General features: G+C 43.0%; 4 protein-coding genes across 5 annotated transcripts in view; 3 read left to right on the forward strand and 1 right to left on the reverse strand.

Annotated features, from left to right (window-relative positions):
• Positions 1 to 557: 557 nt before the first annotated feature.
• LOC117543935 (cytochrome P450 1A1) lies at positions 558 to 6,403 on the forward strand. Of its 2 annotated transcripts, XM_034212604.1 has the most exons (8): positions 558 to 650; positions 736 to 1,042; positions 1,117 to 1,731; positions 2,412 to 2,535; positions 2,656 to 2,745; positions 4,085 to 4,208; positions 4,294 to 4,380; positions 4,508 to 6,403. In XM_034212604.1, the coding sequence occupies exons 2-8, from the start codon at positions 776 to 778 to the stop codon at positions 4,788 to 4,790; spliced, it is 1,590 nt and encodes a 529-aa protein (XP_034068495.1). In that variant the 5' UTR covers positions 558 to 650; positions 736 to 775; the 3' UTR covers positions 4,791 to 6,403. The 2 variants fall into 2 exon arrangements, with proteins under 2 accessions (XP_034068495.1, XP_034068496.1); XM_034212605.1 differs by lacking the exon at positions 558 to 650 and having other exon boundaries at positions 841 to 1,042; positions 2,502 to 2,535.
• Positions 6,404 to 8,146: 1,743 nt separating this feature from the next.
• Positions 8,147 to 28,956, reverse strand: si:dkey-96l17.6 (kinesin-like protein KIN-14I). The gene is made up of 15 exons (XM_034212721.1): positions 28,901 to 28,956; positions 28,665 to 28,807; positions 28,128 to 28,304; positions 27,820 to 27,983; positions 27,571 to 27,683; positions 27,309 to 27,415; positions 12,273 to 12,372; positions 11,976 to 12,168; positions 11,509 to 11,689; positions 10,916 to 11,153; positions 10,023 to 10,183; positions 9,821 to 9,925; positions 8,968 to 9,065; positions 8,802 to 8,880; positions 8,147 to 8,696 (listed from the first exon to the last, which is right to left on the reverse strand). Exons 1-15 carry the CDS (start codon positions 28,953 to 28,955, stop codon positions 8,646 to 8,648), a joined length of 1,965 nt encoding a protein of 654 aa, XP_034068612.1. The 5' UTR covers position 28,956; the 3' UTR covers positions 8,147 to 8,645.
• Positions 28,957 to 52,459: 23,503 nt separating this feature from the next.
• anxa1a (annexin A1a) lies at positions 52,460 to 58,049 on the forward strand. The gene is made up of 12 exons (XM_034212680.1): positions 52,460 to 52,620; positions 53,186 to 53,266; positions 53,903 to 53,993; positions 54,260 to 54,354; positions 54,477 to 54,590; positions 55,816 to 55,906; positions 56,020 to 56,099; positions 56,721 to 56,865; positions 56,954 to 57,049; positions 57,150 to 57,208; positions 57,309 to 57,431; positions 57,517 to 58,049. Exons 2-12 carry the CDS (start codon positions 53,207 to 53,209, stop codon positions 57,574 to 57,576), a joined length of 1,014 nt encoding a protein of 337 aa, XP_034068571.1. The 5' UTR covers positions 52,460 to 52,620; positions 53,186 to 53,206; the 3' UTR covers positions 57,577 to 58,049.
• Positions 58,050 to 65,711: 7,662 nt separating this feature from the next.
• mfsd3 (major facilitator superfamily domain containing 3) overlaps positions 65,712 to 71,736 on the forward strand; it is a 28,922-nt gene continuing 22,897 nt past the window's right edge. Inside the window, exons 1-2 of the mRNA XM_034212598.1 lie at positions 65,712 to 65,839; positions 66,335 to 67,157. Of these exons, the coding sequence (XP_034068489.1) occupies positions 66,449 to 67,157 (709 nt within the window). The 5' untranslated portion in view covers positions 65,712 to 65,839; positions 66,335 to 66,448. The remainder of the gene's footprint in view (positions 65,840 to 66,334; positions 67,158 to 71,736) is intronic.

Raw genomic sequence — 71,736 nt, forward strand, 5'->3', positions numbered from 1 at the left:
GCGCCCCCTTGTGACACACAATAGAGGTTACATTGTTTAGAAAACAACCCGAGGTTGTGTGAGAAAAAAGTAGTACCTTTAATTAAATAAAACTGCTTATATCTTTTTTTTTATTCTATACAAATAAACGTCCTGAATTCAAGTGTATGGTTTCTTTCGCAAATATATTAATGATGGCCATTGGTTGAAAATGCCTGTTTTCTTGGCTTTTCTTCATCCCTGTATATTTTGAAACATTTCATAACTTCTAAAATACTTTATTAATTATTAATTAATGTATTAAACCTATGCACTGCAACAAACTGGCGCTGGCATCACAAGGGCCAGAGGGGACACAGGAGAGGAGGGGCCCTTGTTGTGAATGGATCCGGTCTGCTGTCAAATGTGCGTGATGCTCACTGGCTGGCCGGGACGACTCGTCCTTCACCCTGTGCCAAGTTTCTCGCCATGTGCGCCTCTCTATTGTGAGCGGGCAGCAGCTCCCTCTGCAGGGGGCCGGTCACTCCTATAAAGGATGTCCCGTACTGTGAGCTGCTCTCATCAACAAGTTCCTGAGGACCAGACCTCGAACCTCTGCCTGCTGAGTATCTAGATCTCTGGTATCTGTTTTCCAGCTATCCACTTTTTTAACACCTGGAGGAAACTGCATCGTGAGTATTTTTATCCAAATTGTTTGCCACATTTCCTTTGTCCTTTTTCATTCTTCAAGTGTTTTCCTTCTGTGTCTTTTAACAGCCTCCCCCTCTCTATTAGTATTTGAAGCTTTTCTGGCAAGATGAGACAGACGTTTGGGACACCGCCCATCAAAGAGAACCTTTGTGCCTCTCTGTCTAGTGTCACTGTTGCTCTGTGTCTTATCACTCTCCTCCTGATGGCCATCAGGGGCCGAAAGAGCCATCGCAAATCCCAATTGGACCACACAAAATATCTTCCTCTTCCTGGCCCTACACCATGGCCCCTTGTTGGCAATCTGCTACAGATGGGGGACCAGATTCATCTTTCTCTAACCCACTTGAGGCTCCAGTACGGCGATGTTTTCAAGGTACAGTCAAATGTGTGAAATTGTTAGTTACACAGAGGTTTCAATAAATAATGCTGTTCATTCCTTCACTGCAGATACGTCTGGGCTCTTTGACCATTGTTGTCCTGAGTGGATACAGCACCATCAGACAGGCGCTGGTTCGGCAGGGAGAAGCTTTTGCCGGAAGGCCTGACCTGTTCACCTTTTCTGCCGTGGCCAATGGGACCAGCATGACCTTCAGTGAGAAGTACGGACCGGCCTGGATGCTCCATAAGAAGCTGTGTAAGAACGCCCTCAGGTCTTTCTCCCAGGCTGAGCCCAGAGGGTTTGGGGCCAGCTGCCTGTTGGAGGAGCAAGTCTGTGCGGAGGCAGCTGAGATGGTGAAGGTGATTCGGGAACAGGCTGCTGCCAAAGGAGACCAAGAAAAGACGGGTATAGATCCGGTGAGGCCCCTGGTAACCTCAGTGGCAAATGTTGTCTGTGCCCTCTGTTTTGGGAAAAGGTACGACTACAACGACAAGGAGTTCCTCACAATGGTTCACATCAACAACGAGGTCCTGAGGATCTTTGCTGCGGGGAACCTGGCAGATTTCTTCCCAGTATTTCGCTACTTTCCTAGTCCATCTCTTAGGAAGATGGTCCAGCACATTCGAAGGATGAATGGATTTATGGAGCGGAGCATTGAGGAACACATCGACACCTTTGATAATGTAAGGAGGCAGACATATGCACACTTTAGTTTTAAATGGAAAGGCAGAGACATACACAGATGTGGTGCTTTATAGTCAACCGGTACTTTTTTGCAGGATGGGGCTGTGTTTTCATTTGCAGTTGCACTGTTCATTTGCAACTAATAACAGTAGAATTTAACCTAAACCACCACAATAATGTGTTAAATGTTATTACTGGTTTGATGAGTATAACTTAACAATAGCTAGTCTAGTACACTGACCACAAAATAAAAACAGAATATATTGAGGACAAGCTTTCGCGGTGGATAGCGTGTCTGCAAGTGTTGTTTCTCTATATCTGTCCCACTAATTTGCCAATCACTATCTAATCTGACATTGCACTCAAACAGTAGTAGCTATGAGAGCAACCATAGCCAACAAAATAACAAACAAGTCCCCTGGGAGGGACCTTTGTTCTTGTGCAGAGTGCCTATAATGTTTGCACGCACTCTAATTAGGAATTAGCATCTCACTGGAAGATACGCGTCGTACCGTAACTGATGAGTCTCTTCTCTAATTATTGCTTTTAAAACTTTGAACCACTAAAGCTACAAAATCATGCATTACCCTCAAGTTATATATTTAAATTTTTTAAGAAAAACTGTAACACAATCACTGTTAAATGTTCTGTCATATTGTATGTGTGCTTGGGATTGCAGAAGTATATCCGGGACATTACAGATTCTCTGATTGAACTGTGTGAAGACAGAGAAGAAAATAAGGATTCCTCTTTGCTCTCCAACTCTCAGATCATTCACACCGTCATAGACATCTTCGGAGCAGGTTAGCCCCACTACAAGTTTCATTTCATCGATAAATAGGGTCGGTAATGACTATAAACTGAGCATATTGATGAAGAATATAACTTGTTTTCACTGTAGGTGTTTTCTTTTCTTTTTAAAGGATTTGACACCATCATTGCGGGTTTACAGTGGAGCCTGTTGTACCTGATTAAGTTTCCAGACATCCAAGACAGAGTACACCAGGAGATAGGTAATGTCTTGTGTTACAGGATAAGCATTTCCTTTTTAGAAACTGCATGCATCTTATCTAAGGAGAAATAATTTGTGCTATGCTGAAAAGGGAGGGCTTATCCAATCTGGGGTCTCATGAATGACTCATTGACCAGAAACAGAAGATCTCTAATAAATGATTAGTCATCATCATCATCATCATCATCATCATCATCATCATCATCATCATCATCATCATCATCATCATCATCATCATCATCATCATCATCATCATCATCATCATCATCATCATCAATCACAGACGTAGCCATTATGACATGTTAGGAAGAGTCACCATTTAAAGCAGAATCAACATAATGAAAACCATACAATGATCATCAAGTGCCCTTCCCAGACACACACAATCTGTCAGCCACCAGAGAAACTCACAAAAGATTGGTCCAATTTGCTGACGCTAGAGCTACTTTTGGAGTGGGTTGAACTGGTGCTGTCTGTTCTGAGGCACGTTGCATCACAGAGAGAGGGAGACACTAAAAGGAGACAGGATGAATCAGAGAGGGAGGCACAAACAGCCAGAGAAAGAAAGAAGGGTTAGAGAGTTGTCCCAGGCTGGCACAAAGGCGGTGACACGCAAGGCACACTATGTGATCGCACAAAGTCCAAAATACTTCACTTACTTCATTTGATTGTAAATTAACAAAAGTGAATTGACTGTGAAGCTTTTATCCGTCTGTTTACAGTAAAGCTCACCTGGAAACCTTATTAGTGAACGAGTGAACAAGAGTTTTAATGAATGATGAAAGGCGAGCACATTAGGTCGTTGTAATTATTTGTGATGTGCATGTTAAAAACTCGAAACACTCACCACAACTCACACGCTCTAACCGTGAATTAACTGAAGGACAAAACAGGGAACTTTTGACTTGTTTACGGTCTCGAAAGAGAACCAATGATAATGCAATTATGTCAGAAACTTACGATACAGCTCAAGAGTTGAACTTAGCCTTGACATATTAATCACAGGTCCTTATTAGCTATCATTGAACAGTCTTAATAGACTGCCACCTTTTTGTCAGCTATTTCAGGCAACTTTGTGATGAAAAGTAAAAAATATTTGATTTCCCATCTACACCTCAATGCACCTTTAGTCTTAGTATCTGTAAAGACCTCTCCTAGGCTGTACTCTCATCAGAAAAACTGAGATCCAGATTAAGTGTCAGGGGCTGAAAGACTGCATAAATCTTAAGGACCGGAACGGGAATGGCTTCACCTCTCTACATTGACCGCTACCTTTCAAATATAGGCATCTCAGTTTCCTGCAACTTTCTAATGGGTTTTGTGTTTTTCCTCTTTCTTAGACAACCACATTGGCACAGCCAGACTGCCCAGGTTTTCAGATAAGCCCAAGATGCCTTTCACAGAGGCGTTCATATATGAAGTGTATCGCTATGCTTCATACGTCCCTTTCACAATCCCTCACTGGTAAGACAGCAGTTACGTTTACAGTACATTCATGTGTACATTTGTATGTTTTTTTTGGTTTAAATTCAGTTTTTCTACCTTCCAGTACCACGAGAAACGTCAGTCTGAATGGTTACTTCATCCCCAAAGATACATGTGTCTTCATTAACCAGTACCAAGTCAATCATGATGTGTGAGTAGTAACAAGCAATGATGACTACAGTATGATGTTAAATTAGATATCGTGGGACATGGACTGTATCAATTGAGTAAAATGTTCCTTTATTGCCCATATCTTCCTGTTGTCCGCTCTTTCTCAGAGATCTTTGGGCTGACCCGGACACATTTCGCCCTGATCGCTTCCTGGGTCCCTCGGGACTCCTCAACAAGGAGCTGACGGAGAAGGTTCTCATCTTTGGGATGGGGAAGAGACGCTGCCTCGGTGATGGTTTTGCGCGTTTGGAGATGTTTATCTTTATCACCACGCTGCTCCACGGGCTGCGGCTTGAAAATGTTCCCGGACAGGAGCTGGATCTCAGCACTGATTTTGGACTGACTATGAAGCCGCGTTCGTACAGGATTACCATCTCCTCGAGGTTTTAGACCAAATGATCCTCTGTGTGGATGTTCCTGAATGTCACAAAATCTGATTATTATCGCATCAAGCCACTATATTTGGTAATAACTCCACAGAGATACACTCTCTTATATTATTGTTCACATACTGCATTTTCTGTCTTTATAAATGTGATACAAATATCAACCACAAAAGGGAAACATTTATGTGCAAATATGTTTCTTAGACATTTAAAATTACATAGAAATAGCATTAGATTTGACTAACTCAATATTTGTATTTAACACACTATTTATGACAATGGAAGTTCATTCAAAGTGCCTCCGTGCCGATACTTAGAGTCACTCTGACTTTTTGTCCCACCACATTAAAACAAGCTCAAAAACAGCCGCTCATTAAATGCCTTTATCTTAAGTTATTAGTTACAGTTAAACACTGAGGGAGGAAGAGATATAGCCTCAGGCGTCAAACTGTGTTCACGCAGAGTTCATCTTCACTCTCATCGGCCCTCTCCTCCTCCTCAACGCTTTAACTTCTCTCCTCCAACTCTCTTATCTCCTCATCTTATCCTCAAGGCAAACACTGTTGAGCCTACTCATCTGCTCAAATTCTCACTGAGTGGCTCTGTGAGGAACGAAAATATATATTAAGACATGAAAGTTTCCAATCCTTTATAACATGCTCCCCCTCGCCCATCAGTGCTGTGCACAACCTCCCACACAGACAAGGGAGGTAAAGAGGACAGCACTGAGTGAAATCAGGCATTTCTCCTTTAAGAAGGTCAATGTAAAGAAGCATGGCCAAATGGGTAAAGAGAAAATATTAGCCGGGCAGAACTACTTGTCCTTAAATAGTTTGAAAGTTAGGATGATGACAGTGTAATCTCTTTTTAACTTTAACTAATCTACGGAGACCTCATTGTCCCTTCCAGCAGAGTCCTACCTGTTTACCGCAGTTTCAGGACTCAGCAGTGTTGGCTAATGAGTTGTTGAACAATAGGTCACTTCAGTTCAGAGCATTAAAACTGACAACCTTCTGGCCGTAGCATTTTATTAACCTTTAAAAAGTTCAGAAAAAGATATTAAAGAGTGTACAACTTTCATGACCACAATCTTATCAAATCCTGTCTTACTTATTCTTACTTCACCTAGATGTGTGGCTTCCCAGTTAAGAAAGATGTGTGTGCAGTTTGATGCTACGAGGCTGATTATACTACAACATTTGTCCGTTATCACACTACAGTATATGTTTGTAGCCAGAACTACTTGACATCTTGTGTACAGTAGTTAAACTACTTAAACATATGTATTCATAGATTTGTTTGAAGGGAAAATGAGAATATTTAGTCAAGGAAATACATTTAGATTTAGACATACTTTATTGTCATTTCAACAAGACACAGAGTGTACTATTAAAACAAAATTTCGTTCACCAAATTTTCATTTGGTGATTTGTGGGGAATAACAGTTATTATTTCCATGTTAATGACACTGCAGAGAATACAGGTTAAGTAGTCATTACATTGGTCATGCAATATCAAAGTAACATAATATGTATCCTAGTAGAAAATAAACACTTGGACTGGGATGGCAATGTTTTGTTTGTTGTTGTGTTTTGTGGTTTTGATGAAATAAAACTATGGGATGGTTTTTCTTCTTCTTTTTTCTTATCATTAAAACAAATATTCATAACTTTAAACATGTTCAATTGCTTTAATTTTATTTGACTAAAAGTAGTATGTATGTTGTCGTAATAGTAATTTCAACAGACTTTTGGGGATTTCTAATAAGGAAAGCAGAATAAGTGGTACGAATAGACTCGTGTTGAGATAAAAGTACTAAAATATTTAAATAGTGTTGAGTAAAACCAGATGAATGAATGTCAACTGCAAACTATATCATGGTGATGATCATACTATGTGCGGACAAACTTGTATGTAAGTTATGTAATGTATATGTTAACTTAATAGTTTTTTATTTGCAAGCCACATTTATCACAATAAAGTTGCTATAGTAAATGTACCGAGCATCTCAGAGTGTCTTTAATGTGTGCTAAAAATGCCAACGCCATCTCATGACAGCAGCCATTTAACCATTTACTTTATCAAAGGCTTCATTCCCAGTTGGCCTGTGTGTGGCCCTATACAGTATGCAAACCATTTATAGTGGTGAATTGGTTTGTGTCAATGAATTATCCAAACACACCCAGAGGATGAGACCTCGGCCCCCTCATCAACCCTGTTCCCTCTCCATGTACTCTCTGCCTCTCACTTTGTTCTTGTCCACAGAGCTCACAGTACGATTCAAATTATGGCCGTCATTAAAGAATAACAAATCACAGGGAACATGTGCTGAGTGGCCGCTGATCTAAAGCAGCCAACAACACACAGCACGCAATGCTGGGGAGTCATGGCTCTAATGTGACGTGACAAAGGGGAGAACTTGTGAGGCCCGCGGTATAGATAAAAAATGCTGAACAATTAAAATGGGAGGAGAAAAGACGGTCTTCTTATATAAACTGTTATCATGCCACCCTGGCTCAAATGATTTCTGTTTTAAGCCTTGCCTGTTGTGGCTGTTTGATAGTTTGAGCCAGGTTCAATAGTGAGACAAAAAACTAGCCAAAGTAGAATACATTTCTAACTAAATCTTATTCTGCTACACATAGCTACTTAATCAAAACAGTAGCAATTCAATTCAAATAGCTTTATGTGCATATGAATGTATGAAGGGAAAGAAAACCTCAAGGCCATGTTAATTTTTATGTATTGGCCCATTAGCTTACAAATTACAAAAAACTGCTAATTTCCCACTTCGGGACATTTTAATACTTGTGTCTGTACTTTCTGTCATATGTCACATTTTTTGTGAACCCGCTGCCTGGCTTAAAAAAAAAGCAACAACAACCTTTGCATGTTTCAGAGTGTGCATTCCCAGCCATGGGATCTGACCCCGTAACGTTATAGGAACAGGTCATAGGCCCTGGAAACTTAACCTCTCTAATGAGCTACAAACTCTTTGCCTTTTCCTTCATACAATAGGAGTGCAAACTGGATAACCAGCTGACTTCCAATTTGCCTCTTCAGTTACACGTGGGGCCCTGTGTTGTGGGGGCCTCATTCTATAGAGCCAGGCAGGCAGCACACATTAACAAACGACACGCAATCCCCTGAATGCATCTAGGGTGATGTCAGCCATCCCTGCATGTGAAACATTAAGGGAATTAAGCAAAAAAAACATGGTAGATAAATAAGAGTTCATTAGCAAGCATATCTTAAACAAAAAAGACAGGCCACACAAGAAATGACACACACTCTTTACTCTGCTATTGTACACAAAAGTCTATTTCAAATGTGTCCTCTATGGGAAACACTGATGCCTTAACTTTGAACCTTATACGGTGACATGCACAGCCTTGGCCTATTAGTGATGTAACACAAATGGGTGTGTAGCCAACTAGACACATGTTTCATATTTAAAAAATAGCAGGAATTGCAGCAAACATATTTTATTGCAGTAAGTTTGTTGTTAATGCGATTGCTTCTTGTCATTTTAAATAATTAACCATACTTCAGGAAACAAAGTAAGCCAGAGTTATTTGGCAGATAATGAGATGTCAGGAGATAATGAGCCAGGCACCAAACTTCATTTAAAAATCTGTTTTATAATTTTTATAATTCCAATCAAATGGAAAATAAAATTCATTATTTGCTAAAACCAATGTACTTTTTCTGGAAATATTGAGAAAATGTTTCTTATAAGTGACATGTTAAAGTAAAAAAACAGAACATTAATGAGAATATTTGTTGTACAGTAATAGGTTTCTCACATTCCAATTACTCAAATATTTAAATGAATAGTTTTCTTTGCTGTTTGAAAGGTTCAAACATCCTCGTCTTCCACTGTCTGTCCTGACCTCAGCCTAATGATGACCTAAATGGAAAAGAAAACAAAGAAATATAGTTAGCGTAACTGTGTCAATGTGCCTATCAAATGTTTTTTGTTTAATTCTATAGATTAATGTCTCTGAACAGATACCTCTTTCAGCTGGGCGATCTCTTTGCTCTCCACATGTCTTTGTGCATTGTTGGTTATGGCCTTCACTCTGGTTGCATAACTGGACAGTTCAGGAAGTTCATGTGTTATTTAGCAGTTTGATAGCATTTAGATATTTAAAATAGATGGATCTATAGTTGTCTCTTACACCAGAGATGTGAGGGTCTCTTCAAGGTTGCATTCAGAAGGAGAGATGTTGACGATCATGAGGGTTTTGGCATTTCCACCCAGGGAGTCCTGCATCACCTGACAAGGGAAGGGAATACATTGTATGATACTGTTAAGGTATTTTAAGGTTAAACCCCCTGATCTAGTGTGTCCCTCAATCCCATGCTTTCAACTCCCACATGGCACTAATAAGGTGTTGTGTTCCTCACAGTTTAGGGTTTAACCCAGGAAATAAAGGGAAAGGGAATTGTTTTGGGAGAGGATTCGGTTGGTTATATTTAGTGAGGAAAACGGAAGATTAAGCTTGGCAGGGATTTAGTAATAAACACATTTAACTATTTATACAGTGGTACCTCATCCAACTGGAGTAAACATGCAAACTAAGATGATGCAAGGACCATAAATATTAAGCTGCAGATAGTTTTCCTTCTTAACTGCCGACAAGTATGATTCCTCTTTGAATGTCTGTCCAACAGATTGCTTTTTAGGTAGGTTTTTTTGTTAAAGCTTTAATCATCAACCTGTTTCTGTTATAATATTATGTTTTAGACTAAGTGTCCTCTCAGTGTTTCCCTTTCCATTGGTGGGTCACTGTAGATGGAACAGACTTATTTACATTCTCTGTCTTAAACAGCTTTGAGCACCACAGTAGCATTTGAAGTTTTTGTTGCAAACAATGACTTAAAAGAGATGAAAAGCACAGATCACACTTGGCTGACCTGCAAGTCCACATTATGGTTCATGACTTCAAATACAAAAATCATACCCAGCTAATAGGTCATTGCAACAACCACAAAACTTCAAAGAATACTGCTTGTTTTTGCTATCATTACCTGTGTCAGCTTGCTATTCCTGTATGGTACATGAGGCAGTTCTGCAGACAGGGCTGAGATCACATCACCCAGGGCACTCAGTGATTTGTTAATGGAGTTAGCCTCCTGCAGAGACATGGAGGGGAGAATTTAGAAAGGCCATGATATATCAACTTTCAATCATCCTTACTATCACAAATCCCAAAACAACATCTGAGCTAACCTTTAGCTGGTGGTCTTTGGCCCCGGTCTTGGCTGCTCTCTCACTTCCTGCCAGGTCCACGAGGCTCAGCTTCCCGGTGCTCACGCTGCCATTAGTCAGATTCCTGCTCTCCACCATGATGCACACAATGAGATGGGAGCGGGAACTCTCCACATTCATCTCTTGGGAAACATATACACAACATAAAATGCCCTGATTGGACTTTAAATAGCTGTGGATGTTGAGACACTTTGGCGGACACCAACAATTATTGTACTTTAATCAATGTGGATTCTTCAGATCCTCATGAGGATAAATTGAATCTGTGTTTTGTTTATGAAATGTCAGAAAATAGTGCAGAAGTACTGTATTTGTAAATAACTGTATGCAAATACAATTTTAAATATATACTAATGTATGAATACTGTTTTTCTTCTTGAAAAATCACCTAAATTACGAAAACAATTTTCCAAATAGACAAAATGACTTGCCATATACTAATTTCCTCTCAAGTCAAGCATTTTTATGATTAAATATTGACAGAAATATTTCACGTACAAATAAAAACATCAAACTAACCCTTCTATTCTGTATTTTTTGTACCAGCCTTTCCTTCATACTTAAAAGAAACTGAGCTTTATTGTAACTGGTGTTAATAACTGTACAGTGCGTAGTCGTCCCTACAACATTCAATGCCTCCTGGAATGACTCTGATGACCTGTGTGCATCCTAAAACAATGCTCCTCCTCTTCCTACAGTATGCTGAGTCAAAGTTCGCTCACTCACCACCCGGTCCAGTAATGATGTACCTAGCTGCCGCCCCGTCACACTGACTGTAACTAACAGGATTAATCCAAACCATTTAGCAGGGCCCTGTTGAACCGGGCAGCACGGCACGCCACAGAGGAACTCACTGGTGGCAGAGATGTGTCTGTTGGCGCAGGCCTGCAGGAACAGAGCGTAGAGCTCCTGGGCACTGGAGGCCTCTTTTGTCTCTGCTCCTTGGGCGAACACAACCCCCTTTCGGTTCCTCTTGATCTCCACCCGCCTGACCTGACCATGGGACGGAGGCTGAGCATGGGCCTCACCAGCCGGGCTCACAAAGAGGTCCTGCAGCCGGTCGTTGTACAACTCCAGCATGTAGGCCGAAACCTGAGATAAGAGGAGGAAGAAGAAGAGAAAGGAAGAGGAGGAGGAGGACGGGTCAGAGAGGAAGAAAGACAAGGGTGACAAAGAGAGGAGAGGTTACTTTGTCATGGAAATGGTTACCATATACAAATACAGAAAATATCAATGAACATTTATGATTTTGTTTGCCCTCATCACATTGTAAATTATGATTTGATGCCAATGTAAATGATTAATATCTAGATATAGATATAGATCATCAATTGTACTTATCTTACCTTGATAAGTAATAGAAGTAGTAGTTATATATCAGGTCCAATATTGTTATGACTTAATTGATTTAAGATCTTTCCTATCTCACAGAAAAGATGTCTGTTACCTTAAAGTCGAATTTGGTGCTGCTCTCTCGTATGATATCAAAGATGGCGTTAAAAGATCTCGGCATGATCCCGGGGTTCTTCTGGTCCTTGTCCCCCACCATAGTGAAGGTCTTTCCCGAGCCCGTCTGGCCATACGCAAAGATACAGACGTTGTATCCATCGGTGGCCGACTGGATCAACCTTATAAGGGGGGAATATATATTAAACCGCTGAACTAACTGAATTGAGACAGTGTGTTACATTTGTGACAAAGGGATACTAAAAGTATGCCTTACTTGCATGCATCAATTGGAGAGATGTAATCCAAAAAGGAGAACATTCTTGATGAATGACAGTATTAAAATAAACTAGAAATGCATCTAAGCAATGGTTAACCTGTTTATGCAGAGCCCATTGTATGTGTTTTATGGTACATTTGTACACATATTGGTCCCTGCTTAGTAAGCATAACCCCCCCCCCCCCCACCTGTTGGTGTCCTGAAACAGGTCTTCCTGAGAGGCTTCAGCAGTGAACACCTTGTCGAACTGAAACTCCCTCGGCCCTCGAGGAGTGTCCACACTGACAGAGAAATCATCTATTTTCTCCACAGCGATGACTCCACCTTGAGCATCTTCAGTTCTGCTCAGCGGTCGAATCCGACAAAACACTCTGATTTTACCTGAGAAAAAAAAAAATAAGACATGAGAGAGGGCTAAATTGAGAAGGACTCACATTTTGGTTTTAAATTAATACATCAAATATTTGACGCTGACTACTGTGTACCTTTCATATCTTCCACCATATTGTAGTACTTCTTCCTCATTGTCCTTTCTGAAGTGTAGTTGTCAATTATTTTCTTTTTCTCGTCTTTAACTTGCTTCAGCTTTAGAAAAGAGTACAAAACACACGCTCTATCAAACATGCATGTCAAACATATATTTATAGCTACTTCTGCTAGGAGGCACAATAATCCTTATAATACCAAACATTTGATCCATGTGAGAAGTTAAAAACCCATGAAAAGTAATAGGCTACAATGTAATCAAGTTGCTGTTTATAAATCTAGTGAATGAAAGCTAGGGGCGCCTAAACCCTTATATCTCAATACAGACATAATATGCACAATATCATCATCATCAACAGCTTTATTTAAAGAATCAATTTTTTAAAAGACATACAACACTCAAATATAAATAAAAAAAAGGCAGTTATACCAATGTTTCCACAGAGGTTACTGGTATCGTACAGCACTGAGACACAGATTTGAAAGCAGCATAATGACAGAGTTATGAGAAACATTCAATCGACAGATGAATTTGTACATCAGATTTCTCAAGAGAGCATGGAACGTGTTGACTCGTGCATTACGAAACATTTAACTTGCACTGCACCACCTTGGTTTTTTAAGCAGTATACGCAAAGTATAGGTTACTTACGTAACCCCAGTTCTCAGAGTAACATGAAGTGAGATGTCTCACTATGGGATGCGCCTCATCGCGGAGCAAACAGAAGCATCAATCTCATTACGCCAATCCTGATTGGCTGGTGATCTTGACGTCAACGTCAGGGAATCACCCCCTATTAGTAGCTTGCGCCACGACGCATGCGTCATTCAAAATAAGCACCTCTTCTCGCTTCACCATAGCAAGGAGGGCCGTCTGGTGAGACATCTCACTTCATGTTACTCTAAGAAATGGGGTTACGTAAGTAACCTATAGTTCTCATTCATAACACTCCGTTCAATGTCTCACTATGGGAAATTGTAGCTCCCGTATTGCCAGACGAGCTTATCTCGAAAATCACCAACCAACCAGAACTTAACAGGTAGAGTCCCGACTCAACAAGGTGCCCAGCACTGCTCGGGCCACGCTTGGAGCGGAGACGTCTAGCCTGTAAAAGCGGACAAAAGTGAGCGACGAGGACCAGCTCGCCGCTGCACAGATGTCTTGGATGGAAACACCCTTGAACAAAGCCCAGGATGTAGCCAGGCCCCGAGTCGAGTGAGCCCGCAGACCCGGAGGTGCTTGCAAACTCTGACTCGTATAGGCCAAAGCAATTGCCTCCACAATCCAGTGGGAGAGCCATTGCTTAGTAACAGGCTTGCCCTTGTGAGGGTTAGCCCAGGACACAAAGAGTTGGTCATTAAGACGAAGCTCCTTTGATCTGTCCATATATGTGCGTAAAGCACGGACTGGACACAACAGATCCTGCTGCTGTTCCCCGGAGGAAACCAGCGGCGGAGGAAATACCTCAATGTCAATTGGGGTACACGAACCAACCACCTTTGGTGTAAAGGCGGGGTTGGGCTTCAACAACACTCTCGTTTGCCCTGGGGCGAACTGAGTGCATGAAGGATGTACAGACAGCGCATGAATATCACTGACCCGCTTGGCGGATGCCAGGGCCAGTAACAGCACTGTCTTGAGTGACAGATGTTCTCATTCATAACACTCCGTTCGATGTCTCACTATGGGATGCGCCTCATCGCGGAGCAAACAGAAGCATCAATCTCATTACGCCAATCCTGATTGGCTGGTGATCTTGACGTCAGCGTCAGGGAATTCACCCCCTATAAGTAGCTTGCGCCACGACGCATGCGTCATTCAAACACCTCTTCTCGCTTCAGAGCACATCTCTATAGTAGCCGGACAAGCTTCACGGTCCACAGACTGAACCCAAATATAACCATTTCGGTCGACGGGCGCTCGCCGGCTACTCCTTCTGCTTTGCAGGAAGACGGTAATACTAACGCCAGTTAGTATTGAAATCGACCTCGCCGTTCTCTTTCCCCGGAAAGTAAGGTAGGTCTGATTTTTTCAAGCTAGCAACACACCTGTTGCTAGCTCGCTCCCTCACTATCGACACCACGGTAGCGAGGAAGCTTTTTCTTTTCTCTTCCACACGGAGGAGGAAAGGATTAAAGGAGCATACTGTCACACCAGTCAGTATTTTCCGGGAATAAAAGACCCACACCGTCCTTTTCTCCGGATTAAGGACAGGGTGGTAACACCTTTTTTCTCCCAACTTACCTGTTGAGAGCGGGTCCTCTCCACGCCACGAGGCGAACAAGATGGATGCCTCTCTCCCTCACACCAGAGGAGTCAGGGACTCGGTGGCTCGACTCTGCGGCTGCGGGTTGAAGATCTCGGGCACAGACACACACCAGGTCTGCTCCTCCTGCCTCGGGCTGGAACACGCCCGAGGCGCTATCGACAACCCTGGCTCGTGCGGACATTGTGTCCGCTTCACCGTGAAGAGCCTCCGCCGACGGCTAGCACGCCAAGCTAGCCTGTCGGAGCAGGACCCCCTCATGTCCACTGACCTGCCGGCCGGCCGGCAGTCAAGACGCGGGGGCGTCCGCCGCAGAGAGTGAACCCCTCTCCGTGTCGGTCTGGGGCTCATTATCTGCGATGGCTGCAGAACCGGAATCCCGCGCCCTGGCAGGCCGGGACCCGGTGACGGCAAGACACGCGGGAACGGGACCCCACGCTTTACCGAGCTGGGGCTCCTGGTTAGACCTCACCATGGTCTCACCCGCGGAGGATGTCCTCGAGCTGGACTACGATGAGGACGCCTCAGTGTTCCTCCTGTCCGAGTCGGATGAACATGAAGAGGACATCTTCATGTCATCGGCGAGGGCTGCTCTCCCGGGCGATAGCACACCAGCTTCGCCCTGTCTGAGCATGGACCTGCAGGCCGTGTGTAAACGCGCCGCGGCCAGACTCGACATCCCGTGGCCTGAAATGGCCAAGGAGACCTCCAGGTCCCGCTACGAAGGGAAACATTTTCCCCAAGCAGCGCGGACGAAGAGGCAACTCCTTCCGGTCTTCCCGGAGATGTTGGATGAGGTGTCGGTCTCGTGGAGAGACCGGCCCTTCAGCAACAAGGTCCCAATCCAGGGTGCCTCCTCCCTAGACTGTGACAGAATGGAGAAGCTCGGCCTGCTCCGCATACTAGGGCTGTGCGATTATGGCAAAAATCATAATCACGATTATTTGGGTCAATAATTGATATCACGATTATTTTGACGATTATTCATTGACCATTTATTGAACTTTAAAACAAATAATATTTTACCAATAAACAAGATCAACAAATATGTTGGAGCACACTTCCAAAACCATACTAAACATATATTATTAATATGATAAATAAAAATAAATTAGACCAAAATAAATGAAATCAAACATGTTGCAGTGCACTGTCACAACCTACTGAAAACTCCTTAACATATAGCCAACATTTTGGTAAAACATATTCAACATATTCCACTCAGTTAAATGTTGAAGGCTGGCCAACCGTCATGGTCCAGAAGTAACAGGAAATAAATGTTGAACTACAATTTAAGACCAAATAAAAATGTTTTGGCCACCATGGCAAATGCTGGTAGGGCTGCTCATGTCATCTCTTAAAGATGTTTTGCAAGAAACACCAGGCTGTTTACATGGTCTGGTTTCAGAGATGAGCGCAGGCCATGGATGTATAATAAGAACCGTGCAGGCAGGTGACAATATTGCCACCTGTACTGAAGACCCTCAGCCACTCCCCGACACAGGGGTGACGCCGGCCAATCACAAAGCTTTGATGCATTCAAGTGCATTATTCTGGCACAGGAAGATTATGTTACAGGACATTAACGATAAAACAGAATATTGTTGTTCTATTTTTAAACACATCTCGTGATCGACTGGTTGGGCACCCCTGGGCTAGACCATAGGTCTGTTGTGGTAGCAAAGTAGTCAGCTGAAGCCACATCTCTCTCAACTTCCCCACGGCATTTGTCACATAATACCGAATGAAATAATACCGAGACAGCATCGCGTAACGCTTGTCCAACGTGTTGACAAGTTGCTTAAAGCCCTGGTTGCTAACAGTGCTAACTGGGCACATATCTTTAGCGATGTGAAATGTAATGGCACCTGTAATATCTCTGTGTCTCTGCGAGCTTGTCGCGTAGGCCGTTGCTCTGTACAATGCGTCCTGAATCGATGACTGTGATGATGTTGTGGATGAAGTCGAGCGGCATCTGCTTTTTGGTCTGCTTTTTGTTGTATTATTGCCCAGTCGTATTGCACTTTGTGGTTGTATTTCAGATGATTAAAGAGATTGGTTGTGTTAGCGTGTGGTGCCAACACAACCTGGTAACAAATCCTGCACTGTACTTTGTTTTGCTCCACGTCGGACTCCTGAAAGCCAAAGTACTTCCAAATAGTGGAAATAGTTGTACCCTTCTTTTTAACGAGTTGCTGCTCTTGTTCTGACATCTGCGCTTGCGCTGAACACTCACAACACATATCACTCCTACGTGGCCGAGTGGGCTTTGAGGGAGGGGTGAAGCGCACCCAGCAAAATAATCGTATTTTGTCAATTATGCTGTTTTCATAATCGTCGCAAGCCATAATCGTAATCGCGATTAAAATACGATGAATTGCACAGCCCTACCGCATACCGCCCATGGAACCGCTGGTAGCGGCCCACCTCCTACCGAGGATGGGCCCGTCACCAAGCAGGAACCCCACGCTGCCAGCAAAGTCGGACCGATTTCAGTCGACAATGACTGAACGGTCCTACAAAGCCGCAGCGTTGTCCGCCAGGGCCCTGAATGTGTCCTCGCTGCTAACCGCTTACCAAGCGGAGCTCTGCGAGGACCTGTCGGGTAACCCGGGGTCAGCCACTCTGGACGAGATGGCAGCGGTCACGGACATTTGTCTCCGTGTCCAACGCTGCGCCGTCCAGGCCACGGGCAAGGCAATGGGGATCATGGTGGTGCAGGAAAGAGCGAGATGGCTCAACCTCACCAACCTCCCAGACCGGGAAAAGGAGGATGTGCTGGATATGCCCATCGTTCCCAAGGGAATTTTCGGCTCCGCTCTCGCCTCCATGCAAAGGTGTGAGTCGAAAAAAAAGGAGGACAAGGCACTCCACCTCTGCCTCCCTCGAAGGGCCCAGCCGCTGCCTTCGCAGCAGCAGTCCTTCGCAGCAGCAGTCCTTCGCCCAAGCTGCCTCGAACCCTGCTCGGTTTAAAACACCGAAGACGCAGATGTCGCAGCCCGCCTCGAGTCCCCAGCCCAGGCTGGAGACGAGGGCGAGCTGGCCTAGAAAATCTCCGGTTCCGGCTGCAGCTCAGGCGCAGCCAACCCAGAATTTCGGCCAGCAGTCGAGGAAGAAGAAGCGAGCGGCGTGACAGCCCCTCCTTCTCCCCTCTGTGACAGAGCTGGAAGTCTACGGTTCCCCAGCTCTAAATGTGTTCCCGCCGCCTCGAGAGATGCCTCAACACCATCCTCAAGTCCGCACAAACACATGTCACACATTTGTTGATTTTTCTGTCATAAAACATTTGCCGCTGACGCATCCAGGCTTCAGGCCGAGGGCGCAGCTCAAAAAAATGAAAAGAAATGAAAAGAAAAACAATAAAACCAATAAACAGCCCGTCAACTGTTCCCCTTCTGAGAGCAGCTACGGCATCTCTCAAAAGGCGGATTACAGGCGGGTCTGTGAAGGCACCACCGCAACGCGCATGCGCAGTGCCGGCTGGGGCTTTAAAGGCACCACCGTCACGCGCATGCGCAGTGCCGGCTGGGGTTGTGAAGGCACCACCGTCATGCGCATGCGCAGTGTCTGTGGGGATTGTCGAAAAGGGGCACCACTGTGTTCAGATACTAGAGGGCCCCATAACACAACAAATAGAGACTCAGAGGGGAAGAGACGTGACATCTCCACTGGCTCTAAGGAGCATGCAGTGGAAGATGCTCACATCATCTGCTTGGGTTTTCAAGACAGTAACACGGGGCTACAGACTCCAATTCGCTGTCACCCCCCCTCGCTTCTCGGGCATTCTGCATTCGCAGGCCCGAGGAGAGTCAGCCCATATTCTGGAGAGAGAGATTCTCTCACTCCTAGAAAAGAGGGCTATATCTATTGTACCCGCCGAGCAGAGTCAGGGCGGCTTCTATTCCAAGTACTTCCTCGTTCCCAAACGGGGAGGGAACGGAATTCGGCCAATACTTGATTTGAGGGCTCTGAACAAATATCTAAAAAGATATAAGTTCAGAATGCTCACTCACACATCTCTGCTGCGGCTCGTGCGACAAGACGACTGGTTTACATCAGTCGACCTGAAAGATGCGTATTTTCACATCCCAGTATATTACCCACACAGGAAATATCTGAGATTCGCATTTCAGGGGATCTGTTATGAATACAGAGTACTCCCCTTCGGTCTTTCTCTCAGTCCAAGGGTGTTTGTAAGATGTACGGAAGCCGCGATAGCCCCGTTAAGACAACAGGGTATTCGCCTGGCGACCTACCTGGACGACTGGCTGCTTCTCGCACAGTCGGAGCAGGAGGCTGTTACGCAGACAAATGTCCTCGTAAAGCACCTGCTCAAGCTGGGTTTCATAATAAACACAGAGAAGAGCATGTTGTGCCCCGCGCAGACTATACTCTTCCTGGGTTTACGCCTGAACTCGGTGCCCTTTTCAGCTCGCTTGTCAGCAGAAAGAGTGAAAGCTTTCAGAGCTTGTCTCACTCTTTTCCAGCTGCGCAAACATGTTCTCTTCAGATCATGCCTGCGATTGCTGGGGCTCATGGCGTCAGCCATCCTGGTCGTACGACTGGGACGCTTACACATGAGGGAGTTTCAGCGCTGGGTGGCCGCCCTAAAACTAAACCCTGTGATGAGTGATGGTTACTGTGAAATGCGTAATGGCACTGCGCCACTGGCTGCACCCGACTTTTCTAGTACGAGGTGTGCCTATGGGTGCTGTCCTTTCACGGAAAGTGGTCACCACGGACTTATGTCTGACAGGTTGGGGAGGTATTTATGAAGGTCGCCCGGTGAGGGGTCTCTGAAGCAGAGACCTCCAGCGGGCGCACATAAATTACCTGGAGCTTTTAGCGGTGTTTCTCACCCTAAAACGCTTTCTGCCTTTCCTCAGGGGACATCACGTCCTCGTGAGGACAGACAATACGACCACATCCTCCCCGCCACTGTATTCCTCCGGGGAACAGCGGCCGGATTTGCCGTATCTAGCCCGTGCTGTACGCACGTACAGGGACAGATCAAGGGTGCTTCGTCATAATGACCAACCCCTTGTGTCCTGGGCTAACCCTTATAAGGGCAAGCCTGTTACTAAGCAACGGCTCTCCCACTGGTTTGTGGAAGCAATTGCTTTGGGGCCCATACGAGTCAGAGTTCGCAGGCCCCTCGGGTCCGCGAGCTCTTTTGACTCAGGGTCTGGCTGCATCCTGGGCTCTGTCCAGGATGTCTCCCATCCAAGACATTGGTGCAGCGGCGAGCTGGTCCTCGCCGCTCACTTTTGTCCGCCTCTTAACAGGCTGGACGTTCTGCTCCCAGTGTGACTCAAGCAGTGCTGGGCACCTGGTTGAGTCAGAGATCTACCTGTTAAGTTCTGGTTGGTTTGGTGATTTTCGAGATAAGCTCGTCTGACAATACGGGAGCTACAATTTCCCATAGTGAGACATCGAACGGAGTGTTATGAATGAGAACTATAGGTTACTTACGTAACCCCAGTTCTCAGAGTAACATGAAGTGAGATGTCTCACCAGACGGCCCTCCTTGCTATGGTGAAGCGAGAAGAGGTGCTTATTTTTAATGACGCATGCGTCGTGGCGCAAGCTACTTATAGGGGGTGAATTCCCTGACGCTGACGTCAAGATCACCAGCCAATCAGGATTGGCGTAATGAGATTGATGCTTCTGTTTGCTCCGCGATGAGGCACATCTCATAGTGAGACATCTCACTTCATGTTACTCTGAGAACTGGGGTTACGTAAGTAACCTATAGTTTCATGTCAGCTCCTTCCAGGGGTTCAAATGGGGTCATTCTGAGCCCATTTAAAACCACTGCCAAGTCCCATAAGGGCACCAGTGACCTGGAGACAGGGAGGAGCCTGCGAGCTCCCTTCATAAAACGGCAGACCAAAGGATGTTGGTTAGCCGTCTTACCCTCAAAGCCCACATGGCATGCAGCAATAGCAGCCAGGTACACCTTGATCGTGGAGAAAGCTCTGTGTTTATCGATCAAGTCCTGTAGAAATGATAAAATCACCCCGACAGGACATTGAAAGGAGATGTGTCCTTCTTGAAGGCACCACTCCTCAAACACCCTCCACTTACAGTCATAAAGAGACCTGGTGGAGGAAGCTCTCGCACTCTGAATAGTGTTTATCACCTTCTGAGGGAGTCCCACTGTATTCAGATTGTACCACTCACGGGTCAGGCCCATAGTGCCCCGCGCTCTGGGCGTGGGTGAAGGATCGCCCCCCCCGCCTGAGACAATCTGTCCCTGCGTAGTGGGGGCTGCCATGGCTGCCCGCACAACAGCTGATATATCTCCGCCAGCCCGTACGTTGCGGGCTAGGGCGGAGCCATCAGGATAAGTGTGTGGCGTTGCTCCTTCACTCTGGCCAGAGTTGGGGGTATCAGAGCCAGGGGTGGGAACGCGTACAGAAGACCCGGAGGTCAATCGTGTACGAGTGCGTCCACGCCTAACGGTAGGTTTAAATCGTGCATTAAAGAGAACAGCTGTCATTGAGCATTTTCTCTTTATGCGAACAGATTCTCTGCCGTAACGCACCAACAGCGGACTCACGATCCTTGGATGTGGAGTCCAGTCTGCATAGAGTGGTGCACCTCTGGACAGTAGTTCTGTCCCGAGGTACATCACTCCTGGTACATGCGTCGCTCTCAGAGAGAGGAGACGTCTGCCGCTCCAAGGGATCAGTTTGTGTGCCAGTGTGTGTGACTGGAGACAACGCAACCTCCCTTGGCGGTTCATACACGATACTGTGGTCGTGTTGTCTGTCCTCACGAGGACATGGTGTCCTCTGAGAGAAGGCAGAAAGCGTTTTAGGGTGGGGAACACCGCTAAAAGCTCCGGGTGATTTACGTGCGCCCGCTGGAGGTCTCTGCTCCAGAGACCCCTCACCGGGCGACCTTCGTAAATACCCTATCAGCCTGTCAGACATGCGTCCGTGGTGACCACCTTCCGTGAAAGGACAGCACCCGTAGGCGCGCCCCGTACTAGAAAGTCGGGTGCGGCCAGTGGCGTAGTGCCACTACGCATTTCATAATAACCAATACTCTGGGGTTTAGTTTTATTATGAGACCCATGTTGAGCAGGTGCTTTACGAGGACATTTGTCTGCGTAATCTGACTCTGCTCGGCGGGCATTATATGAATATGGGTTGACTCTCCCCGGGCTTGTGAATACAGATAGCCCGAGAAGCGAGGGGGGGTGACGGTGACCTGGAGTCTGTAGCTCCGTGTAACTGTCTTGAGAAACCCAAGCAGATGTCGTGAGCATCTCCCGCTGTATGCTCCTTAGAGCCAGCTGAGATGTCACGTCTCTTCCTCTCTGAGTCTCTATTTGTTGTGTTATGGGGCCCTCCAGTGTCTGAGCACTGTGGTGCCCCATTTCGACAATCCCCACCGACACAGCGCATGCGTGTGGCGGTGGTGCCCTTACAGCTCCAGCCGGCACTGCGCATTTGCATGACGGTGGTGCCTTCACAACACCAGCCGGCACTGCGCATGACGGTGGTGCCTTTACAGCTACAGCCGGCACTGCACATGCGCGTGACGGTGGTGCCTTCACGACCCCAGCCGGCACTGCGCATGCGCGTGACGGTGGTGCCTTTACAGCTCCAGCCGGCACAGCACATGCGCGTGACGGTGGTGCCTTCACGACCCCAGCCGGCACTGCGCATGCGCGTGACGGTGGTGCCTTTACAGCCCCAGCCGGCACTGCGCATGCGCGTGACGGTGGTGCCTTTACAGCTCCAGCCGGCACTGCGCATGCGCGTGACGGTGGTGCCTTCACGACCCAGCCGGCACTGCCCATGCGCATGACGGTGGTGCCTTTACAGCTCCAGCCGGCACTGCGCATGCGCGTGACGGTGGTGCCTTCACGACCCCAGCCGGCACTGCGCATGCGCGTGACGGTGGTGCCTTTACAGCCCCAGCCGGCACTGCGCATGCGCGTGACGGTGGTGCCTTTACAGCCCCAGCCGGCACTGCGCATGCGCGTGACGGTGGTGCCTTCAATTGTCCACCCTTTGAGAGAGGCCGTAGCTGCTCTCAGAAGGGGAACAGTTGACTACATACCTAGGATCTATTCTTGAGGCAAACCTCTCCTGTGACAAAATGGCATCCAATGTTATAAAAAAAGTCAATCAAAGAACTAGATTCCTATACCGGATCTCCTCTCTGGTAAACAAAAACACCCTGAAAACTCTGGCAGGAGCACTCATTCAAGGGTACTATGACTATGCTTGCACGTCATGGTACCATAGCACCTCCAAGGCGCTAAAAATAAAACTTCAAACATCACAAAATAAACTGGTCAGACTACTGCTTGACCTTTCATCTAGAACCCACCTCACCTCTGCCCACTTTGACAACCTAGGATGGCTTAGAGTAGACGACAGAGTACAGCTACTTGCAATGGGCCTGGTCTACAAGATCCACTACACCTCTATGGTACCCATGTACATGTCAAAATTCTTCCCAAAGGTCAAGGAATACCATGATCATAACACCAGAGGGAGCTCCACAAATCATGTGAAACCCAGATTTGGCACAAAAAAGCAGGGAATACACGTTTCGCAATTATGCCACATCAAGGTGGAACGCTCTTCCCACAACTGTAAAGGAAAGTAAAACTATACTTACCTTCAAAACCTCTCTTAAAGAGCACCTTCGGGGGAGAGCATTGCAAAACTGGCCCCGGTAATGGTACAAATCTCAACCTGTCGTTCAATGGACAGCTTCCCCCCCCCATCTATGTATATACTCGCATTTTAGACTCTGTTACTAACTGTATATCTGTAGACTTGGTATGTCTTAAATGTCCGGTTAGGGTGTATTAGAACGAAATCTAAAATGAAAATTGTAAATAAGCAATCTGTATGTAAAAAACCACCTGTATGTAAATTGTAAATAAGCCATCTGTATGTCAAATAGGTCTTATATGTCTTAAATGACATGATGAATTGGAAATGGGGGACCCTGATGTAAACAAGACGAAAGTCTTTCTCTGGTCTGCATCCCCTTAACAATTGTATGTTTTGAGCTGTACTGTACTGTACCCAATATACAAGCTGTTAATAAACTTTTCAATCAATCAATCAATTGACGGATTGTTTAAGCGACCTTGGGTCCCTTGAAAGGCGCTATATAAATCCAAGCTATTATTATTATTGTTTTTATTGTTTTTCTTTTCATTTTTTCGAGCTGCGCCCTTGGCTCGAAGCCTGGATGCGTCAGCGGAAAATGTTTTATGACAGAAAAATCAATAAGTGTGTGACATGTGTTTATGCGGACTTGAGGATGGTGTTGAGGCATCTCTCGAGGCGGCGGGAACACATTTAGAGCTGGGGAACCGTAGACTTCCAGCTCTGTCACAGAGGGGAGAAGGAGGGGCTGTCACGCCGCTCGCTTCTTCTTCCTCGACTGCTGGCCGAAATTCTGGGTTGGCTGCGCATGGGCTGCAGCCGGAACCGGAGATTTTCTAGGCCAGCTCGCCCTCGTCCCCTGCCTGGGCTGGGGACTCGGGGCGGACTGCGACCTCTGCGTTTTCGGTATTTTGAACCGAGCAGGGTTCGGGGCAGTTTGGACAAAGGGCTGCCGCTGCGAAGGCAGCGGCTGGGCCCTTCGAGGGAGGCAGAGGTGGAGGGCCTCGTCCTCCTTCTTCTCGCATCTCCTCTGCATGGAGGCAAGAGCGGAGCCGAAAATCCCCTCGGGAACGATGGGCATGTCAAGCACATTCTCCTTTTCCCGGTCTGGGAGGTTGGTGAGGTTGAGCCATCTAGCTCTTTCCTGCACCACCATGATCCCCATTGTTTTGCCCGTGGCCTGGACGGCGCAGCGTTGGACACGGAGACAAATGTCTGTGACCGCGGCCAACTTGTCCAGAACGGCCGGTCCAGGATTACTCGACATATCCTCACAGAGCTCCGCTTGGAATGCGGTTAGCAGTGAGGAAACGTTCAGAGCCCTGGCGGACAACGCTGCGGCTCTGTAGGACCGTTCAGTCATGGTCGACTGGAAACGGTCCATCTTCGCTGGCAGCGTGGGGTTCCTGCTTGGTGACGGGCCCATCCTCGGTAGGAGGTGGGCTGCCACCAGCAGTTCCATCGGCGGTATGCAGAGCAGGCCGAGCCTCTCCATACCGTCGCAGTCTAGGGAGGAGGCACCCTGGATTGGGGCCTTGTTGCTAAAGGGTCGGTCCCTCTACGAGACCGACACCTCATCCAACATCTCCGGGAAGACCGGGAGGAGTTGCCTCCTTGTCCTCTTTGCTTGGGGAGAATGTATCCCCTCGTAACGGGACCTGGCGGTCTCCTTGGCCATTTCGGGCCACGGGATGTCTAGCCTAGACGCAGCGCGCTGACACGCGGCCTGCAGGTCCATGCTCAGACAGGGCGAAGCTGGTGTGCTATCGCCCGGGAGAGCAGCCATCGCTCCCGGCTTTTCCGTTTGAGCCGATGACATGAAGATATCTTCTTCTTGCTCATCCGAATCAGACAGGAGGGACTCAGAGGTGTCCTCTTCGTCCTCCATGTAGTCTAATTCCAGGACATCCTCCGCGGGCGAGACCATGGTGAGGTCTCGCCGGGAGCTCCCGCCTGGTGAGGCGTGGGGCTCCGTTCCCGCGTCTCTTGCCGCCACCGGGTCCCGGCCTGACACGGCGTGGGATCCCGGTTCCGCAGCTGCCGCTGTTAGTGAGCCCCAGACCGACACAGTGAGGGGCTCAGTCTCTGCGGCGGACGCCCCAGTGTCTTGATTGCTAAACGGCGAATCAGTGGACATGAGGGAGTCCTGTTCCAACAAGCTAGCTTGGTGTGCTAGCCGTCGGTGGAGGCTCTTTCGGGTGAAACGGGCACAATGCCCGCACGAGCCGGGGTTGTCGATAGCCTCCTGGGCGTGTTCCAGCCCGAGGCAGGACGAGCAGACCTGGTGTGAGTCTGTGCCTGCTATCTTCAACCCGCAACCGCCTCCGAGTCCCTGACTCCTCTGGTGTGAGGGGGAGAGGCGTCCATCTTGTTCGCCTCGTGGCGTGGAGAGGACCCGCTCGTAACAGGTACGTCGTTGAGAGAAAAGTGTTACCAACCCGTCCTTAATCCGGAGAAAAAGGGACGGTGTGGGTCCTTTGTTCTCAAAGAATATTGACTGGTGTGTCAATATACTTCTAATCCTTTTCTCCTCCGTGAGAGAGAAAAAGAAAAGCGTCCTCGCTACCGTGGTGTCGGTAGTAAGGGGAAGCTAGCTAGCAACAGGTGCGTAGCTAGCTTGAGAAAAATCCAAACCTTACCTTACTTTCCGGGGAAAGAAACGGCGAGGTCGATTTTAATACTAACTGGCGTTAGTATTACCGTCTTCTTGCGAAGCAGAAGGAGTAGCCGGCGAGCGCCCGTCGACCGAAATGTTTTGGATTTGGGTTCAGTCTGTGGACCGTTAAGCTTGTCCGGCTACTGTAGAGATGTGCTCTGAAGCGAGAAGAGGTGTTTGAATGACGCATGCGTCGTGGCGCAAGCTACTTTTTGGGGGTGATTCCCTGACGTTGACGTCAAGATCACCAGCCAATCAGGATTGGCGTAATGAGATTGATGCTTCTGTTTGCTCCGCGATGAGGCGCATCCCATAGTGAGACATCGAACGGAGTGTTATGAATGAGAACAATTATTATAAGCAACCTGGAGCTTCTTGAGGCTCGCCTTCTTAAACTTGACCCACAAGGGGGCAGTATAGAGAGGAGTACAATAAGCTCTAAAGAGGTTCACCGTAACATTATCTGAACACCAAGTGAATTTTCTAGCCAACATGTTAGCTTGTGTATATAAGGCACGCCGCTGTCTATACATGTCATCATCATCAGCCATTTCATCTGTGATGATGTGTCCCAGATACTTGGTTTTACAGCAAACAGACAGCACCTGCCCTGATAGATAGAATATTGGAAAACCAAGGTTCTTATCCCCTTTTGCTCTGCAGATCATTACAGCGCTCTTCTTAGCATTGTATTTAACATCAAATTTGACTCCATAATCAGAACATATATTTAGCAACTGTTGAAATCCAGCACTGCTAGGAGAAACAATAGCCAAATCATCAGCATACATAAAATGGTTTACAATCACATTACCAATCACACATCCTGTTTTACAGACACTTAAATCATCTGATAGATCATTCATAAAGATATTAAAAAGGCATGGTGAGAGGAGCCCCCCCCCTGGCGAACTCCATTACCAACACCAAATGGCGCCGAGACTGCATTCCCCCATGTTATCCGCATGCTCTGGTTGGCATACCAATAAGCCAGGATCCTAATTATACTGTTGGGCACACCCCTTTGTCTCAATTTTAAAAACAGTTTATGATGGTTAACTCGGTGAAAAGCCTTAGAGGCACCAATAAAACCAATCAGAACAGTGGAATTCTGTCTTCTATATGTTTCTACCATTTCCTTCAAAGCATAGATGCATAGCTCAGTACCATGCTTGGCCTTGAAGCCAAACTGGTTATTTGAGGTACATAAATAAGAACATAATCTAACAAAATTCTTTCCAGGACTTTGGATAACACGCTTCATCAACATAATGTGATATTTGGCACACCTAAAGTCTACCCTTATGACAGTCGTTTTTTTATTAAGCTATTTCACTACTGATGTTATATTGTAGAATTTGTGAAAAACAGCGAGGGCCAACATATTCTGTTTTTTGAATGTATTATAGATGTCAGCTGGGAGGTGACCTAGCTCTTAGAGGCCCAACTTTTTAATAACAGACCAACCTGATCCTGCAGCAGGAGAAGCTGCTGACCAACGCTCTTCACTCCCTCTGTGGTTCGGATCGTCCCTTGTCCCAAGATGTCCTCCAGCTCTGCCACCGCGTCACATTCTGAGAAAAACAGAAGTTACAGTAAAACTGCTGATATAAGGCATGTACCTGTAAGTTCAGACATAGCTTTTGAAGATGTAAGTAGGCTATTACTATTAGTGGTAAAATAGGCTGCTGAATGCATGTGCAAGTGGTTGCATTTAAAAGGTATTTACCATTTATTACAGGGCTTTCTCCGGTTTGAATGCAGTCCAAAGCCAGATAAGAGACCTCATAGCCCCTCACTGTTTCTTGTAGTAAGGACATACTTGACTCAGATTCAGCAAACCTGAAAAAAAGAGAAAATCGATCTGAAAAACACATTGATCAAATTTAACTGCCCACTTTTGAGACTGGCAGTGGCTATTCAATCAATAGGAAGTCATTTTTTGTTTATATTTTTAAACTCTATCATGATCTCTTACCCCTCTTGGTCGTTTGACTTATCTTCTTTGCTAATACTGTCTTCTCTAGCCATCTGCTCACGGCCCAGTTTGTCTTTGGCTTCAACCAGCGCGACTCGATTCTCCTCAATCATCAGGTCCAAAAGAGCTCTGGCCTCAGGCACTGCACTGCAGAGAGCTTGAGCCTGGAAAACAAAACAAAGCAGTCTTATAATTACACAACAAAGTCATAGATTCACAGTGAAGTCAAAGAAAGAGAATGAAGTATTTTCTGCCATATTTTGATGTTACAAAAGTTTTGAATACATAGTTTAATATTTGAACATCACCTTGTGTATGACAGTGGGGAGCAGCACGCTGCAGGGGGACTGGGGCACGGGAGGGACGGGGCTCCTCTGGGCCTCCAGCAGCTCAGTGATCTCTCTCTCCCTCTGATACAGACTCTCCTTCAGCTCCTCCAGGCGGGCTTTAGCCCCCTCCAGTGGCTGCTCCGAGTCATTGCAAGCCTGCAGAGAGAACCGCATTAAAAGTACAATCAGTCCAGTCAAAACACATAACATTTGTTCATGGAGATAGTTTGTTTTTATCTGCTCATGTTTGAGATTTGTTTCAAGTTTTATTTGTAAATTTTTAAAAAGACAGTTTAGACTGAGAAACATTTAATGGAAGCCAAACCAAAAATATATAAGAGAAATATTTACATTTAAACATGTTTTTTAAATGTACTAATAAGTCATTTTGACCCACATACAGTCCCTCAGAAGTTGTATCTGTCTTTTTATTGGATTCTTTATTTATATGTTTTTAATTGTACATGCACCTCAGATATGAGCTGCAGACAGCCACTATAACCAATTCCAACCCACCACAGTCTGTTGCTGAGCTGAAAGTCCTTTGTTCTCTGTGCTTTCACCTTCCTCAGCAGCTTCCTGCTGCTCCTGGGATGATGCCATCAACATGTCTTGTATTTTCCCAACTTCCTGTCTGGCCATTTGCAGCTCCTGCAGTGCTATTCAGGGTCCCAGGTAGTGAATACAGGTGTTAGTATGTTAAGGTCAGGGTTTGCGCTGACACACACATACATGTCAGTGTGCTGACTCACTGGAGGCCTGGTGGCTGTGCAGGACATCCAGCCTGGTTGAGAACAGCTCCAGCATTTTGCTCTAAACGAAAGGCAGGAATCATTATGTAATGATATGTCTTAAATCAGTTGTCTGTATTTTTAAATATGACCCTAGGGGTTGCTAGGCACGCTGAAAGACTTAAGAATTGTTGACGCCTGCCAGATTCCTATGCAACCTTTTCTCTGTGCCACTGGAGCGCCTCCTCTTTACTCCTCCTCCTCTCAGATCTCTGCTCCTCCAGTAGCTGCTCGTTCCTTGTATTCAAGGCCTGCAGGAAGCAGGACCGGGCAAGCACAGAAACACATACAAAAACTAATTATTATAAATAAATCAAGCTTTTTGTATGTCCCAACCATCAGGCCTGTAACATTTGAACCGGAATGATTAATACACTTTAAGGATGTAATCAGAGAGTTTGACTGTATTGTTGAATTAGTCAAAACAAAGCATTCTACATATGAGCTGCAAGAGTTGTAGGGGAGTGAGCCAGTACTAATAAGGATGGAAATAGGGAAGGAAGTTGGTTGGGTTTGAAATAATACTTTAGACCCTCAGGTATAAGAGCTACTGAAGGAGAGACAGACTGACTCGTGACCTGCACTGACCTCGACTCTCCTCTCCCAGTCAGCGTTCCTCTTCTCCACTTTATCCTGGTAGACGTCTAAGATTCTCCTCAGAGTGTTCAACTTATTTTGGTGATGAGATCTCAGCCTATGCACGGTCCACTCCTGATCAAAGACACCATTTATTTAACTGTAATGAGTTAAGTCTCACCAAGACGGACACACCTCACCTGGTTCCTGCGTGCTGTGACCTGAAAGTACTCCTCTAACTCCTGCACCTTTTCCAGGTGTTTTCTCTTCAATGCTCCCATGTCCTCAGCTATCTGTTTTGGGGTACATGGTAACACACACAAACATCTTATACAGTAAACACAAAATAGCATCATGGTTATTGATCAAATGGCTTCAGGGCAGCAGCAGCATCAGAGCAACCATGTGAGCGTGATGAAGGACACCGTGTCTGACAGTGACTTCATTGTGTCTGCATGCCCTTCTCCAAAGAGCTGGAAAAATAAATATAAAGTTTGGGGTCTTGCTTGTTTTTGTTTAGTGGTATAAACTGATCTATTCTGAATATGGATGCTGTGATACAGTGCTTTTTTGTGCTGCTTCCTTGTTTTGATGCTCTTTATTTTTACCTGATTGATGCAGAGCTCAGCTGACTCGTAGGGGATGTAGATCTTTACATCTTGTGACCTATCAGCTTCACTGCTGTCTGACAGCTGAAATTCTGATGATCCTGCAGAAATAACATGCTTTAAATCACCATTCAGCTCAGAGCATTCATGCAAAATAATATTTAGCAATATGCATTTCAACCTTTATAACAGGTGTACACATCACATTTAAAAGTGAAAACATGATTTATCATGAATTACTCCTGCTCAATTTAACACATGATCAAGTCAACTAATATTATGTGTTAAGTTAATATTTAATAGATTACCATTTCAAACATTTGAATCCAGCTATTGCAAAAATGTATTTGTTGTATTATTTTGAGACGGCTGTTACATAATGTTAACTTCAGACCTATGCATTAGCTCAGCCTCTCTGAAAGCAGAACAGTACATTTCTTACAGAAAAGCACATTTTTATTCTATTCCATTCTCCTCTTGTACCTAAATCACTTAATTATTAACTGTGCTAAAGTCCACTTCTTGTAGACAACTCATGTTACAACCCCCAGGCTGTAAATGTACCATAAACATTATTATGTCATGCAGCATCATATATGTTTCCACCACATGACACGTTTGATAAAACATAAGAAGCTTTAAATGTCGGTTCTGCTTTCAGGGAAGATGCCTGGGTCTGAAATGTACTTTTATGTAACTTGGTTACACATCATATAATGTATAAAGTAACTGTAAAGTAACATTTCTTACATGTTGATGTTTTACAGTATTACGAACTGAACACATAAAACCATAGTGACTTGAACGTTTATTAATGGTAAGCAAAAGGAATTTAGAAGTCATGCTTTATTTCTTAAGTATATGATTTGATGCCTTATCGTAAAGTTACCATAATAATAAGGAATAGTTTAACTTTCACTGCTTATGAGACGGCCACAGCCACACAGGGTGAACATAATTACACTGCACCCTCACCTCCAGTAGTTTTGCTTAATTTCAGTAGCAGTATAACATGCCAACAATTAACACCACACATTTGATTTAAATGGTTATGTCTTTATTTGCTTGTAACCTGACATCATTTAGTTGATTCTCATACATTCTAACATAGCAATCACAAGTTTTTGTTTGTATAATAATGACTTTCTTTTCTTTGAATTACTGTGGTCTTCAGGGGAGGTTACTTACTGGTTCAGTAAAAGGCATGGCTGAGAGCTGAGGACGGATACTAACTGCACAAAGCCAATTGGGATGAACCACACACACACACACACACACACACACACACACACACACACACACACACACACACACACACACACACACACCACACACACACACACACACACACACACACACACACACACACACACACACACACGCACCCATGTCAAACGTTTTTTTGGGGGTTTTGTCAGTGTACTTTTCTATTCTGGTAAATCTGAATTACCCCTTGGTTTCAATTTGGTTCGGCCAAGCAACTATATATGTTCCTTGTTTTGTCATTTTAGGAGGACAGTTTCTTAACCCCTGTTAAGTTGCCGTTATATTCATTAGAGGTATTTTCTGTTGACCTCTTTTATAGGCCTATTAGAGATGCTTGGCTTATAATGTTTGTTTTGGATTTTTGGGAAAATAAAAAAAACAAGATTCTTTAACCCTTCTCTTGCGTTTCGGGTCAAAAGTGACCGAATTACTTTTATTGTAATCATAAATATTGTGTTTTTCATCCAATTGCCTCAATACCTTGTGTGAGGCGTGTGGTGCAGTGGGTTGTGCGTTGGTTTTCGGATCAGATGGTCACAGGTTCAAACCCCACTGCAGTCAGCATGTTGTTGTGTCCCTGGGCAAGACACTTCACCCCAAATTGCTCCTGTGGGGATTGTCCACAGTATTGAGTATGTAAGTCGCTTTGGATAAAAGCGTCTAACATGTAATGTGTTATCCTCCACACTAGGCCTCTGAACATATACACTTGCATTGAATTTTGAGTGATTTATTCAACAGTGAAACACCCTTGACGTTTTCGGTCAGATTTGACCGCCATAGAAAATGAATGGGTATGACAGACCCGGCGCCAGAACAAATCTAAAGGGAGGGCATATGATTTTCATGGGAGGGCACACAAAACAGTCACGTGCTGCGGGCCTGCGGCACAATATATATTACATTACATTACATTGCATTTAGCTGACGCTTTTATCCAAAGCGACTTACAATAAGTGCGTTCGACCAACAAAATACAACTTGAAGAAAACAGAATCATATAAGTACATCAGGCTTCATAGAGCAAAAACATTTCAAGTGCTACTCAACTGCTTTAGATAAGCCAGTCCTTTATTAGTATAAAAGTGCTTCGTTAATAGTTCTATCGCTCGAAGTGGAGTCGAAAGAGATGAGTTTTCAGTTTGCGCCAGAAGATGTGCAAGCTATCTGCCGTCCTGATGTCAATGGGGAGCTCATTCCACCATCCTGGAGCCAGGACAGCAAACCCACGTGTTTTCGCCGATGGGAACTTGGGTCCCCCTCGCAGCGAGGGCGCAGCGAGTCGTTTGGTTGATGCAGAGCGTAGTGCACGCGCTGGGGTGTACGGTTTAACCATGTCCTGGATGTACGAAGGGCCAGATCCATTCGCAGCATGGTAAGCAAGTACCAGTGTCTTGAAGTGGATTCTAGCAGTTACCGGAAGCCAGTGAAGGGAGCGGAGGAGCGGAGTATTGTGGGAAAATTTAGGAAGGTTGAAGACCAGACGAGCCGCTGCATTCTGGATGAGCTGCAGATGTCGGATGGCACATGCAGGTAGACCAGCCAGGAGGGAGTTGCAGTAGTCTAGGCGTGAGATGACGAGAGCCTGGACCAGAACCTGAGTCGCTTTCTGTGTCAGCTGGGGACGTATCTTCCTGATGTTGTAAAGCGTGTATCTGCAGCAACGGGTTGTAGCAGCGATGTTTGCAGTGAAGGACAGGTTGTTATCTAGGGGTCACACCCAGATTCCTTGCAGTCTGAGTCGGGGGAAACAACTGAGGTGCCGATGTTGATTGTTAGGTCAAGAGTGGGACAATCTTTTCCTGGAAGGAAGAGCAGCTCAGTCTTGTCAAGGTTGAGCTTGAGGTGATGAGCAGACATCCACTGAGAGATGTCAGCTAGACAAGCAGAGATGCGTGCGACTACCTGGGTCTCTGAGCGGGGAAAGGACAGAATTAATTGGGTGTCGTCAGCGTAGCAGTGGTAAGAAAAACCATGCGGGCTAATGACTGATCCGAGCGAGTTTGTGTACAGGGAGAAGAGGAGGGGACCAAGAACAGAGCCCTGAGGGACCCCTGTAGTTAATTGACAAGGGTCGGACTCAGACCCTCTCCAAGTCACCCTGTAGGTACGGTCTTTCAGGTATGAGGTGAGGAGGGAAAGTGCAGAGCCTGAAACTCCAAGTTTTTGGAGAGTGCGAAGGAGGATCTGATGATTCACTGTGTCGAATGCAGCAGACAGGTCCAACATGATGATGACAGAGGAGAGGGATGCAGTTTTTGCAGTGTGCAGTTCTTCCGTGACAGCAATGAGAGCAGTTTCTGTGGAGTGACCTGCCTTGAAACCAGACTGGTGCGGATCCAGAAGGTTGTTCTGATTGAGATAACAGGAGAGTTGTTTAAAGACAGCGCGTTTGATTTAGACAGGAACGGGAGGAGAGAGACAGGCCTGTAGTTTATAACATCAGACGGGTTGAGAGTGGGTTTCTTTAGGAGCAAGGCCAACAGCATCGTGTAAAGACGCACACTTATCGTAAATACATACACAAATAAAGGGCAACATAGAAACCACTTTTGAAACATTGTGTGCGTGGCAGCACAGACACTGGTAAATCACGAGCAAGGCACACTGGTTAAGGATGGCAACTTCCTCATCGCTGCACTCGGAGAGAAATAGAGACGGAGACGATGAGCTGTTTAGCCCGCCTTGGGCATGGTTTATTTTCCTATGCACTGCACTCGGACATGCTGTGGAGTGAATCGAGTCACCTCTGAGAGGGAGTTGGTTGACAGCTAAAAAAGCTATAATATCAACGACAGCTGACACGTAATAACGGCTCCGTGCCAGCTGATCTGAACCAAAGTACTTATTTCCTTATTTGTTTCCTTGCGTATCTGTCTCTCTCCACAAACTCTCACATGAAATGTGTTCTTTTGATGCGGCATGTCTTAGCAGTCCTTTATCAGTCTGTAATGCGTGTTTCCAGTCGCAAAAACATTTGACAGTATAGCCACATCAGATGAAGACGTATTTACTTTAAACTGTCTACAGGGGAAACAAAAGGCTGCGTCTGCTTAACGAATATTCAAGCCATGGTCTGTTGTTGTACCATGCAGCGGCAAAAGTGCGCTTCTTTCCTGAAAACAATCTCCCTGATAACGATCCAGTTTCACCTGGTTGGGTTTATTAACCCCAAGATCATCTGGGGCTGTTGATCTTTGAGCGGTTGCTGGCCCAATAGTACCTGTTGATTTGCTGCAAGGTAGCGTCTGTAGTGGAGGCACCGGCACGGAGGAGGAGGATGCTGGCGGGTGTGGTGCAGGGTGTGGCAACGCAGGTGGTGATGGTAGGGGCACAAGGAGCTGTGCCTCGGAGGACAGCGTTGGTGGCGGCCGCCTTGATGAGTCAAGGCTTGGGCTCGCTAACTCAGCCCCGGGGTTTGCCGAGGTCAAGCTTGTGACATTAAGGCGTGCTGCTGCAACGGCAGGTGCAGGGTTGCCAGCAGCACCATCGGCTGCAGTTCTTTCATCGCTATTTCGTTTTAATAAATCCTTAGACCTTTGGAGCTAATTTCTGATGTCCATTTTGTAATTCAAACAGAAATGGGAGTCTACAGAATGCACAATAAACAAATCCAGAATAGGCGGCAGAGTGTGACGCTGTGATTGGTCTAAATGTGGACGAATCACAAATCACAACAGACACATGCCTTTATTTGACGTAGCCTGCGATTTTTTGTTTTAGTAGCCTACTATCTGACATCACATACATCGTAGCATAAAAGTTCACAGTTTATTTATAATTTAAAAAAAATTAAAAAAATTAATTTTTTTATTTTTATAAATAATAAAATCGTGTTTATTGGGGGAGGGCAGGAATGTCAAATGGGAGGTCCTGGCCCTCCCACGGCGCCGGGCATGGGGTATGAGTGTATTATGTTCATCCTGCAGATGGAAAACATCTACACACACACACACGTTTACGGGAACCTCTCCCTTTCTCGCACTGTATGATACAATGTATCATACCTTCTCACAGGTGCGAGCTCTGTGCCCCTTGAGAAACACAAACCTCTCACTTTCTCTCGCTAAATGCGCCTCCCTTACTGGCTCTCAAGCAGTTATATGTTGTGCCTTGCTCACATTTGACTCATTGACACAATGAGCAGGCGACCGATTAGGCGATTGTCTGTACGAGGAGCTCTGGACACATTGTTGAACCAGATGAAGAGGAGATTGAACCAGACGAAGAGGAGATAGAGGAAGATGTCTCAGAAATGGAAGACAACAGCGATCCAGACTATGAGCCTACAACAGACCAGGAAGAGGCACCTGAGGGAGAGGCCCCTGAGGGAGAGGAGCCTGAGGTGACATTCCACAATTTTGCATAGCCAACTATGTGCGTGAACACACACACACATGTTCTGTTATGGTATATTTCTCTTTCAATAAATGTTCATTTAAGAAAACAGTATCAGTGTCTTATTTTATATTCATCACAGTGAATGCTGAACTTGATGGGCCCACCGGTGGGTCCGGACCATGACATGAAACACTAGCTTGCTTGTATCAAATCAATACATCCCATACACCATTAGAACGGGAAGAATCTCAGCTACAACACTAACTAAATCATTTCCACCCACAGTAAACACAGCCTACATGGCAAGCATTTTTATAATATACAGTAATGTAAAATAAGCACTATCTTTGAACTTACTGCCAAAAATCATATGAAATTCACCCCTGGTGTCATTCTGTCTGTCACCCCTTGATTCGACTGTTCAAATGAGATGTCAACCATCAAAATTGGATAAGGGGTTCCAGAGATATCACTGTGCAAAACACACCGGTCAATTTTGACCGAAAATAGCATGGGAAGGGGGGTATGACCTAACGCAAGAGAAGGGTTAAACAACTCCTGTGTCCTGATGCCTTACTGCTCTGTCCCTGACAGCTTATATATCTGCAGTACCTTCTCACATCCCTACTCAACCCCTTCATCATCGTCCCTCTCCTCCACATGTTTCTTATCATTTTACAGCACCTGGGTTGATATCTTGTCCCGTGTGTTTTCTGTGGTCAGCACCGATCCAGCGTCTGAATGCAGCCCACCTCTTCATCCACAGGGTTTTGTGATGTCTGACAGCTTGAACAACGAAGCAAATGTTTGGGGACAGTGGGAAACAGCTTGAGGAGAGAGTAACAGCAGAGGGAAAGAAGAGCAGCGTAAGAGAAACAACAAGACTTGGAACACATTATTCCTTTGCCAAATGATGTTGCAATGTCGAGAATGTGCTTACATTTCAGAATTGAAACCCCACCCCAATATTAATAAGTAGTTCCAGCTTAAATGATCATGTGATTTCAGATGTTTTTTCCTGTGTGATAGCTTTGCTCTGTTCCTAATTCATGGTTTGTTAGAGTATATAAGTATCCCCTGAAAAAACTGGAGAATTTCCCTAATGCAGAAAATTATCTTTTAGTTATTTAACTGAGAAGTTCAAATATTCAATTACATAATCATAAGAGTGCAAACAGATGAATATCAAATGCTTGAGCTCATAAATCACTCCTACTGCTGTGTGTGTGTGTGTGTGTGTGTGTGTGTGTGTGTGTGTGTGTGTGTGTGTGTGTGTGTGTGTGTGTGTGTGTGTGTGTGTGTGTGTGTGTGTGTGTGTGAAAATAAAGTAATTGAAGATTGTTGACTTGCAAGATTAATAATATAAAAAAAGATCTTTATTGTTTGTTTATGATGCATTTTATTCTTTTTACACACATACATCTCAGTGAAACATTGACATTTGATTTATGATATTTAAAACATGTTTGACATCTCCATGATGATTAATTAGCATGTAGTTTATTGTCTGTTTACATTCCTTAATGAAGTCATTTCATTAATTGTTTTTAATTTAAATGTATTTAATAAGTCCCTGTTTATTTTCATTTACAACGCAATCCATCCGGGTGGCCAGGGTTATCTACAATATTGACACATTCCATAAAGTGCCTCAATTCTGAATATTTCATCACTCTGTGTCTTTCACATTCCCTTCCTACCCTCTCCCCTCTTTGTTTCCATCTACAGGAATGTGGGCGTGCCGTCATACTTTCTTCCCAGAAACACCTTTGAAAAGAAGTTAGGTCAGGTATTACAGAGGAACACTTGTAAGATGTTTTACAGTATTACGAACTGAACACATAAAGCCTTAGTGACTTGAACGTTTATTAATGGTAAGCAAAAGGAATTTATGATAAATCCTGCCTTTTAATCATCAGAAGTCATGCTTTATTTCTTAAGTATATGATTTGATGCCTTATCGTAAAGTTACCATAATAATGAGTAGTTTAACTTTCACTGCTTATGAGACGGCCACAGCCACACAGGGTGAACATAATTACATTGCACCCTCACCTCCAGTAGTTTTGCTTAATTTCAGTAGCAGTATAACATGCCAACAATTAACACCACACATTTGATTTAAATGGTTATGTCTTTATTTGCTTGTAACCTGACATCATTTAGTTGATTCTCATACATTCTAACATAGCAAGCACACGTTTTTGTTTGTATAATAATGACTTTCTTTGTCTTTGAGTTACTGTGGTCTTCAGGGGAGGTTACTTACTGGTTCAGTAAAAGGCATGGCTGAGAGCTGAGGACGGATACTAACTGCACAAAGCCAATTGGGACGAACCACATGATTCCATGTCAAACGTTTTTTTTGGGGTTTTGTCAGTGTACTTTTCTATTCTGGTAAATCTGAATTACCCCTTGGTTTCAATTTGGTTCGGCCAAGCAACTATATATGTTACCAAGATTCTTTAAACAACTCCTGGAGGAGAGAGTAACAGCGTAAGAGAAACAACAAGTCTTGGAACACATTATTCCTTTGCCAATGTCGAGAATGTGCGGCATGATCTTACATTTCAGAATTGAAACCCCACCCCAATATTAATTGTTACCATATACAGAAATGTGGGCGTGCCGTCATACTTTCTTCCCAGAAACACCTTTTATTGGAGAAAATAAGTTATGTCAGGTATTACAGAGGAAAACTTGTAAGATAAAACAACTTGGGTTATCTGTTTAGTTTGCATTTGGTGAGGAATTTATAGAGCCTCTACTATGACATGTTTAAATGCTTTAATGTTCAAAAGGGTATTTATTTTTCTCATACTGACTGTGCTGCAGCACCTCTTTTCACCCTCTGTCTGAAACCAGAGCCCAGTCTGCTCTGATTGGTTAGCTGGCCGGCTCTGTTGTGATTGGTCAATCACAAGCCTCTTACATACAATGTGTTGGAACGAACGCTAGCCAATTGAAGCACTACATACGTAGTGATGTCCGTATGTATCGGAATGAAAAACAAAGAAGTCCAATGGAGGCATTTCAGTCAGGGAGGGAGTGTGTGGGGGAGAAACTCACTCTGGAGGGAACTTTAGGATTTTAGCCTTTGCAGACCATTTACCTGCACAAAAACCTATATAACACAATACAGGGAAGGGAAAACCTAAAAAAGCACAATAGCGCCCCTTTAAAGGTTGCTACAGTAAACTACATGTTTAGTGCGTGCATGTGTTTCTAGATTTTGTGTGTACGAGGGTTGCACTGGTCTGACCTGCTGGGCGGTCCTCGTACGGGTCGAACTGTGTGTTATGAATGATTGGACATGGCCTCTCATCCTTCAGCTCTGGTACGCTGCCAGGTAAATCCTCCAGTACGTGAGACGCTGAGACAGGAGCCCGTCCAGGCCGCGAGGACAACTCCAGGTCCTCGGGGCAGTTAGACCTGTTAGTTGTCTCCCAGGCGCCTGAGGAAAAAAAATCAAAAATACAAACAGATTTGAAAGGAAATTTAGATATGCAAACAAACAGCCAGACACTGATTCAAAAAATAAAGACCAACTGTCGATGCATGGAGTAAGATATGGATTGATGTAGATGTAGATTACTTGTATGACTATCAAGAGGAAATGATCAAATAAGCTACGTACATAAATCTTACAAATAATGAAAACATCTGGATAAAAGATGGTGGACCAAATGATAACATGAAGCAGCAGGCATAAGGCCAGTGTGAAAATATCTCAAAAGAACTCTGCACACAAAACGTTTTGGCGTCTATTTCTGCAACATCATAAATGGAGAAGAGTAGCACCAGCTGTTGAGCTGCTAACAGTAAATGTGATTGTACATGATGCAGTTCTGTTTACATGTTTGCTTAAACTTCTGGTTCTACTAGATTCTTCATGTCCATATCTGCAAACAGACCCTGCTAGGGACATAGTGTGTTTGTTTTGATAAACGTATTGCTCCGCTGCTTCGAAGGCAGTCCAGCAGCTGAAATATTTAAACGTTGTCTTACTGCACGACATACAACAGTCACAACAGGTTTTTCTGCAACACATAAACTGATACAGAGAAGAACACAATAATATCTTCACCACCATGCAGATGTATAGGTCCCTTCAAATGCAGTTGTTTATTTCTTGTTTATTGTATACTCACGTTGTTTGCCTGCGGGGGCCACAGCGTGATGTCTCCCTACTTTCTTTCCCAGGAAGGTCAGTGAATAAGATCCACTCTCAGCTCCAGAGGAATTCATATACAACGTTTATAGTGTTATAGTGTTTCCTGTCCTATACTGTTCCTGTGTTTGTAGGTGAGAAAATCTGCAGAAAATACACAAAAAGACTCTAAAGGTGAAACGCTCAAGTGCATATTCAATGTAAACTATACCCAAATGTTTAACCGCCATTATGAACTGTTGTTCAACTCTCAAACCATTTGCAGATGTCGATAAACTTGCACAGCAGATTCACTCTGCAGTGTTGTCCTGTCCAAGCCTGTTCAAGCTACAATAAGCTACAAGCTTCTCTACAGAAAAGTTGGAAAATCCAAGAGTTTGAGCTAATGCCAATTTTCCATGAGTTCACGGTGCCATAAAATAAAAAATCTTACATCCCACTGGCACTAAATAAAGAGATTTAAAAACTGAAATGTGTGTGACAAAATGAGCTGCATTAACGTGAACCTGATACAAATACAACAAAGTAGTTAACACTTGAAAAGAGAGCTTAAGACATGATAAACTGATATAAAACAATAGAGGATAGTTGATGATATAAAGAGTACCTGATCTTAGAGCAGATGAAATCCCCTCAGTGTGATTCAGTGCAGTTTGAGTGCTGTTATGCTGACCAGGACGTGTTGATCCTGATATCTAAGGGGAACCAAACTCTCAACAGTCTTTAAATATTAAACCTGTAGAGATGGAGTTTCACCAGCTACTGGCTTAAACCCCACAGAGCCTGTTGGTAAAAAGATGCCACAAACACTCCTCAGGTTTCCAGTATGTAAGATACAGATTGTAACTGGATGCTGTCCAGGGGCGGAGCTTCCTACAGGCGATAGAAGCGGTTGCCTAGAGCGCCACCCAGAGGGGGGCGCCAAAAATTGCAACAACAGTTGCTTGGCGCAGTTTTGGCGCCCACCTCTATATCTGCAACCATTATTCTTACATAAAAAAATCTAATTATACGGCCGGTATTAATTATAAACCTAATTGTCCTCATGCTTTCAAATAATTGCTTTCTGTTTTTATTTACATTTTACACACTGTCCCAACTTTTTTGGAATTGGGGTTGTGTGTGTGTGTTTATATGTGTGAAGATATTGTGAATATGAGGTGAGAACATGTGCTTCACATGCCCTCAAGATGCAGCAAAGACAGACGATCCACTACCAACCGATCCTGCTGACTGCCCTTCACATCTCACAGACACAATGAGGACAGAGATGATGGGAGAAGTTGCCACCACCAGTACTTCAGCAGGACCTTAGTAAATGGAGAAAGGATCAAAAGAAAATGGGTGACATATTCAAAAAAGAAGAACAGTCTTTTTTGTTTTTGTTGTCAACTTTTCTCTCCAAAACAAATTCATTTAACAAATGCAGGACTGTCGGAATGGAAAAATGCAAGTGCTGCTTTGACCAGCCATGAAAATAGTCCGGAACACCTGAACAATTTGGCGTCATGGAAATAATTGGCAGTTCAATTAAAACAAAGTACAACAATAGACAAACAAGAGCAGGCCCTCCTTGAGGCAGAGAAGAGTCGGTGGAGAGCAGTGTTGACACGACTGGTTGCTATTGTAGTCTCTGGCAGGGCGAAATATGGCATTGAGAGGAAAGACAGAAATACTTCACTCTCCTTCAAATGGAAACTTTTTGAAAGAGGTTGAGCTTTTGGCGCAGTTTGACCCAGTGATGAAAGACCACACTAACAAGATTAAAAGTCAAACATCCCACCAGCTACTTGGGCAAAACCATTCAGAATGAGTTGATTGAATGCATCAGTGGAAAGATTCTATCTACAATAGTGCAAGAAATAAAGAAATGCAAGTACTTTTCCCTCAGTTTAGATTGCACCCCGGATGTTAGCCACACTGAACAGCTGTCAGTAGTCATCAGAATTGTGACATTGGAAGAAGACCCCCAGATTAAAGAGCACTTCATGGGATTCCTAGTAGCAGAGCAGTCCACTGGTGAAAGTTTGTCCGCCTTGATTTTGAAGAGGCTGGAGGAGTTGCAGATTGCCTTTGATGACTGCAGAGGACAGTCATATGACAACGGCGCAAATATGAGAGGGAAGAACAAGGGAGTACAGGTCAGGCTACTGCAGTTGAACCCAGAGCTTTGTTTGTGCCTTGTGGGGCACATACACTCAATTTGGTCATTGCTGATGTTGCCAAAAGCTCCAAAGATGCCATATCATTTTTTGGCATTGTGCAGAAGCTATACTGCCTGTTTTCTGCCTCTACACAGAGATGGGCCATCCTCAAGAAACGCGTCAACCTTTCACTCAAAATGTGGTCAGAAACCAGATGGGAGAGCAGAGTGAAAGCTGTGGAGCCTCTGCGATATGAAGCCGCAGCTGTGAGAGAGGCACTGCTTGAGGTGAGAAACCAGGCCAAAGACCCAATCATCAGGATTGAACATAGCCGCGGGAAGTCATTTTGCTCAGGGGGTGCTGCCAAAAGTGGGGATGGAGCTGTTTACATTTTTTTTTTAAAAGGCGGTGCCGGGCCGGGCCCGGCTGTCAGCGATACGAGCCGCATAAATTGTTTGTTAAAGGCGAGACACGGCAGGCAAAAACATCGTTTTTCATGCACTGGTCAATTTTGAGATGTTGTGCTATTTTGATTCCATAACATGTTTTCTTTCAGGCTTTTGGAAGGAAAACGTATACAAAATACACATTTAAGTGTTCATTTTACTATAGTTTGTCTATTTGCATCTGTATATTTCTCCTAAATTCACCAAAAGTTAGCATTTCTAACGTAACATAAAGTACCGCGATCGCTGTTTGCACATGTCATCGTTGGAAAAGCTCCGTCTCTCCTGCACAATCGCATCGGATCCAAATATGGTCATTTCCTTTGTATCAGCAACCAATCGTGAAAGCACAAAGGGGTCTTTAAACCAAGAAACGAAATCTCATTGGCTGGTGTCAATTTCTGACAACGTGATTCGTTCAGATGCATCACGTGGTGTGCTAAAACACTTCCTGGTTAGCTTTCCGCTAGAAATGTAAATCTCAAAATGGCAAAAGAACGGCGAAAAAAACGTTCACAGAGAAGACAACAACAATTGTCACTTGCACGAAGCAAGGTTATACAAAACACAAATGACCCCGAACATGAAATACCTTCACGGAGTGCGTCGATGCACAAGCTGTCATCCAAAGAACAGGAGGGTTTAGCTAGCACCTCACTGCAATCTTTAAAGTTCGTTTTCTCAAACTGAGTTTTTTCTCCTACTCTGAGTCCGAAATTTCCACTTCAGTTGCACTTACATACACCAAACCTTCCAGTTATATTCCTATCAATATTATGAAGGCTTTTACAGAAGGGTTTGTTCATATATCATTCATAGCCTGAATTATATACGATTGTATACCTAGAAACATGGCGAAAATTGATATTTTAGGGCTGTTGACAATATTTTCTGATTTATGGAGTGATAAAGAGAGATATCCAAAATCCCTTCTGTGAAAGCCTTAGATGCTAATATGACTACAAAATGAAACGAGAATTTTGAACCTGGCTTTATCCAAAGTTCAGATTTCGGTTCCTGAAATGTGTTAAAATATGCGCAAATGTAATGAGATAATGGATAATTTGCATATTCAGAAAACTTGTAATATAAGAAACAATTGCCTTATTGTAGGTAATTAACTGGAGAAATTACCCTATTCACCTGGGGTGTCTCGCCTTAACTAGGCTTAATAAACCATTAGACCTACATCACTTAGCAACAGCTGCACATGCCCACATGCTAACTATGGGTCTTACAAACCTACATAACATTACAAATAGTCAGAAAATATTATTTACAATATTAATAAAACTATGAATTCAATTTTAACTGATTGACAAGGCAAAACACTGCACATCGGCAGCAGCATTAAAGGAAACATCGTCTTACCTTGTGTTGGGGCTTCACAAAACTCCAAATGTAGCCTGGGGTGGCACTAATGAAGACCCTCATTAGAGCAGATACATCCACATTGTCCAAAATGTTACTATGGACATGCATCAAAGTCAGATGTGTCAGTCTCTTCTGTGTCATATTACTCTAGTTGTAGAGGTGGTGGGCTGAGGAGTAGCTGGTGGTCCACTCTTTTTATTGGGTTGTTTGTTGGAGAAAAAAAATCCAAAATAATTTTTTGCGCCATTCTAGAAAGTTGTTACTCTGCAGTGTGTGTCGCGTCAATTACGTCACTCTCCCAAGACCTACGACCTAGATGACTCGGATTTTACTTATTTGGAAAATAAATTCAAGCCACCTGATATATACAAATATATACTATGACTATTATATGCTACTGTATACAGCTAATTTTATTTTAAGTGAAATCATAACTATTTTATGTAGTTTAATCATTTTTATTTAGGTGGTCACTCAGTTTTTCAAATGTACACCACTCGCCAACAGGGGGTGCTGCAGCACCCCCAGCACCCCTACTTCCCGCGGCTATGGGATTGAAGCCCAGTCTCTGGCAGAAGAAGTGGGATCATTCCGCTTTTCACTGTGCACAGTGGTCTGGTATGATGTGTTAGGTCAAATTCAGCAGGTGAGCAAACTCCTGCAGTCCCAAACAATGCAACTGAATGTAGCAGTAAGTCTACTGAAAAAGACTGAAAAAACTCTCGAATCCTACAGAGCCACAGGCTTTGTGGCTGCACAAACATCAGCCAAGGACATGTGTGAAGACATGAATGTGGACGCAGTCCTTGTGCAAAAGCGGCTGAAGTCAACAAAGAGGCACTTCTCATATGAGTCTCCTGATGAGCCATTGAGGGATGCCTTGCAAAATCTGGAGGTAACCTTCTTTAACGTGGTGGTGGATGCTGCAGTGTCAGCACAAAAGGAGAGGTTTACCACTCTTAAACATGTGCAAGACAAGTTTGGCATTCTGTACAACTTCCCAGACCTGCCACACCAAGAGCTGATGAAGCAAGCAGAGGCACTTGCACACACCTTAAGCCATGGAGCGCAATCTGATTTGGATGGGAAGGAGCTGGCTCAGGAGTTGGAAAATGTACCTGACTTGCCATCAAAGAGCATGACAACTCTTGAGTTGTTGAAATTCATACACACAAAGCAGCTCACCGAAATATATCCCAACTTGTGTATTGCTCTGCGGATCAGTGCAACGCTACCAGTAACAGTAGCTTCAGCTGAGAGGAGTTTTTCCAAATTAAAACTCTTGAAAACATACCTGAGGTCAACCATGGCTCAAGAACGCCTCAGTGGTCTGGCTGTAATCAGTATTAACCATGAGGTTGGTGGATTGCACTGTAAATGGAAAGCAGTAGGAGCTAATAGGCTAACCTTGTGTGATGATAGGGAGTAGAATGTAAATAGTTATTGAGACAAAGTGAATTTGTAATTTTTATTTATTTGTTTGTTTATTTAGCATATTATATTTTGATTATTTGACATGTGTAACATATTTTACAAAAGATCATTTTTAGAGCTGTCAAGTTAATAACGCGTTAACGCAAACAAAAATTAACGCCACTAATTATATTAACGCGATTAACGCATGTGTATTTTTTTTCCTCGACCGCCCCGTAGTTTCAGAGCGCATCGAGTTTAAAATACCGTCTACAAGCTGATGCTGACAGCCCCGCTCCTGCCGCCCGCTTGTGGCAGACCACACTTCCACGCTCACCGGCAGGCACCGACTGGCTATTGGGAGGACCGGGAGTGTGTGTGTATGTGTGGCCCGAGCGAGCGAGAGAGAGACCTTACATGCATTGTTGTTGTTAGCATCTGGTGCTAGCTAGCTGCGCTAACGGATATAAGGAGCTGTTTAAATGAAAACAGAGAAGCGACATTTCGCCACAACTGCGCCGAGCACTTGACTTTATGCAGGTAGCCACTAGCCAGACAGTGGGACATTGTACGAAAAGTCAGCACACTCAGCACGGATAGTGCGCAACATGATTGCAGCGTCCAGGCAGCTCCCGTTCGAGCATATGCCTTGAGCTGCACATAGCTCCAACGATCCATCACACACACACACACACACACACACACACACACACACACACACACACACACACACACACACACACACACACACACACACACACACACACACACACACACACACACACACACACACACACACACACACACCCACACACACACACACACACACACACACACACACACACACACACACACACACACACACTGTTGATAAACTGTTGGAGGAATGTGATATTCTGTGCTTACAAGAGACATGGTTACCTAAGCAACATTTGGAAAGGCTGAATACACTACATGCTAATTTTCATGGAGTTGGAGAATCAACGACTGATCTCTGTGATAAAATTGCCCATGGCAGGATACCTGGTGGTGTGGCGATTCTCTGGAACAGTAAATATGATCCTTTGGTTACAGTGGTAAGATTGGACGTCGACTGGGCCATTGGTATAGAGATCAAGTATGAAAATAGGTCATTTATTATCGTAAATATTTACACACCTTATGAATCATATGAAAATGAAGATGAATATCGCAATAGAATGGCATTTGTTAACGCATACATTAAGGATAATGCAACAACCTGTGTGTATGTAGTGGGGGACTTGAATGCTGACATTTCGGATGATAAATCTCTGTTTGGCAAATGTTTACTGCATTTTTGTAACGATAATAATCTCATACTGTCAAGTAAATCTCTTTTACCTGAGAAAAGCTTTACATATATTAGTGAAGCATGGCATACTGTGTCATGGCTAGATCACTGTATATGCACAGCTGATGCACATGCTTCTCTGGACAACATTGACATTTGTTATGAGTTGGCCACTACAGATCACATTCCTTTTGTATTGACCCTAAATGTTGAAAATATTCCGGTGCTATCTGTTGATGACAATAACACATACACAGGGAGGCTGGATTGGTCAAAGTTAAGTGAGAAGGATATTAATCACTATACCTCACTCACTGACAAATCATTAGACTTGGTTGTAATTCCTAGAGAAGCAATGCTGTGCAGTGACACCAACTGTAAAAATGCGCAGCATGGTAGTGATCTATGTTCTACATATGATCTTATTATTGATGTGTTAAATGCCTCAAGGAAGGGTTTTTACAACGGTAAGAAAAAGGAGCATAGTATAAAACCTGGATGGAATGAACATGTGTCTGAGCTACACTCTGCTGCTAGAGATGCTTTTAAATTCTGGGCCGAATCAGGAAGGCCGAGACAGGGGTCTTTGTTTGAACATAAACAGTCCACTAATGCCAAATATAAGTATGCTGTCCGCTTCATTAAAAAAAAAGAGGACACAATGAGGGCTGACTCACTTGCCAGAAAGCTGCGCAACAATAGTTGCTCTGATTTCTGGAAAGAGGTCAGTCATAAACAGCTGTAAGACTCCCTTACCGTCTTCCATTGAAGGAGTGTGTGGGTCAGGCAGCATCGCAGAACTGTGGCGACAACACTATTATGAGTTGTTCAACTGTGTTAAGAGTGATGCATTTGTGGTTGAAAAGGTTGACTCCACTGAAAATGTTACAGTTAGATCAGAGGAAGTCTACAACACTATAATGAATCTAGAAAATAACAAAGCTTGTGGCCCGGATCTCATCTCAGCTGAACACTTAAAACATGCCAGTCTTAGGCTTGCTCCTCTTCTTGCTCTGTGTCTTACTGGTTTCCTTAATCATGGTGTCTTACCAGATTCCATGTTATCTGTGCTACTTGTGCCAGTCATCAAGGATAAAGCTGGGAAGATGAATGGCATTGATAATTACAGACCCATTGCTTTAGCTAGCATTCTCTCCAAAGTGTTGGAGAAAATTCTGTTGGATAGGCTGGAAAGGTATATTACCACAGCTGACAACCAGTTCGGTTTTAAAAGAAAACACGGCACAGATATGTGTATTTTTGCTTTAAAAGACATTATAGCAAAATATAGAAGCCATAATTCCACCATGTTTCTGTGTTTTATTGATGCTTCCAAGGCATTTGATCGACTGAATCATTACAAATTATTTGACAAAATGTGCCAGAGAGGGGTACCCAAGTACATAATAAGGATCTTAGCCTTTTGGTATGCACATCAGACTATGCAGGTGAAGTGGGGCAATACTGTGTCTGAACATTTTTATGTTGGTAATGGGGTCAAGCAAGGTGGGATTTTATCTCCTTTGTTGTTTAATCTGTACATGGATGATCTGTGTAGGAAACTGAACTTGTGTAAAACTGGCTGTGTCATTGGTGCTACTGTTGTCAACCACCTTATGTACGCAGATGATTTAATCATCTTTTCCCCGTGCAGTGCTGGCTTACAGCAGCTTCTGAGGACTTGTTCCCAGTATGGCATTGATTTTAATATTAAGTATAACGCCAAGAAGAGTAACATCATGATTGTACGAAGTAAAGAGGATAAAAAGGCTGTATTTCTTCATTTTATTCTCAGTAGCAACATTCTTCTTGTGTGCAGTGAGATCAAGTACCTTGGTCATTATATTTCTGATGATCTCACAGATGACAAAGACATCCATAGACAGCGCTGCAAACTGTATGCCCAGGCAAACATATTAATGCGTAAGTTTCACAAGTGCTCTGTAGATGTCAAGGTATCACTTTTTGAAGCTTTCTGTACACCATTGTACACGGCTCACCTGTGGAGTAACTACAAGGCCAGAAGCATGCAAAAACTAAAAGTTGCATACAATGATGCTTTACGGTTGCTGCTGAGGGTGCCAAGATGGCACAGTGCCAGCCAGCTGTTTGTTAACTTGGGGGTTCCTACCTGTCAAGCCCTTTTAAGAAAATTAATGTACAAATTCATGTGTCGCCTAGTAGACTCGGACAATTATGTTATTTCGATTTTAATTAACCCTGTGAAGAGTTCTACCCGGTTCTCTTCCATGATTTGGAGACATTGGCGCAACAGCCTATACAGACAGTGAGCATGTGTGGCTCGCTGTGATTGGACTGATTTTATGTTTTTATCTGTTTGTTTTTATCTGTTTTGTGTTTAGCTTTTTATCTTATTTATTGATGTGTGTTTTGTCTTTTTGTGTGATATGGACCTTGAGTCTGGAATAAAGATTGGAACACACACACACACACACACACACACACACACACACACACACACACACACACACACCATTTGTATTATATTATTGTATGAGAGAGGTTCCAGGTTGAATTGAGGCGAATATTTGTAATGTTCAGAGGTTGTTGTGTTTAATATTCATGAGAATATTTGCCATTGTTCAAATGATAATAAACATTAGCATAAAGCATATTTGTCCACTCATATGTTGATAAGAGTATTAAAAACTTGAAAAATATTCCTCTAAGGTACATTTAGAACAGATAAAAAATGTGCGATTAATTTGCGATTAATCGCGATTAACTATGGACAATCATGCGATTAATCGCGATTAAATATTTTAATCGACTGACAGCCCTAATAATTTTCTTTAAAAGCAAATTTGCACGTTATTTTATTGTTTGTTGTTATTATTATTATTGTTTGTTACCTAAGTTGTTTATTTGTTTTAATTCTTTAGTGTGCACTTTACATTTATTCTTAGCTCTTGTTCTTGCTTGTAATAAATAAAGGTGCAGTACTTTACTGTATAACTGTTAAGATGTTTTGATATTTTTTTGGGGGGGGGGGCGCAGTGGTGAAGCTCGCCTAGGGCACCAAATGTGCTAGGTCCGCCCCTGATGCTGTCTCACAGACACACATATAGTTCTTACACACTATCTTTACTCCATCTCTGTTGTATTTGTTTATTTTTCTGTAGACCTCACATTTTACTCGATCAAGGAAAAAAGACGAAAAAATGATGATGTGGGAGGATGATCAGGTTTATTGTGATGAAGAGAACATCAGACATTACAGAACAGATAGTAATTGAATCCAAAATGTAGATAGTTGTGTGTATTTTCTTCGTGCCACTTAGTACTTCTCTTCTTCCTTTACATTTCAGGGGTGGGGAAATTGTGCTTTGAGATCCATTGTGTTACTTATCCTTTCATGCATGAATTATGAAAGCCTCACTCCGCCTTTTTTTACCAAGTGTTTTTATTGCTCTTGGGGCATGAAAAACAAGATTTTAACTTTAGTTTATTTTTATCTAGTTTTTTCAAATTTAGAAAAAAATGTTTTACATGTCCACTCAGGTGGACAGTAAAAATGCGTTAAATGCGTTAAAATCTGAACTGAAAACATATACATTTGGAAAAATGATAAATAAAGATGTGCAAACTTAAAATTACATCATAATAACATAAGTAGCCTATATTGATTTAAGGCCCAAAAAGATATTGCAAATGAAGTATTTTCAAGAAGAACAGTAGCAGTAACAGTATGAATTGTGATGCATGATGACGTCCACTTTAGTGGACAGGCGAATAATCATAATTTCCTGCGAACATATGTTGTCACCAACATTGTTATACCTGCAGGGCGCGCTTTCCATAAAAGGATTGGCAAGAGTGATTCGGTCCATCTGGCTTTTTGTCATCCATCTTGGTTTAGAGAAATGTACCATGCACTTACACTGACTTTCCACTGAGTGGCAGTGTATGGGAAGATGCAATAGGGTCCTATGTAGTGGCAGATGGTGCAACTATGCCATCAAAACCATCAAAACCCATGAATATAAGAAAACACCTTTTGAAAAGCTGTCCACTGTAGTAGCCTCTATGCGTGAAAGGGTTAACAGCAGCAGATTTGACAAAACACACATGTTGAGCTTTTGAAACCCAAGGTATTGTTTCATAACAACTTTCTCTGATTGTTTAATTTAAATAATTAGCCAAAAACAAAAGGAGTTGTGCATCATAAATTAAGTTGTATCTCCTTTATTAATCATCTCACAACCAGGCGGAAAAAATACTTTTATTTTAAATATTTTAAGTAAAAATATTAAATAATAATTGCATTGCCATTTCTATCGCTGATTAAAGGTTTGTGTACTATTGTGCCATCTTGTCTGGTGGCTTTAGGCCAAGCATTTATATCAGGATGTATTTTCTTTTATTTTGCATTCTTTGGCAGAGTGACTTCTCCTCTAAACTTTTCTTTTAGTTTAATTTCAATAATTTTTGCCCAAATAGGTCAAATGAACCGATGTATACAAACAAATAAAAAATCCTAAAACGTAGAAAAAGCATTATACTGGATGGACTTATCTGTGGAGGGTAGGCATACGATGCCTTCTTCTTAAACCATGGCCTCTGTTGCAGATGTTAGTTTTGGTACAATTTTACCCTCTTGTCTTGTTGCTCTTGGCCAAACCTTTCTAAAAGGATTTCCTCTCTTTTAAAGACCGGATGACACATTTAAAACCTTTGGCGGATCCACCAAAAGAGTGATATCCCCTCTGAATAGATCTCTTCAAGATGACATTAATGAAAATCGGCTTTACCCCATCCTTCTTTATTCACTATCCAAACCCTGCCCTGGTCATAATTTCAATGTGTGTGGCATTTATATATTGCAACTGCATCAAAATAAAAGTAGTTTAATTCAACACAACTATACAGATTGCAACAGCAACAGAATGTCATTCAGCACATAGAGTACAAGTTTTTAAAGATGTCGTTGAGGGCCTGTGAGGTCTTGATTGTTAAAACACTCCCTTATGGTGAAATAAGAAAGTATGACTGCTTTAACTGATGCAGTCATCATCAGTCAGTCAAATGTGTCATTATCCTGGCGTCTGCTGAGGCATGTAGCCCACAGGTAGCTCAGGTCGAACTGTACTGCCATGGCAACATGTCACACCTTAAAGACATTCTTTACCTCATCGCACTGAATTCCGCAGGCCCTGTGCTCTTTTCCGCAGGTATACTGTCATGCTGAGGTGTGAATGAACACAGATCAGGGGTTTCACATATTGATGAGGGGCTTAGGTTCATCTGATGAGGTTAAAGAAGCCTCCCAATGACAATATCTGCAACAGGAGAGAGAACAGGAAGAATGTCATTCTCTATGGCAAAAAACAGCAACAACATCACACTTTTACATATAATTGGGACAGATAGAGATTCCAGCAGTGATGAAATTAAATGTAAACGGTGAAATAGATTAACAACTCTGCATAGGTGTCCAAGTAATGCCCTGAACACCACACACATAAAGTGTTTCTTTATAAAAGTATGTAGACGTTACAATCACATACAAATGTACAATTAAAAAAAGAAATAAAAAAGAAACAACATCACAGTGCACTTCTGAAAAATATGGAGCTTCGAAATGATTATAATTAAACATTTTATTATTGCTTTAAAATCTCCACTATAAGTCATCATGAACACAAGCCAAGTACCAGATGTATGTATCCCGAGTATTAGTGATTTTACACGAGATCCCCATTTTTATGAAAGATTACGGTCGGAATGTTGATCATATGTTTTCAAGTAAGAAGCGTGACTGTTTTTTTTAATCTGCAGTAGAAACTCTTCCTAGTAGGCTACGCACGACGTTAAGCATTGGACGGAGCTCCGTTACGCTCCTGCTGCTGTGGCAGACAGCGGTTCAACCCAATCATGGCAGCTGTGGAGGGAGGATGGGCTGGACCCGTTACTAGGTGGGGTCTATCATGAGTATATATACACTCTCTCTGCCACTTCAACTCCACTGGAATCTCAGTGAGACAAACTTCTTCCGTCCAAGCCCACACGGTAAGACAATTTCCTTTAATGTTTGAAATATGAAATCTGTTCTCCAGCAGTTAGTTTGAGAGATTGCGGACGTTTGGTACAACATGGGATGCCTGTAAATTCCCCTTCAAAGTATTGATGCAATCATAAGGGTGTGGTTGTGGAAACAGTAGCGATATTTTTGAAGCAAAAAGTGTTTAGCTGATTTGAATACCAAGCAAAGTTGTCAATAAGTATAAATATTAAAGCATACCAAAGGAGACAATATATCCTACAATATAATGTTAACCACTAGCAGTGTTGAGCGTGGGTGTGGCCAGGCAGTCTCCACATGCTTGCCATTGTGGAAAACCACGTAACATAAACCTACAGTAAATATGCAGAGGCTTGTGCTCTCTCTCAGTTGTGAATGAAGGAAAAACAAACGTGTTCCTTCTTTCTTGTGCTAACAAGATCAACACGTTCACTAGATAAGATCTTTACGCCTAGTTGAACCACAAGGAGTCCTTTCCACTTTGAATACTATCTACTAGCCTATATATCTTGTGGACTTTGTTTGATCACATCTTCTCTTCTGCCCCTACAGTCAGAGTCCAGCAGCCCCACCATGTCTTTCATCCAAGCCTTCATGCAGCAGACGGTCTATATGGGCATGCCCGATGAGTCGGTACGTAACTTTGCCGTTCTGTTCCAATTACTCAGGCCAACAGCCCTGTTTTTTCTTTTTTTTTCTCTTCCTGTGGTATGTTAGGGTGGAAATTTTTGATCTGGCAGAGTTGAGCAACGGAAAGCGAGAAGTGAAGTGAGAGAGAAGAATGAATGAGTGGGATGTTTAAAAGGAAGGGAAAAAGGAGTGGAGCAGAAAGATAAGGGGATGAGGTTAATAAAGTATGGACTATAGAGATTATGATGAGGAAAAATACTATACTAGGTCTCGAGTGTGTGACTCATAGTGGGAGGAATCTGAGCCCCTCCCTTTATAAACTCTGCAAACAGAACAAAATGCTTCTGCTTCCTCTGGTTTCTTAAAGTGAACTTCAGGAAAGTTGCACAAGTTTATCACATGATTTAACTCTCCTGTTATACAGCTCAATGGAGATGTGTAAAGTCATTTTGAAGTGTATTGTCATGGTCTTTCAAGACATAAAAGTGAAAGGGTAGAGAAAGCTGTGATTTTACCTTTTCTTAAAACACTTTTGCACTTAAGGAATTTAAAAAATGCACGTTTATTACTGGCCAAACGCACACCATGGTAGAACTTTAGTATTTACTAAACACACAATAATATGTGTTTGTCTCTCAGGTCCTAGCCAAGGAGGGAACGGTGACTGCCGCACTTAATTTCAGCTCCAGTGGAGATGCAGCAGTTTTGGAAAAGGCCATCAAGGCAAAAGGTAATCTTTAATAAATCTTTGAAGCATGTATGAACATTTCGTGGTTCTGCACAATGTGTCTCTGCTACAAGAATGACTTGCTGGATTTCACTGTAAGAATTTTACTACCATCTGCTGGCCATCATGCAACATTAGGCTACTACTAATTGTCTGGAGTAAAATGTTGTTTATTCAAATAAGCGCAAACTCAAGTCTCAACTGAATCATATATTTGTGTCTGTTGAAAATGAGAAATTGCAATTTGACTCATCATCTCCTTTGTGCAGGTGTGGATGAGAACACCATCATTGAAGTGCTAGTGAAAAGGAGCAATGATCAGAGACAGCAGATCAAGGCGGCGTATCATCAATCATCCGGCAAGGTAATTAGAATAAAACTAATACATTCATAAAGACAGGATATTGTTCCAAAGTGCACATACAACTATACACAAACAGGATCACATTCTCTCAAACTACTTACTTATCTGTTGTCATCTGGCAGCCTCTGGAAACAGCACTGAAGAGCGCTCTGAAGGGAGATCTGGAGGAGGTGGTGTTGGCTCTGCTGAAAACACCGGCCCAGTACGATGCCCAACAGCTGAAATTGGCCATGAAGGTACATAAAAACTAAAACACAATCTCTCAACTCTATAACGCCAAGTGTATCATATTTGATACATGAGTTTCTGAGACCTCTACGTCATCCAAATTACTAGTACGTTCCTAAAAGACCTACATGCAATATGATACATGTCTTCTGCCGTCTGGTGGATTATCCGGGCACTGCAGGCTGTAGAGCGTTTTTAATGACCAAATCCAAAATGGCTACCGTCATGTAACGGTTCAGACGCTTTTGGAATATATTGAATACATTACGGTACAAATTACTTTTATATTGTTACTGATATTTCACTGTGAATATTTACTGTATTGAAGCAACTTATCAGTTTATATTTTGTAGCTTATTTCATGGAAAAATCGTGTTGAAAATGTATCAAATATACAACAGGTATTTGAGAACATTTCTCTGGAAAATAATCAGTGTCATTGTAGTACATTTCATGATGCAATCTGCATTATGCTTACCACAATGCCAAAAACACTGTTTAGATTATTTAATTAAAGATTAAAATGTAATATTAAAAGTCAAAATTTAGATATTTACGTGTTTTTTGTAACCCGGTCATTCTGTAACCCGGTGAGTCAAATGTTGCAATGACTCACTTGCTAATAATTGCCACAAGTTATTGATATTTTTATTAAAACAATTCCTTGGCTATCATAATCTGTTATATTGACCAAGTCAGAGAGAACAACATAATTTGTGTTTGCATGTACTTTTAGATGGCAAAGAAATATTATGTATTTATATAGCCTGTTGGTTCGGGTTGTGACATGTTCGAAATCTTCCAAATGTAATAATCAATATTTGTTTTTGTTTCAAAAGGAGATGTTGTTTTGTTCAATAAACGCCTGACGTATCAAATATGATACAAAAAAAAAATATATAAAATAATTACCAAATATGTTGTTGTTGTATTTTGTTAAAAGGTGCAATAAACACCTCAATTTTTATTTTTTTTGAATTTTCTGACTATTATTTGATGTGTAAGGCTTCACAGGGCAATACTAAAATCTATGTATAAATGACTCATCTAAGGCGAATGTTTTGGCCAAACTATCCTATTTTTGGTACCTGATGGCATCCCCCCACTTCCACATATTCATATATTGTTTTCTGTAAGGGAGTGTAAAAGGTGTGGTTTGTTGGATTTGGGCAAGTGAAGAACAGAGTTGTCGTTCTCTTTTTTAATTGATCTATGTATGCATCCCTTTCTCAGGGATTGGGCACAGAAGAGGAAGTCCTTATTGAGATTTTGGCCTCCAGAACCAACAGAGAGATTGAGGAAATAAAGAAAGCCTACAAGGAAGGTGTGTGTCGACATATTTTAGGCAACAATGTTCAGTTTTGCTAGTGTTTGGAAATAAAAGGTTTAATTTGTTCAATCTTATAATAAAAAAGTAACTTTTCTTTTTTTACTAAGATTACAAGAAGGACCTGGAGACTGACATCAGGGGGGACACCAGTGGAGAGTTCAGGGCTGCCCTCCTTGAACTCTGCAAGGTACGTTTGTATCCACACCTTATTTTACCTGTTACAAGATTTTGAAGACACGTGTAGCACAAACAGCTATTCATTCACGACTGGATGCATTAACTTCTGAGGCGACATTACACTCCCTACTGCAGCTGAAGTGAAGGTGGTTTGTTAAACAAACTCACTCCCTAAGTTAACAATCAGGCCTTTTATTTGATTTTATGGCTTTGTATTTGGGTGTTTTACAAGTCACAAAATGCAGACAATCTCAATAAGATGAACATCCATTACATATTAAATCTGCATTATGATAAAATGTTGAGAAATGGGAACCTAGATGGAAATAACTCACTGAATGTTGGCGTGTTAAGACTGAACAGAAAACCAGTAACCTTTACACAGCATATATTTAGTTACAAAGGCGAAGCCTATTAATGTTAATTTCATGCTCAAATATTACATAATAAAACAGGCTTGCAAAGTACTACATTTACAGATTATTCTTAGAAGTCTTTAGGTTTGAATAATAAATGATGGTGTCACTCAGAAGACTATGGTGCAAGTGTTATGCCTCATTATAACATTATACTATCATTGTGTACAGATTGAGGTTAAAGGCTGTGTTTGCTCTGCTTGTCTCCATCACAGGCCAACACGACTGAAGGAGTCTGTGAGCAGATGATTGACAGCGATGCCAGGGCTCTGTACGAGGCCGGGGAGGGGAGGAAGGGCAAAGACTGCTCAGTCTTCATTGAAATCCTCACCAACAGGAGTGGCCCTCATCTCCGTAAAGGTTAGCTGGCTTCCTCTCCTGTTCAGCAAAATCAGTTTTTATATCAGTTTGTTCCTGTCAGCTCTAAGACTCTTCCTTTCTCCTCTAGTGTTTGACAGATACTCAAAGTACAGCAAGGTGGACGTGGCAAAAGCTATTGACCTGGAGATGAAGGGAGATATTGAAAGTTGTCTCACTGCAGTAGGTAAAGGAACAACCCTCAACTCTAAACTTATTACCTGATTATTGCAGTGATTTATGAACAAACTCGATGTAAAGTTAACCTATATTTTTCATCACCACAGTGAAGTGTGCTGGCAGCCGAACTGCTTTCTTTGCAGAGAAGCTCAATTTGGCCATGAAGGTACAGTTTTTGTATTCTATTATTACTTAAGAAATATACTATAAAAATGCATGGCAGTCTAAGGCCTTCACTGACTGATTTTTTTTTTTTCCACCATCAGGGTAAAGGTACCCGCAAACATATCCTGACCCGCATCATGGTGAGCCGTTCTGAAATTGACATGAAAAGGATCAAGGATGAGTACAAGAAAAGCTACGGCTCCACAGTCCACAAGGATATTCTGGTGAGCAAAACATCTGACTCCTGAAAACAACAATAAAACCATCCTATATGCTATAATTTACACCCTGACCTTTCTTTCCTTTTAGGATGACACCAAAGGAGACTATGAGAAGATTCTGCTCGCTCTCTGTGGGGGTGATAACTAATCGCTATTAAATCTGGTTTAAGGCTCATATAATTGAAGATCTGGCAGCGAGCCCAGCTGTGGAAAATCACCTATAATCTGTAGACACATATTGTACCCTTTGCTTCTGTGGAGAACTAACAAGACATAAAAAAGTCTGACTGTCATGCAATTTGAGATAGATATTAACAGCAATGCAAAGATAAGAATAGAAAAAAGCACTGCTTCAGTAGATATTTTCTTAGAGTTATTACTTTTTATTTCAAATCTGTTATCCTGGTATAGATCTGACAGCAGTGTGACAGTGGACCTATGTTTTGGCGCAGGCTGACTCTCTTTTCACCCATTAGACTCATATCTGCTGTTTGAAAAGAAGCTGAAGTCAGTGCAGCTGCTTACAGATGTATACAGTTAACCAAATATATTCAGCGGCAGCAGGCCTACCCTTGAAGGAGCTTGGACAACTTGCGAATAAAAGCATTTTGTATGAAAGCCTATCTTGAGTCCTCTTTTTGCACATTGACACATACGCCATATCAGAAAGACATGAATCTACTAGTTATAAGAAATGTTGCCATATATGTATTTACATAGTCATTTGTATCATTATATACAATGACAGTCATCATTTCAATCAGGAGAGACTTCATTTTGTTTAAAGAACATTTATTGACACATGCCGTATATACGATAAATGTTAAGTCTTTGGTGAATAGACCCCAATCCTGAAATTGTATATCTAAAGGGGGAAATGCAGCCGTGAGCATAGGGAACCACACATTAACAATGAATGAAATAATGTAGCATAAATAAATCAGATATGGTGATTAACCTTTTTTTTTGGTAAACAAATTGGGTGAAAAAGTAGAGCTATAGTATTTGATTGTCATTGGGGAACCTTTGGTTTCCATGTTTGGTACTATACATGGTTTAATTGTATGGTAATAAACATGTTATGTGTTAACAAGTTGGGTAATGAACATGGCAACCATAGGCTGTTTTTACCATAGGTGGAATAAGTACTTAAAAGTAGAAGTACCAGAGTTCAGGAATACTCTTTTACAAGTAAAAGACCTGCAAAATGTTACTCAAGTAAAAGTACAAAAGTATTACCATCAAAATATACCTTAAGTAGGGGAGAATGGGGTAAGTTGAGCCATTTTTTAGTTATGCTGTCCTAAGCAAGGACAAATGACGCATAGTAAAAATGAAAACACACACCTATAATTCAGGATGTCTCCTATCAATGGCAATGATAAGAATTAATATTTGATCAAGGGCAGTGAAAATATTACTTCTTAAAAAAAAAGAAGTCTTGTGGCTCAACTTGCCCCAGTGTAGGGGTAAGTTGAACCACTGTTCAAACCTGGGCATACCTACAACAAATCTTAAAGGTAACTATAAACAATAAATAACAAACCAAATACAAGCTTAGTTTTTCAAATATTTTTAATATAAATTTCGATTGAATTGATTGATTTTTTTTTAACATGTTAAAAGGAAAAGTAATCATACAAATGGTGATACAATTTCATACATCATACCAATCAAAGACAGGGTAAATTCAACTTTAAATGTAGCCTACAATTAGCTCTTATCAACTTGGCCTACTTTCATTAATTTCTCCATTGAAAAACTGGCTCAACTTACCCCAAGGCCCATGGGTCACTTTACCCCATAGCCACCGTTTTAGAAAAAATAGCCTAGCATTCAAATTCAGAGTCATCTATAGCTTAATTACGGTGGCCCTGAAGTGCAAGACACCACAGCATTTCAGAAAACGCCACAGCATTTCAGAAAACACCACAGCATTTCAGAAAACGCCACAGCATTTCACAAAACACCACAGCATTTCAGAAAACACCACAGCATTTCACAAAACACAACAGCATTTCACAAAACACCACAGCATTTCACAAAACACAACAGCATTTCACAAAACACCACAGCATTTCAGAAAACACCACAGCATTTCAGAAAACACCACAGCATTTCACAAAACACAACAGCATTTCAGAAAACACAACAGCATTTCAGAAAACACCACAGCATTTCACATTGGACGGAAAGGGTATTCCTTTAGGGAGAACACTTCTTGTTTGTGATTGGACAGAGCCAGCCAGAGAAGCTCTGCTGTGATTGGTTGTTTTTGCTGCCAGTCAAGAAATGACGCTTCGTGATTGGTCAACACCCGACAGCGAAATATGTCCCAACGGTTTTGATTGATTGATTGAAAAGTTTATTAACAGCTTGTATATTGGGTACAGTACAGCTCAAAACATACAATTGTTAAGGGGATGCAGACCAGAGAAAGACTTTCGTCTTGTTTACATCAGGGTCCCCCATTTCCAATTCATCATATCATTTAAGACATATAAGACCTATTTGACATACAGATGGCTTATTTACAATTTACATACAGGTGTTTTTTTACATACAGATTGCTTATTTACAATTTTCATTTTAGATTTCGTTCTAATACATCCCAACACATCAGCCGTTAGCACACACACTCAGAGCTCACAGCTCCTCATATCTGTTCAGAAACTGGACACAAGTTAAACATGTACAAACCACAGACTGTCTATGTCATGGTGAATACAGTCGCTGCTTTATTTATGTCTGTATGACGTTGTTGTGAGTGTGGACGGAGCAGCAACACGTTAGTTTAGCCTGATGGATCCGATTCCATTCAGAAAACACGCATTTTAAAAGCTTTTCGCCTGCCGTCTTGTTTGCAGACTTGTTAAAGCGTTAATTCATGGTTTTTACTAACCGTTATCAGTATGTAGTTGCTTCGGCATCACTTTGAAACGTGTATTGCAATTAAATTACGGTCAAATATGTTCATGTTGTTGTAGTCAGTGCTTGAATTGGAATGAAAAAGGTGCCAGTACTCTAAAATCAGCAACTTTTTCAAGTCAATTTTATATATACAGCCCACAAACAAGAATTTGGCTACTATAATGCTGGTGGGTTTGTCTCCTTACTACTGTATATTTTAGAAAGGTTCACTGTACTTAACATTTTTTATGATAGGCAGCGGATATGGCTAAAGCTCAGTAAGGTCAATATTAACTGAAAATATAGCAATCAAAGTCTAGATCTTCTGCTGAAGACACATGAAGCAGAGACCTTTCAGGTGAGAGCCCCTCTGGTGGTGTTCAACATTAATGACAAGGAAACAAAGCTCTGGTCAGAAGCATTTTTTATAAAAAGCTTTAACAAAATTAAGTATTTCTGTACATTTTGAATGCAATCTAACTTTCCAACTCAGAAAACGAAAAACGAAAAAGTGCCAAAAGTCTTCTCACATGGCTGAGCTGCTTTGCAATATACTTCACCACTGAAGAATACAAATATGTATAAAGTAAACTATGATGCAATCTAACTTTCCAACTCAGAAAAATGATAAAGAGCATGAACAAAGAACATGTAAAAACAAATGCAAAATTTGCACAATCTAAAATGAGAAACTGTAACTGCAAGTAACAAAGTCTGAGCCATGGTAAAGAGTTACATTGAACACCAAGCTGATCAGATAACTCCCTGGTTGGTCTGAAGTCCTTCTATCTCCAGGATCTGTACAAATCGGCACATTATGCCAAAAGTCTTCTCACTGGGTGAGCTGCTTTGCAATATACTTCACATTGTTAGAAAAGGCTCCAGAAGGCCTTGGGGACATCAGTATCAGGGGCTGGAGCTGGACAGGCTCTTTCATCAGCACTTCTCCTTCCCTTTGCCAGCCAGGACCTCACATACTGTTCCGGATTGAACTGTCCTAGTGATGGTCCATTACATTTAATGAAAACCAGGCTGGACAGTCGGCTGACAGAGAGAGCATTCCTTTTTGCAGTAAGGATATCGTTCATGCAGCTGAATGCCCGCTCACACTCACTAGTGGAGACAGCGATGGTTCGGACTGCTTTCAGTAGAGGCTCCATGGCAGCAGGTGTACGGGATGCCCTGGTTTCCTTGTATTCGCGAAAGCCCTGAACATTCTCTCTTCTGTCCACTTTCAGCACTTCGCACAAACGTAGCACCTCTACGTCCCCATACTGTACGTCTAACTCCTCTTCAGGCCAACTTCCAGGATGGATAACTTTCATGTCCTGGATTAGCTGATTGTCCCGGGCCTCCCGGCCATGTAATGGGATTTCTCTTGTGCTGACATGAGAGGAGGTTGTGGAAGTCATTCTGTGTCTCAGATTCTCTACCATACTGCGGAAAAACTGACCTGCATGAATCTGTACAAGCCTGCCATTCTCACGCAGGGCAACACCCTTGAAGGACTTCTCAGCTAGAGCTGTATGAACTGTAGTCATGTGTGGGCCAGGCATGGTGACCATGGATTCAAAAACTCGTATTTCTCGAGTTAAGAGCCTATCTGCTGTAGGCAGTGTCATCTCTCTTTTTTGGAGTTGCCGAGAGAGGTCGCTGAGCTCTGTGAGCGCATCGTACATCAGTCCCAGATTGCTGACAAACGTTGCAGATGTGAGCACATCATCCAGGCCCTTGTACTTTGCTCTGTCTCTGGAATCCCTGCTCGTGTCGTTTGCAGCATTTGTGAAGTGATCATGAAGCACTCGGTAGTTTTCCCAGACTGCTCTGACGCTCCTTTCACTTGAAGCCACCCAGCGGATGGACAAAACACGCCCTATCACCAGGAGACGCTGTCCGACTGCTTGCGCACACTGCGCTAACTGCCTCTGATTTTTGGGGGAGGCATGGAACAAGGAATAGAGTTTGTCAAAAAAGATCTGGAAATGATTGAGCCCTGAGACCTCCTTGACCACATCCCCAACTGCCAGCTCTAGACGATGATTGGAGCAGTGCCACACAAACAGGCTTGGGAATTTACTACACAACTGGGTAGCAACGCCTGTTCTCTTCCCTAGCATGACTGAAGCCCCATCACATGCAAAAGAAACGAAACACTGACCTAAAAAGTCCTCGTTAAAATCTCTTCCAAGACACTCCATTAACGCCTTTGTGATGTCATCAGCCGTTGTTCCATCCAACTCGATCAGCTCCCAAAAAAACGTTTCGGGCTCAGCATCAGCTAATGCTGAGCGTAGACACACAACAAGCACCGTTTTACCACTAATAGTGGTAGATTCATCGACCAAAACACAGAGTTTTCTTTGGTTTTCTGTAATGTCTTTTGCCATTTTTTTCTTCAGCTCATGAGCTATGTGGTCGATGATTTCGCCACAGGTTTTATTGGAGTGCAAAACCCTGCCCACGTTCAGCCCATTCAGTTTCTGTACATTCAAATCAATTGGCATGTCTGTGAATGGCCGGCTATGTTTGCCAATTTTATATGCCGTTCGAAAAACTCTGATAGTGGTGTCTAATTCAGATTTATGCATAGACTGCACTTGATGTTGAATAGCTTCACGTGAAGCAGATGTAAGGATGTCAGCAGCTTTTACATGGGCTGGTGATTCTTTATGTTCTTTGATTTTTTTTCTCAGGCTAGCTTGTTGTTTGCCCTTGTCAACACCGAAATGAGACACTGCACACTCACCCCATTCAGTTGATAGTTTCAGTCCTTGTCCAGCGTGTATTCCCAAATATTTGACATCTCTGCATATCCGACATCCTAGCTTCTTATCTTTAAGAAGGAGCCATGCATTGGTCTTGCAAAAATATTGCACCTGGTCCGTTGTCCAGCAGTCAGGTGCATCGCTTTGCCCGGTGTTGATGGTGGCAGTTGAGCCAGCAGCAGCTAACTTTAGAGGCTCTGGAGGAGGCGGCGGAGCTAGTGCTAATGCTAATGCACTAGAACTTGGAGCAGGAGGATCAACCAAAGAAAGCTCCCCATCAGACACAATTTCCAACACAGGTACAGCATTCTCTGTATTTGAAGTTTCTTCCGGCGACAACCGCTGTCTTTTTGCACTTTTATTAATCCATGCTAACATTTTAGAAATGCTAATCTGTGACGTGACTTGCTTTCCTTCTCTCGGGGGACTGCCTGCTCTGTTCTATCACTCTACATAGCCACCCACTGGGTGGGAGTTGCACTGCATAAACACAACACACGTGCATCTAGGTATGTAAATTGTAAAGCATTAAAACATGGTTTTACTAACAGTTTTCAGTATGTTGTTACTTCGGCATTATTATTATTATTATTTTGAAACGTGTATTACTATTAAATCACGGTCAAATAGGTTAATTTTGACATAGTCGTTTCCACCACAGTATTTACATGGAGAAGATAAGCCCCGCCCCCTCTCCAGCACGTTCTGTTTGAATGACAGGAGTAAACAGCTGACAGCCGCTGTGAAACTCCAGCGGTTAGAGCGATGAGAATGTCCGTTCGGCACTTCATGACGCATCTACTGAGTACCGGGCGGCTGTATATATATATATATGGATGTATAATAAGAACGGCGGGAGAGTGTTGAGTACTGGCACGGTGCATGAGTACCGGAGTACCGCCAGCATGCCGGTACTGAGCAAGAAGTGCCGGTACTCCATGGGTCAGAACCAGAAGTGCCGGTACTGCGTACCGGTGAGTACCGGCCCAATTCCAGCACTGGTTGTAGTTGGTATCTCCCATAGAATTTACATGGAGATACACCCCGCCCCCTCTCCAGCGCGTCTTGTTTGAATGACAGGAGCAAACACAGCTGACAGCCGCGGTGAAACTCGAGCGATTAGAGCAATACGAATATTGGGTAGTCTACCATAGCATTTACATGGAGATAAGCCCCTTAAAAACCATGAATGAATAAAGCATTAATTCTGTGTTTACTCCTGTCATTCAAACAAGACGCTGGAGAGGGGGCGGGCCGTATCTCCATGTAAATCCTATCGAAATCGGATCGACCAGGCTAAACTAACCTGTAGCTGCTCCGTCCACACTCACAACAACGTCATACAGACATAAATAAAGCAGCGACTGTATTCACCATGACATAGACAGTCTGTGTTTTGTATATGTTTAACTTTTGTCCAGTTTCTGAACAGATATGAGGAGCTGTGAGCTCTGAGTGTTGAGCCAATCACGAAGCGTCATTTATTGACTGGCAGCAAAAACAACCAATCACAGCAGTGCTTCTCTTGCTGGCTCTGTCCAATCACAAACAAGAAGTGTTCTACCTAAAGGAATACCCTTTCCGTACAATGTGAAATGCTGTGGTGTTTTGTGAAATGCTGTGGTGTTTTGTGAAATGCTCTGGCGTTTTGTGAAATGCTGTGGCGTTTTGTGAAATGCTGTGGCGTTTTCTGAAATGCTGTGGCGTTTTCTGAAATGCTGTGGCGTTTTCTGAAATGCTGTGGCGTTTTCTGAAATACTGCGGCGTTTTCTGAAATGCTGTAGTGTTTTCTGAAATGCTGTAGTGTTTTCTGAAATGCTGTGGTGTCTTGCACTTCAGGGCCACCGTACTTAATGATTCACATGGTTTAATACGCTGCTAATACATCAACATATACCATATAAGTGTTTAAACCTGGAAACTTTTTTTTTGACATGACAGCCGATATACAGTAGCTGACATCTAGAAAATGTACTTTGACAAGCAAAAAACGTTTTTTTCTAAAAATGTTTACTTACCAGAACACAATGAGGATCTCTCTTTCACAGGCAAGGAGAAATGGGAGGAGCTTGCATAATTTCTGGTCACATGATTACAACTATAAGGCGTTGCCTGGTTACAGGGGGTGGTTCAATTTACCCACTGGCTCAATTTACCCCTCTCTCCGCTACTCATTGGCAGATTTGCCCATTTCAGAATAATATAAATTACATGTTTTGATTATGATTATTGATGTTAGTGTTATCAAAGCTGGGTGCACCTCATTTGATTTATAATAATAATAATAATAATAATGTTGTTCACATTATTAAACAAAATATGCAAAGTAATGTATGGTACTAAATACATGTAGGGGAGTACAAGTACACGATTTACCTCTGAATTGTCGTGGGGTAAAGGTACAAAGTAGCAACACATGTAAATTGTAAATTGTTCAAAATTGTAATTAAGTACAATACTTGAGTAAATACTAGTTTAATTACTCAACTGGTTTTTACCTAATTGCAGTAACCAAAAATGTATCAACTAGTGTTAATAGAAAGAAATAAGGCACACACGTACTTACGCTACTAATACAGAACAGGCACGACCTCTTCTTCGCTTGCCATACGCAGAAGGGGGATTGCTATCACAGAACCTGGCAACCTCATAGCTCATACATACAGACCACATTTATAAACAAGCGGAGCACCTTCTCCGGTTAGCTAACGCTAGGCTAACCAACGGTATCTTTCAGTATGTGTTCATTTTTATCTCACAACATATACGTAACTACTTTTCTGATTGTAGCACGGCCCCTAGTTATAGTGACATGCTCTAAAAATGTATTTTTAAACTGTTTGTTCACTAAGGTTTGGATGACAGAAAGCTAGCTGGCTAACGGTAGCTACACGTCAGTTTGAATTTAAACTTAATAATTTAACTGTCAGCGAACCGTCAACGGTGCAAAGAGACGTGTGTGTTCTGTTGTACATTAAATGACGTAAACACACGGTGTCACGGTAATATTAAGATGTTTTGGTCCATAATTCATTTGACTTTGAGGAGCTAGCATTAGCCTGGGGTTATGGTTACTGATAACTGAGCAGGGCATACTACAGCTGCACAGACACATCCTTTTAAGGCTGCTGGTGGGAGCTGGGGCAGTCTTTAGTTGCCCCTTATCTTCTACTACAAGATTATAAATGCAGTATCAAAAATCTAAATCACACACTTTTTCTTTCATTTCAGGTCAAACAGTTCATCTGGGTCAACCATTCCCTTTGAAGATCTCCCCTTCAATCCAGACCATGACCTGACCAATGGACCTCTGTAGTGTCTGCTCAGTTAGGGTGTCTCGTTTGGATGCAGATCATGAATGACAAACTAGTCTTCCTGGGGCTGCTGTACTTTGTCCAGGGCATCCCCTATGGTCTCCAGTCCTCCCTGCTTCCTATCTACCTGCGTGGAGCTGGTCACTCCCTCACCCGCATCGGCTTCACCAAGATCCTCTACTTCCCATGGGTCCTCAAGGTGCTCTGGGCCCCTTTGGTGGACCGGGTCGGCTCCAAGCGCCGCTGGCTGGTAGGAACAGTGTCTGGGCTGGCTCTGACATGCCTCACCAGTGCAGCCCTGGCACCAGAAGCACATATCTGGGGAGTAGCAGGAACCCTCTTGGCCATGAACTCCTTGGCCTCTCTCCAGGATATCGCTGTAGACGGGGCCGCAGTGGGGTTGTTGAAAGGTCGTGGGGAGCTGGGGCTCGGCAACACAGCCCAAGTCGTGGGCTATAAAGCTGGATCTGTGTTTGCCGGAGGTGGGCTGCTGGCTGTGATTGACGTGGCTGGATGGAGCTGGATGTTCATGCTGCTGACGTTTGTGTATGCCGGCGTGGCTCTGTTTGTGTGGGGGGCGCCTGTGCTGGACGATGAGGCTGTGAGGGGCCAGCAGGCGGATGGCAGCAGGAGGACAGGGCAGGCCGCAGACTCTATGTGGCCGTGGAAGGTGTGGAGAAGGATGCTGGCGGTGCCCGGCACCCCCTGGACCGTCCTGTATGTGCTGACATACAAACTAGGTGAGTCTGAAAAACATGTTTAAATGAATACATTCTAATACCAAATACAAACATCTTGTTTTTACTTCTGTACCTAATATTGAGACTGAAATTACTATGTCTGAGCCTTCCTTGAAGAGGTCACGTTTACAAATCTACATTCAGTGTCCAAAGATATCAAACAGAGAAAACTGAAAAAGTAATAACAAATCAGAGAGGCTTGAACCAGAAAATGGAAAATGTACACTATTATCTATTATAACAAAATATTTTCCAATTGATTTTCTTTCCATCAGCTAATTTATTAATGGATCAATTGTTGAAATTCTAACTATATGTGCAGGCTTATATGGAATGATCATAATGGACAACAGTAAAGGAAAGAATGAGATGAATAAGAAAAAGCACAGAAAAGAGTAACACTCAGCTCATCTACATACAATCAGTTTATCAGCTCCTCAGTGTTCATTTGCATTCTGTTAACAAACTAGACAAACAAAGAAAGGCCCCTTATGTCCCACAGTGAGCCCCAGCTTGTCTGTGGTTTTGTTCCTGCCGTCCTGTAGGGCCATGAACTCACCACTAGATGTCTCTCTCGGTGTGTCTAAGAGGACTGAACTCAGCATTGAGTCAATTGAAAAAGTTTGGGAAGTGATTGTTACTTGACATTGTGCCTTACCAGTTCCTGTATGCAGATTGAAAAAACACGTACTTGGTAAAGACAAAGCAGTTGTTTTGAATGTCTCAGTTAAAAAGCATAAACCTAAGGCACTTTCACAAGATTACATTCAGTCAGTATGAATGCATACTGCGCTCATGCGGACAGTTTTGTATGTGAATGAGTTGGTTCCAATAGGAAAACAAGTATTTCAAGTCGTTTTGGAACAGTTAAGCTCGTGTGTGTGGGAGAGAGAGTTGATATGACCAGAGTTTGGTGTTTGCTAGCAGAAGGGGATTATGTAAGGATTAGAGTGTCTTTGTGTCTGTTGCATTTAAAAACCGAAATGGAAGATGGCCATCGTGTGTGTGTGTGTGTGTGTGTGTGTGTGTGTGTGTGTGTGTGTGTGTGTGTGTGTGTGTGTGTGTGTGTGTGTGTGTGTGTGTGTGTGTGTGTGTGTGTGTGTGTGTGTGTGTGTGTGTGTGTGTGTGTGTGTGTGTGTGTGTGTGTGTGTGTGTGTGTGTGTGTGTGTGTGTGTGTGTGTGTGTGTGTGTGTGTGTGTGTGTGTGTGGTTTGAATATAATTGTCTCCTCACATTTGCATAGCATCCATTTGTGTGTGTGTTTGAATGTATATGCCTTTGTTTTTAGATTGTGTGTTTTTGAGAGTGTTTTAAGGGCTGGCTCTGTAATCGGATGAGTCCCAGCAGACGACACTGCTAGACAAAATATGAAGGCTGGCTGGACCCCCTAATCTGTCTAGGGAGCAATCCCCCCCCCCCCAAAAAAAACACTCTCTCCAGTCTGCACACACACACACACACACACACACACACACACACACACGCACACACACACATTATGCACTCATCAAGAACAACAATAATTACTGTAAGTGATTTCTCTGTAGATTCATGAACAGCCCTGTCACTTGTCAGCGCTTCCCTTTATGTCAGTCTAAATATTTGCCACCTTTGCGGGAAAGAAAAAGATTGTGTAATATTTTAGATTAGGCCTAGATGTGCTAGCATAATTGCCTATGTGAGACAGTATTGTTTTTGTGCAAGGGGTGTGTGGGTATGTTTGTGTGATCTGCCTGTCTGAACAACCCCCCCTGCTTCACACAGACACACAAACACAGACCCCTCTCGCTCATCTATCCCTAATGAACTCTGAGTTTGCACCCGGTCCAACACTGGCCAATCATCGGCCGCCTCGTGTCTGAACTGTGACCCCTGTGCTATCTGAGGCCACGGGCATGATGGGATAACTGTCTGGGTGGATAGGAGTGACGGAGGGTGTCGGGAGAGGGAAAATAAAAAAGAGAAAAGGTCAGAAAATAGGCAAACGATGGGGTTATCCGAGTTGCACGTAACCTCAAATGTTAAATAAAACATATTCATTTCCTGTGTTTTCATACACAGGGAAACCCAACTCTGTTTACGTGTGTGCTGACGTGTGAAGTTGTTTAAACAACTAATTAAACATAGCTAACATGGAAGTTGTTATTATCTTTTAATGTATAAACCTGAAGTGTTTATTTTTATAATTTGGCAATTTGAAGATGATCATTATTTGACTGCACTTTTTCATTAACAGCTTAAATGCTTTGACTTAAAACGGTTTGTATAGCTGCAGTTTAAAATAGATACACACATGGTGTAGCGGAGCACACTGGTTCTTTAGGTAGGGATTCAGGAGCCCTGTATGTTTGACAAGAGATGTGAGTGATGGTCAGAGGTGGACCCTGATGGCGGCTTTCCCTGGGAACTGACCAGGTGGGCAGAGGAATGGATGGATGAACACACAAAAGGACTAAGCTTTAACACTTTAACCATTTCCACCAAAAAAGACAGCTGCCAGAGTATGAGTGTATTTCAACTTGTACTCTGGCAGCTGTCTTTATTAGATAAACCTCGAAACCTATAAATTGGTTTGTCAAAATATTACAGAAACACCTCTTTAACTCAGTTTCAACCAAACCTTATTAATTGCTGGGCTATGGTATTAGACAGAACAAGTTTGAAGTTTAGCCGTTCCAGAGACATGGATGTCAGGAGAAGAGGATGGTGGTGGGTTTGGGGGGGGGGGTCGTGGAGTTCTGAGATATGAAGGAAGGGAGTGGGGGGTATTTTGTAGAGGGGAAAAGAGGGAACAGGGTGTGAGGCTGAAGGAGAGAATGAATTAATGAACAACCGCCACATGGTGCCCTGCGAGAGACAGGATCTATCTAGAAAAAGTCTCATCCTAATATTTTAACCACATAATGTAGTTATATTCAAACATATGGGCCTTTTTGGTTGTTTAGTGTACTTACATCAAATACATGATCCACACAAACATTTAATAGCATTAGAAAATACAAATAAGATGAATTGTAGGGAAGAGGATCACTGATAAACTGAGAAATTGAAATACATTTCAATCACTGCAGTCTTTTTTTTGTCTAAACGAACTACTTCTATAACCCAAAGTGGCGTTTGTAGCATTGCCAGGTTCCTACAGCAATCATTAAAACATCATTGACAATTACGCGGTTAGGTTTTTCACTCTATAACCCTAAAAGGATTTTATTGTTACATCATTTCTGAGATAGTTAACACGAAGAACAAACAAAATCCGCCAGCGACCTAGCAGGTTTTGGTGATGAGTGTATTTCCCCATGTTTATGTTATGTTTATGTTTCACAGAGAACTGCTTGACTTCTACAATGAGAAACATTGAACTCCTTGTGTGTTTGTGCGTCTGTGTCAATAGACTAACATGCACAAGATATTTTGAAGGTGTGGATGGACACGGCTCTATTTACTGGTTTTGTCCCCAGGGAGCCTTCAAAGCTGAAATGTGTGTGTTCAGAAACATGTAGTATGAGCCTGTCTCTGCGTACCATGCTCTCGGCAGGCAGTGATGATGCGGGGGTGCAGGAGTGTCCTCAGTGATCTCTCCTGCTCTGCCAGCTCTTTTGTCTGAGCGGCAGCATGGACCTCAGGATTTGACCCCACTGTCCTCGTTGACCTCTCACCCTCACCTCACCCTCATCCTACTGTGATCCCTCTCTGAGTAACACCCAACATTCACAAACTAACAACTCTGAATTGAACTCTCTGTTCACACTGCTAAAACAGTGACCTGTTAATGTTGTGTGCCACTAAACGTTTTCAGTGTGTGCAGTGAAGCTGTCAGCTGATTTCTGATGAAATCATTGTCACAAAACCTGTAATAACATATCTCTTAATAAATAATGATGTTGACATGAAGCGTATTTGATAACTAGGATTAAAGAAAACAAACCTGCCTCTATTCTTCTCTCTGATTCCCTCCTAAATGGTCTGAACTTGGTTTCCAATCTTAAGTATTTATAGCATCAAATATATTATAGCATATTTAAGACTAAATAATAAACTATGTAACTTAGAGTTTAATACAATGCCAACCATGTCCCTGGTTCGATTCCATCAGTGGGATCTTTTTTTGCATGTCATATCCCTCTTTCTATCGGTCTCCAGTCAGCTACTACACCATGCCAAAAGGGGAACAAACTGTAATAAAAACAATATATATATTTCTAAAGAATGTAACTGGACTGTGTGTCTGGGATATGATCAGATGTTAGATGCTTGGGTAACCAGGGCACAAAGTTAGCACTAGTGGCGCTAAAGTGGCTAGTAAAGTAGTGTCACTCACCAGCCAAAAAAGTACTCTATCGAGTGTTCGGTAAACTTTATGCAACTAGTCATCAGGCTGATGGACAAAAATGTACATTTTTGTAATAATGTCTTAACCGCGTATCGCCAAAATGTCATCTTCCATGAACACCAGTCGGTTCTTTGGCGATATGACAGCTAATTGTACAGACATTACTGTAGGTTTAATAGTTTAAGAAATACATAATCATCTCTTTATTAAAAGGATTGACATGGTTTTCATGGGAGAGCAACACAAC

This window comes from Gymnodraco acuticeps, unplaced genomic scaffold, assembly GCF_902827175.1.
Source record: "Gymnodraco acuticeps unplaced genomic scaffold, fGymAcu1.1, whole genome shotgun sequence".
NCBI lineage: Eukaryota > Metazoa > Chordata > Actinopteri > Perciformes > Bathydraconidae > Gymnodraco > Gymnodraco acuticeps.

Coding starts and splice junctions, on each gene's coding strand:
- anxa1a (XM_034212680.1), top strand. CDS start 53,207: ATGTCTTTCATCCAAGCCTTCATGCAGCAGACGGTCTATATGGGCATG. Junction 57,050..57,149: donor AAGTTGTCTCACTGCAGTAG/GTAAAGGAACAA, acceptor TCATCACCACAG/TGAAGTGTGCTGGCAGCCGA. Junction 57,209..57,308: donor AGCTCAATTTGGCCATGAAG/GTACAGTTTTTG, acceptor TTCCACCATCAG/GGTAAAGGTACCCGCAAACA.
- si:dkey-96l17.6 (XM_034212721.1), bottom strand. CDS start 28,955: ATGCTGGAGCTGTTCTCAACCAGGCTGGATGTCCTGCACAGCCACCAG. Junction 27,984..28,127: donor TCCCCACTGTCATACACAAG/GTGATGTTCAAA, acceptor TTTGTTTTCCAG/GCTCAAGCTCTCTGCAGTGC. Junction 8,881..8,967: donor GAGACCCTCACATCTCTGGT/GTAAGAGACAAC, acceptor TGAACTGTCCAG/TTATGCAACCAGAGTGAAGG.
- LOC117543935 (XM_034212604.1), top strand. CDS start 776: ATGAGACAGACGTTTGGGACACCGCCCATCAAAGAGAACCTTTGTGCC. Junction 2,746..4,084: donor CAGAGTACACCAGGAGATAG/GTAATGTCTTGT, acceptor CCTCTTTCTTAG/ACAACCACATTGGCACAGCC. Junction 4,381..4,507: donor TACCAAGTCAATCATGATGT/GTGAGTAGTAAC, acceptor GCTCTTTCTCAG/AGATCTTTGGGCTGACCCGG.